This window comes from Apium graveolens, chromosome 8 (genome assembly GCF_009905375.1).
Source record: "Apium graveolens cultivar Ventura chromosome 8, ASM990537v1, whole genome shotgun sequence".
NCBI lineage: Eukaryota > Viridiplantae > Streptophyta > Magnoliopsida > Apiales > Apiaceae > Apium > Apium graveolens.
This window is the reverse complement of record NC_133654.1, coordinates 129,006,135-129,078,223: the sequence shown is the minus strand read 5'-3', so window position 1 is coordinate 129,078,223 and position 72,089 is coordinate 129,006,135. Positions and strand designations below refer to the sequence as shown.

Below are 72,089 nucleotides of genomic sequence, written 5' to 3'. Positions count from 1 at the left end.
TTTATAAAAATAATTGAAATAGAAGTTTTAAAACTTATACTTGAAACGAATAATAAATAACAAAAGATATACTTATACGATAGTACGATCTTTATTTATATAATCAAAAATAAGTTTGATTATCGAAACCTTATTCTTTAATAAAATAAAGAATATTATTTAGTAAATAAGCGGAGTCATAAGTCCTCGGATGAATATTCAAGATCTTCAATTAATAAAATAAAAGGAGTCATAAGTCTTCGGATGAATATTCAAGTAATATTCATTAAATAATATAAAGTTATCGAATAAACCTTATTCGATTAATAGTTTTGAAAACTATATCTATATATATATGAATATATATAATATACTCGGGAACATCGACTCCCGGTTTTAGAAAATGTTCATCTTTGGGTCCCCTATACTAAGGGTATACGCAACTACTACTTATCTCTAGCATAGGTATTATGCAACTTATAAGCATTTGAATCAACAATTAGATAACAAGATTATGAAACAGACATGCATATATACCATATCAGCATGCTCCAATATATCGCAGGGTTTGCTAATAACAATCATGCATCTATCACCGGATAATGCATGCACATATATACATCACAACAACAGTATAACGGGTAGAAAACTTGCCTGAGCGACTGGGGTGATAAAAGGCTTGGGACGAGTCTGGTAACCTATAAACAACATATAAGTTGGAATTAAACCAAAGTCGCTTAAGAATCTATACATTAACCAATTAGACCCTAACGTTCACTTTTGCGCTTAACGATTCACTTAAGTCGCTCGAGTACCCTCGGCTCCATCATTTTTAATAAATTAATCATTAAGAGTTTTAAGGTGATTCTTTTGCGAGTACCCTACCAATTGCCTAACCCACTTTACATAATTGTCTTGTACTCCAATTAGTCATTTAAGGGCATTAACCAAGGTTTCAAAGTAAGGTGAGGGGTAATGGTTCATTCACGAAACGCCGTTACTTAAAACGGTCGTTTCTCCTAAACCGTACATCGGATTTAAGCGAACCACATATCAAAAAGAAGCTCGTAACATGAACTATCTAATCATGGCAATGGTCAAAACCTAACAGTGAGTTCGCGGGTCCTGATGTTAAGAACAAAAGCAGTCTAAGGTAAATCGGGCATTACGACGGCTATGTTTACGCGATTACCAAATTTTATACTACTCCAAATTAATCCACAATCAACCCACAATCATTACTACAACCAAAATCCAACCATAAACTACTACAACAGCCCCAACATCTTAAGATTTCCAATTTATACTACTTCTCAATCATGAACTAAAAGCTTACTTAAGTTCATTAACTAATAATCAAGATTTACAACTCTAAAAACATTACAAAACCATCCAATCTCTAAATATACAATAACCATGCCTCTCATGAACTATACTACTCATAACAAGCTCTTAACATCCAATAATAATGCTAGTTTAAGAGATTATATCTTCCTTGAGAGTAGGAGTAAGTAATGAGCTTGAAACAACCTTGGAAACTCCTTACTAAAGCTTTATCTAAACAAAAACACAAGATCAAAATTTCAAGTTCTTGAAAAACACTATTCACTCTCTTCTTCCATGAATTATTGGAAGAGATTGTGAAGGAATTTGAAGCTTAGATTCATAGGATATCTATATCTATGTACAAGGAACATTAGATAATTACCTCACTAATTAACAAAGCTTGGAACTTGAATTTAAATTTTCTTTCCTTTGAAAAAGAAAAGAGGCCAAGAGCTTCTTCTTGAATAATGAAAGTCAACTTTGTGTTTTGTGATTTGTGATTTGTTTTGCTTGGTTGTTTTATTTTGTTGTGCTTAATTACCTTTTAACCATGGTAAAATTTTTGTGGCTTGTAATCAACCAACAATTCCTTCCCTTTTGGTCATGCTTATATCATCCTCCTATGTCATCTTCCCACACTTGTCGTCTTCTTGTTGGTGTGATGACATCATCATCACTAACCTCTTTGATTAACTCCTAATTACTTGGCTAATGATCGCTCATCTGTTATATGGTTCGCTTAACTTTCATTTTCGTTTATCGTTTGAGGGATCATACCCGGGATCTTATTACTTGGGTTTCCTTAACCTTTCTCAATACATTATATTCCTTTTATGATCCTCTCTTATAATCCTTGAATTTAAATCCTTTTTATCCTGTTACCTTATACTCAATTCTTTCGGTATCTGGTAGATTTTCGGGAAAAATCAAAGTGTTCGAATTTGGATTCTGACGATCTTTACATACACTTATATACCATATAGAGTACTAATAAGATCTCAGAATAACAATAAAAGAATCTCTACAAAGTGTGGCATGAAAAGTTTTCTTATTCAGCATAATCAGCAAAAATACTATTCATAAGGGTTGCAAAAAGTTCAAAATTTTGGGGTTATTACAAATTTCTTCATCAAGTGTCTGAATCTTGGGATCTTTATAGTAGACAGTTGTCTCCCTTCCCTTGAGCTTCAGAGTTTGTAAAAACTTTTGAGAGTCTTGACTTTCAGCTTGAATCAAAATATCAGAACTGGATATCAGACTTTGACTATCAGAACTTGCTTTCAGAACTTGAGCATTCACAGCTTCAGAACTTGTCTTCTTCTGTGTAGAAGATTTGCTAGAGTCAGAAATTAGTCTCTGTGAAGAAACTTTGTTGCTGCTTTGCCCTTAACCTTGACTTTGACCTTTGCCCTTGCTAGGGTTTCCCTGGTCATCTCCTTTATCCTCCTTTTTCTTTAGTACTTGAGTAGTTTTGCATTTGTATTTAACTACCTTCTCCCTCTTTTTGGCATCATCAGGTAAGAGGAGAGAGAAAGAAGAAGTTTTACTGAAGATTGGATTTCATTGAGCTGTGTTTATTGAGAAGCTTGATTTTGTAGTACCTCATCCAGTTGAGCCTGCTGCTTTTCTTGAACATCTGCTAGTTTATCAACTTGCTCCCTGAGAGGTTTGAGGACTCTTATCTTTTCAAGACCTTGAGTCATGCCTATCTGTGTAGCAGTGTCTTGAAGTTTAGCAATCTTCTCTTGAGTAGCATCATGAAGACCTTGAAGGTGTCTAGTACTCAAAGCAGTAACTTTGAGTTGATTCTTCAAATCAGAACTTGTCATCAACTCTTCATCCTTTGCCACATGTTCTGATAGAACAGTAGAGCTGGGAAGAAAGGAAGTATCATTTCACTTATTGATCCATTCAGCTCCCCTGTGAGTTTCTTCCCATGGAACAGGGGCATCTTTTTCAACAAACTTTTTAAGTATTGCCTCATTTCTAAGAATTGGAGCATTAACTGGAGCACTATCTCCAGAACTTGCCAAATTCTCCTCATCTTCTGACAAAATTAGAGTTTGTATAATAGAAGGAGAGGCTAGAGCAGCTTCATCTGTTTCATGATCCAAATTCAGAATTGGAGTAGTAGGAATATCAGCATTTAATGGAGAAACAGGTGGAGTTGACTCCTTTGCTTGTGGTACATCCGGATAAAAAATAGATGGAATGTTCAGTCTATAAATGTCAATTTCAGGACTTAATCCTGAATCTTCAACTATAGTTGTTTCTCTGATTGGAGAGATAGGAGGTGTGATCACTGTGTCTGGAACAGTGTCTTCAGGTGCTGGAAGGGCTTCAATTATCATAGGTTCTGATGGGATCAGAGATTCCTGATCCCCTTCCTCAGCCTCTGCATATTGAGATTGTCTAATTTTCACACCTGCTGTCTTCTTTGATCTTCTGGATGGAGGAGTAACTCTATCTGTATCAGAGCTTGAAGGTCTTTTTCTTTTCAAAAGTCCAGAATCCTCAGCTTCAATTTCTGTCTGAAGAGTGGACTTTTCAGCTTCCACCTCCTTCTGAAAAATTACCTTTTCAGCTTCTAGTTTCATAGGTTCTGATGCAGGAACTTGGACTTCGTCATCCTCATCAGATTCGTCCCTCAAGATAATCCTTCTTCTTCTCCTTGGTGGAGACTTAGACACAGAGATAGTCCTTTTAGGCCTAGAGGATTTGTCAGATTTTACAACTAGAACTTTTTGAGAAGTACCAGAGGTTGGTTTGGTTTTAGATTTGAGAGGTGAGGTTCTGATGGTAGGTGCTGATGGATGAGGTTGAGAAGATTATGGGTATAGCATCAAAGTTTGAGCACTTGTTGGCAAAAGCTTTTATAATACAGTCAAAGAAAAAACTCCACTCCCTCCTGATGTGGGGTCTCTTCAATTGTCCCAGCTTTGCCAAAGACTTTTCATAGCCTAGATTTGTCATCATTTGTTGAAGAGCTCGCTCCTCAACTGGTGAATTGAAAATGCAATTTTCTGGCAGATGTAATGCCTGTCGAACAGTTGACAAGGTCACCACATGCTCATCCTCCCCTGTTGTAAAGATAATACTTGGGGACCCATCTTTTCCACCATCATCATAAACACCAGACCTCCAAAACTCCAGAATCTGCTTTCCTGAGAGAGCCTGGGGTTGGGTCAGTGCATAGCCTATTTCACTTCGAGCAAGAAAGTCTTGGACGAAATGAAGTTCTGAAGGAGCCTCGTCCTTAGAAAGAATAACCATGTAGTTATTAGGAACAAACTTGGAACCATCATAAATTAGATCTTTGGGTGCCATTTCTGTAAAGAAATAAGTGAGAAAATATGTGTTCACAAGGTGTTTGTTAAAATGTCTGTAAGAAAGTCCGTCAGAAAATAGAGAGTAAAAGAGAGAGAGAGAGAGAGAGAGAGAGAGAGAGAGAGAGAGAGTAAAAGAAATAAGAGATTAAGTAATAGAGAAAGTAAAAGATTTGGGTAATCTTTTATCTCTAATATTTATACTCTTTCCGCTCAACGACTCTTTTTGGAAGTAAAACAGACACTTTACACCTGTCATCCAGTAAATAGTCAAAGCAGTAATTAGTGGGCACGGAAAATAAGTAGTAATTATTGCACACATGCATATGCAAAAACCAACACGCAACCCATTAACCAAATGATTATCACTGTTTTTATCTCACTTAATTATTTTCTGACAAAATATAACCGTTACAATAAATACTAAAAATAAGCCAAGTAATTAAATAATGCCACGTAAGCATCAGAGTTTCCATCATGATCTGCATCGAAACTTGACTATTATCAGAATTTATCGGTCATCAGAACATGGCTTCTCTACTCAAAAAGGGAATGACTGTTTCTGTGATTCTTCACACAAATACTGACTAGTTTCTTCAGAGTTTAATCATCGGAACTTTCATCAGAACTTGTCCTCGGAATTTATGCAAATAATACTTAACTGTTTGTCAAAAACAATTTAATCACCACAGTAATTTTCATTATTCATATGGAGTGTGAGTATGTGCATTTGCAAATGATCAGATTAAGATTAAAGTCTGATAAACTTCAGATATCTTAGAAATAAGGCATAACTAAGATAAATGCTTAAAATCTGTCTTTAATTTTGAAGTCTACTATAGAAAAAAATTATGCAAGAGTCCACCTCAGCTGTTTGTGCTCATTTTATGCATCTTTTAACATTCTTTTTACAGTGGCTTCTCAGTGTAAATGAGTCACAACTGCTATCAGAATTTATGCTATTATTAGAGTATTTCTCCAGTAATCAGAGAATGTGAAAAGTTACCAAGAAATATTTATTTGCTTTTCTAATGCATATAACTTAATACCAGTTATGCACTTGGGTCTTCCCTTTCACATATTTACTCTAGATCTCAAAGGAGTACCTGAATTTAATTGTTTTTCTTTTGTTTTCTTCAGATAAGTGAGGCTTATCAAGCATGTAGTTCATCCTTAAGATTTACTGACGTCAGAATTTGACAGATAAGAAACAATAATCTAGTTTGTGACTTAGTAATAAGATACAAGAAGTAAATTTGACTAAGATCAAAATCAGAGTTTGCTTGTGTTATGGATTTCCACATAAATAACTAATTCAAACATGGGATACACAGTTTGTTAAAGACTACTAAGTCAGCATCTAACAAATAATCCTCATTGAAGTGAATAGTCACAGAACATTCAAAACACTATCAGAGTATATAGAATCACATCAGATAACAATCAGTATCTAATATGATACATTTTAAGCACATATTACATTGAGATAAGACAATCTGTAAATATTGATCATAAAGTCTGATGCATGAGAACAAAAACTAAATAGATTTTGAGAAAGAACCTGAAACCATTCCAAGTTCATTTACCAGTCTTGTAAAAGTAGCTTCACATAGAGGTTTTATGAAGATATCTGCTAGTTGTTGATCTGTTGGGACAAAATGCAATTCCACTGTACCTTCCATCACATGTTCCCTTATGAAATGGTACCTAATGCTGATGTGCTTTGTCATTGAGTGTTGAACTAGATTACCTGTCATAGCAATAGTACTTTGATTATCACAGTTAATGGGTATTTTAGAAAATTCTAACCCATAGTCTAGTAACTGATTCTTCATCCAAAGAATCTGTGCACAACAGCTTCCTGCAGCAATATATTCTGCTTTTTCAGTTGATGTGGAAATTGTTTTTTGTTTATTGCTAAACCAAGAAACCAATCTGCCTCCAAGAAATTGGCAGCTTCCACTAGTGTTTTTCCTGTCTATTTTGCATCCTGCAAAATCTGCATCTGAGTAACCTATTAGCTTAAAGTCTGATTCTCTAGGCTACCACAATCCTAGATCAGTTGTACCCTTGAGGTACTTGAAAATTCTTTTCACAGCTATTAAATGAAGTTCTCTTGGATCAGCCTGAAATCTTGCACAGAGACAGGTAGCATACATGATATCAGGTCTACTTACAGTTAAATAGAGTAAAGAGCCAATCATACCTCTATAGTTAGTAATATCTACTGATACTACAGTGTCTTTATCTAACTTTGTGGCTGTGGCCATGGGAGTGGATATAGTTGAACTGTCTTGCATTCCAAATTTCTTGAGTAAATTTCTGGTGTACTTGGATTGATTTATGAAAGTCCCTTCTTCAGCTTGCTTGACTTGACGTCCCAGAAAATAGCTCATTTCTCCCATCATACTCATTTAATATCTTGACTGCATTAGCTTTGAAAACTTTTCACAGAGTTTGGCATTTGTAGAACCAAAAATGATATCATCAACATAAATTTGGACTAAAAGTAAGTCCTTGCCATGGTTGATATAGAACAGAGTTTTATCAATTGTGCCTCTGGTAAATCCACTTTCCAGAAGAAATTGTGCAAGAGTTTCATACCATGCTCTTGGAGCTTGTTTTGGGCCATAGAGTACTTTATCAAGTCTGTAGACATGATGAGGAAATTTAGATCTATAAATCCTGGAGGTTGTTCAACAAATACCTCTTCTTCCAATTTTCCATTGAGAAAAGCACTTTTCACATCCATTTGAAAGACTTTAAACTTCTTGTGAGCATCATAAGCCAAAAAGATTCTTTGGCTTCCAATCTAGCAACTGGAGCAAATGTTTCATCATAGTCAATACCCTCCTGTTGAGAGTAACCTTTAGCAACCAGCCTTGCTTTATTTCTTGTAATTATGCCATCACTGTCAATTTTATTTCTGAACACCCATTTTGTGCCAACAATTAATCTGTTCTTTGGTCTTGGCACTAGGGTCCAGACTTTATTTCTTTCAAATTCATTTAACTCTTCCTGCATTGCTTGCACCCAATCAGCATCTTGAAGAGCTTCTTCCACTTTCTTTGGTTCTGTCTGAGATAGAAAGGAATGATAGAGACATTCATTTGTTATTGTTGTTCTAGTTCTGACACCTGCTTCAGGATCTCCAATAATCAAGTCAGGTGTGTGTGATTTAGTCCACTTCCTTGCAGATGGAAGTTGACCTCTAGAACTAGATCCTCCCCCATGATCCATGCTGTCTCCATCAGCATTTTTTGATGCTCCCCCTGAAATTATGCTCTCTGAGATTCCAGAGTTTGAGTTGAATCCTTCAAGAATTGAAGAATCAGAGTTTCCATAATTATCAGAATTTGGCTCATCAGAACTTGATGAATCAGAACTTGAAGAGCCAGTGACAGGTTCTGATACTTCTTGAGAGTCTTAAGATGTGGTGTGATCATCAACTTGCTCCCCCTAAATAGGTGCATTTTCCCTTGGAGAAGTTACCACAGTTTCAATGACATCAGAATTTAACCCGTCAGAACTTACAGGATCAAGATTTAAGTTATCAGAATTTATAGAATCAGAATTTACAACTTCATTTTCAAATCTCAGCTGATAATAATCATTGAAATCTTCAAGTCCAGTAATCTTTTTATCATCAAAAGATACATTGATAGATTCCATGACAACCCTTATTCTTAAATAGTAGACTCTGAAGGCTTTTGTGGAAAGTGGATATCCAACAAAAATTCATTCATCAGCTTTTAGATCAAATTTTGACAGCTGTTCTGGATAAGTCTTAAGAACAAAACACTTGCATCCAAATACATGAAAGTATTAAAGATTTGGTTTCTTTTTCTTTACCATCTCATATGATGTTTTTCCATGCTTGTTTATCAGTGTAGCATTCTGTATAAAACAAGCAGTATGCACAGCTTCAGTCCAAAAATAGGTTGGTAGCTTTGCTTCATCAAACATAGTTCTTGCAGCTTCAATAAGAGTCATGTTCTTTCTTTCTACAACTCCATTCTGCTGTGAAGTTCCAGACGCAGAAAATTCCTGCTTTATCCCTTGTTCTTTGCAGAACTCTTCCATGATTGAATTCTTGAACTCAGTGCCATTATCACTTCTTATAATTTTGACAGAATCTTTGACTAACTTATCCAGCTGTCTGACATGATCAGTTAGAGTAGATGCAGTTTCATTCTTTTTGTATAAGAAATACACCCAAGTGTATCTTGTGAAATCATCCATTATAACCATAGCATATTTCTTCTTTGCAATAGATATGACATTGACTGGACCAAATAGATCAACATGCAGTAAGTGATAAGGCTCAAGAATTGAGGATTCAGTTTTGGTCTTGAATGAAGATTTTCTTTGTTTTGCCTTTTGACATGAGTCACAAAGACCATCAGGAGCAAATACTGATTTTGGCAGTCCTCTCACAAGATCTTTCTTTACTAACTCATTTATGTTGTTGAATGAGAGAGTCTCTTGTGCCAATTCCAGCTTTCTTCAATTGATGCTCTGCTTAACAGACAGATTGTAGAACCATTAGAACTTGTTGAAAGTCTGGCTTCATATATGTTACCATATCTGTAACCTTTCAGAACCACTTTTCCTGTAGAATTACTTACAACTTCATAGTGTTCTTCAAAGAAATCCACATGATAACCTCTGTCACAGATTTGACTTACACTTGGCAGATTGTGTTTAAGTCCTGAGACAAGAGATACTGTTTCAATTATGACATTTCCAAGATTGATATTGCCATATCCGAGAGTCTTTCTCATGTTTCCATCTCCATAAGAAACTCTTGGGCCAGCTTTCTCCACAAAGTCTGATAGCAGGGCTTTATTTCCATTCATATGTCCTGAATATCCACTGTCCAGAACTAGGATGTTTTTCCTGTTGCCCTGCAATCACAAAGACCACTATTGGTTATTTTTAAGGACCCAGACTTGCTTGGATCCTTTGGCCTTTTTAAGTTTGTTAGCATTTGCAGCAGATTTATTTTTAGAGTTTATGCTAACATGCGTTTTATCAGACTTTATATCAGATTTTGCATCAGAATTTACACTAGAAGGAATTACACTAACTTTCTTTAAAGAAGGTTTTATTTCATAATAATCATAGTACAAGCTATGATATTCCTTACAAGTATAAATAAAATGCCATAAACTACCACAATGAAAACAAGGATTTTGTGGTTTAAACCTAACAGACTGACTCTTAACTCCTGATCTAGGAGGTAAAGAGTTTATATCTTTATTTTTCCTGCAAAAAGAAGTAAGATGGTTAGAGTTTCCATAATTATAGCATTTCTTTCTAGGAGCATTAGGAACAGGCATATAATTGTTACTCTTATTCACACCTTCCTTTCCATTCCTATTTTTCCTAGCTTCTTTTACCTTGTTCACATTTTTGGTCTCCTTCAGCTTATGCTTAAGCTGCTTCTTTGTCATTAAGCCAACATTTACCAAAGCTGGTTTATCCTGTTTTGATTTGTCAGAAGTTGACTTTTCTTTTACTTCTGATTTAGAGTCTTTCATCTTTTCAGAATCAGACAAAACAGTTTTAGCAACAAATTTAACAGGATTTACCTTAGGCTTTACTGTCTGTTTGATAGCTATTTGCTTAACTGGCAAAGCTTCTTTTTCACTTTTATCATCTTCATAACCTAACCCCTCTTTCCAGTTTCCACAACTCAGAATATCCTGAGTTGCTCTATCTGAGTTAGTTCAAGTCCTGGTTATCTCCTTTTCCCTTTTTAATTCAGATTTAAGAGATTTATTCAATTTTAGCAGTTCATCTCTAACATACAAAGTCTCATCTCTTTCTTTCTGAGTTTGATGGAGTATAACTAACTCTTTTTCTAGGTAGTCATTTCTATTTCTAAGAACAAGACTTTTAGAAGTTAATCTTTCATTTATTAAATCTGATCTCTAAAACTAATGAACATTATTTTAAGATATAATCTTAACTCAGTAATATCATATGTATGAAAAGCAAGAGTTGAATGAGGTACCTTCAATTCAGCAGCATCAGAACTGCTATCAGCATTTGCCATTAAGGCATACTTCACCTCTTCTTCAGAATCTGAAGTGTCTGCCCAGTTTTTCTTCTTTGTGATAAGTGTCTGGCCTTTATCACTTTTTCCTTTCTTGCAGTCAGGAGAGATGTGGCCTCTTTCACCACAATTGTAGCATTTGACATTTGAGTTGTCTCCTGTGTCAGACTTTCCTCTTTTGCCTTCAGACTTTCTAAACCCTTTCTTTTCAGAACTTCCACCTTTCCTGGAAAACTTCTTGCCCTTTCTGAATTTCTTGTAGGCCATCTTGGTGATACCCTTCACCATAAGAGCACACAGCTGCAACATCTCTGCATCAACATCTACTTCAGATAAATTTTCAGTTTTTGAATCATCATCATCAGAATCTGATGATTCTGAATCAGACTATATGATGAGAGCCTTTCTTTTGCCTCTCTTTGAGACAACCACTTTAGGAGATTCCTCCTCAGCTTTAAGTGCAACTGTCCTTGACTTTATTCCATGCCTTTTGCTCCTTTGATCCATTTCAAGTTCATGAGTCTTGAGCATGCCATAAATTTCATTAAGAGTAGTTTCAGCAAGGTCATAGTTGTCTCTTATGGTAGTAGACTTCAAATCCCAATTTTCAGGAAGAGCTAAAAGGAATTTTAGATTTGAATCTTCAAGATCATATTCCTTGTCCACCAGTGACAAATCATTCAAGAGTTTGGAAAACCTGTCATATAAATCAGTTAATGATTCATCAGCTTTTGAATCAAAGTGCGCATACTCTTGAGTGAGTATTGTCTTCCTGTTCTTTTTGATGGCTTCGGTTCCCTGGTATCTTGTCTCTAAAGCATCCCATATCTCATTTGCAGTCTTGCATCCAATTACCCTATTTGACATAACATTGTCAATTGCACTATGCAGCAAATGTCTTACCCTTGCATCCTTGGTAATAGATGAGATGTCTTCAATTGTGTAATCACATTTCTCCTTTAGTATGACCTTTGCTGGTTGATCAGCAACTGCAACAGAGAGCTTGGTAGGCTTATGTGGTCCATCATAAATTCTATCAAGGTATTCTGGATCTGTGGCTTCCAGAAATATAGCCATATTTACCTTCCATATAGGATACTCAGATGCTCTCAGTATGGTAATCCTAATACTCTCATATCTACTATGTGTTTGATTATTTTGAGTAACTTGAGTTTTGGTGGGCTTAGATGGGTTTTGTATTTCTTCAGACATGATTGTAAACTGGATCTCACTATTTGTATATAAACAGAGAGGCTCTGATACCACTTGTTAGGTCACACAACACTATAGAAAAGGGTTGAATATAATGTTTATACAATCAAATCGATTTAACACACAAGTATGTAACAATAATCAAGTTTATTTAATATAATAAACTCTGTTACAACTTAGAACAATTGTTCTCTCTCAGTGATGTATATGAATATAACTAAGAGCTGCTAGGGTACAATGAATAATGTTCTCGCTTACTTAACACATCTAGTGTAACCCTAAGTTGTGCTTATATAGTACACAGTTATAAGATATCTTTTAATTGATATGGAATATAATTCTGTCTCCTAAAATATATCAACCATATATTATCTTCTGTAGTTCTATAGCTGTCCAACTCTTCATGCATATCTTCTTTAGTCTTAGTTCAGATCCTCTCCTGTAAATCATCTACATTCCTTATCTGAAGTCTTCCTGCACTTAAGTCCTGATATATATCTTTTGACGCCTTAAGTTCTGATATTAAGTTCTGACTTCATTAAGTTCTGATTTCAGTAAGTCCTGATATTAAGTTCTGAAACTAAACATAACAGATTAGACATGACATCACAAATATATCTAACATTTTCTTATTCGTGAACCTTACTCTTGTTTCCTACTTGGTTTTATTATTTATTCAGTATAAATACTACGTTAATTATACCAAGCTTTCATCGAAACCCACGTTGATAATGAGTCCGATTATGGGCTAATCGTTATCGTGGGATTCTAGTGGATTTATTTATGAATTTCTTTAGTTAAATTATTTCGATGCCTTAGTGTGTGGTGATTGTATGTTAACCTAGTATTGGTTGTGCTTATTCGTTTTATGAGCATCGCGAACTTATAAGATAGCGTGTTAATCTTTAATAAAGCGACAGTCAATTTAAGAATTTAGAACTTGTCATGCTAGCATAGGTTCATGTGTTATTGTTATGCATGATTTGAAGGTAATTTTAACCATCTTACTTGCCCTGTGTAATCATGATTGATAACTTGTGCATTAAGCCATTATGTTGTCAAATTCTATAGACATATAGGGTCTCAATATAATTGGTGTCTATTCAGCTTCTATCTCTTTTGTGGATGTCTGGTAGTATTTTATTCGTGCAATGAAAGTTGGCGTTTAGTAGTTTCGTGTTATCTGATTAGTATCATCACCATTGCATGCTAAGATTAAGATAAATAAGGCTATTGAATAAAGTATTTAATGAAGTTATAATCCCATGTTTGTCTCATATATATATAAATCTCTTTACTCTCTTAGTTATAATTGTTAGTTTAATCGTAGTTATAATCAAAACCCCAAATTTTTATCGTCTTAGCATTGGATAATAACCACATCATCGGTGTATAAGTGCATAAATCACATAGTTAACCAAATCAGTCTCTGTGGGAACGAACTAGAAATAATTCTATATTACTTACGATCGCGTATACTTGCATGAATATTAGCGCGTGTTTAGCCCTAACAAGTTTTTGGTGTCGCTGCCGAGGACTGCAGTGTTAACTTTTAGTTTATGTGTTTGTCATTAGTGATCGTTAAAGTTCATTGACTCGGACATTGTTACTTACCTACTCTTTTTCTTATCTTGTTTCAGGTGCTCTAGCGATCGTGTATGCATACGCGTTCGCGAGCTCGCAGGAGAATTCTGGATAAAGAAGAGGAAGAAGTTGTAGAGGAGCGAAGGGAAGATTTTGAGGACGAAGAGAAAGTAGTAGAAGAAGAGAAAATCGAAGAACCACCTTTATAAGAGATGGGAGATCAAGCAGATAATCCTAAGGCGTTGATGGACTATTCTCAGCCAAAGGTCGATGATATTTAGTCAAGCATCATCAGACCAATCATTACGGCTAACACTTTTGAGATCAAGTCAAGCACGATTTAGATGATACAGAACTCAGTTTAGTTTGGGGGTTCTCCTATTGAAGACCGCAACATGCACCTCAGGGATTTCATCGAGATCTTTGACACTTTCAAGTTCAAGGATGTGACTGAAGGTGCTATCAAGCTGCGACTATTCCCATTCTCTTTGAGGGATAAAGCAAAGTGTTGGTTACATTCTCTACCACCAAGGTCTATCACCAGATGGGAGGATCTTGCTCAAAATTTTCCCACTAAATTATTCCCTATGGCGAAGACTGCTGCAATCAGGAATGCTCTTACTCAGTTTGCTCAACAAACTGGTGAATCTCTGTGTAAGGCTTGGGATCGATATAAGGAGATGCTAAGGAAGTTCCCACACCATGGCATGACTGATTGGATGATTATAAACTATTTTTACAATGGTTTAGGTGTTGGATTTTAAACGCAGCGGGGGCATGGCAAAACACTTTTAAACATATAAAATCCAAATAAAACCATATAAATTGTGAATAAAAATTCGAGGGATCGAATCTAACCTTTAAAATAATTCGGAGACAACGATCAGAGATCCTTAGCAGTTGCTCCTCAAGTGTGAAGCACTCCACCGGTATCCACCAAGAAAACGATGTTAAGGAGGAGGAAGGAGGTGGAGAGAATTGGGTTTTCCAAACTTTTTGGGTTTTCGGGTAAATTAGGGTCTATAATAGTGTATTTATAGGAAAAATTTTCAGCTGAAATTTTCCCATAAATATTATTATTATTATCCCATTTATTATTCTCATTAATAATTAAAACACCTTTTAATCATTAATCCTTTTTCTAAACACTTTAGAAATAATTCTCTCTCTTGATTTAATTTCCAAAAATTAAATTCTTAATTAATAATATTAAGAATTTTTCTTAATTAATTTATAATCAATTAAATCTCATTTAATCAATTATTAAATTTGCCAATTAATTATTTATTTCATAAATAAATAATTATTAGCCATTATTAATTAATTCCTCCACCATTAAAACATTCTCTTTTTATGGTGTGACCCTGTAGGTTCAATATTAAGCCGGTAGTAGAAATAAATAATAAAACTATTTTATCATTATTTATATAAATTTTCTAATTTATTAAATATGATTAATTAATTAATTAATCACATTTATTCTACATCGTGAGTGATGCTTCTCAACATATCGCGACTATCCGGATAATATAAATTCACTACTTAGAATACCAAGAACCTGTCAGTGAATAGTTACCGTACAATAAACTCCTTCTACCCTACAATGTCCCGATTAAATACAAGGCATGGATCTCGTGTCAAGCCTATCTAATTTAATCACTTGCTTACCATTTACTATGCTTAGTTCTATGCAAATTAGAAACTCCTTTCTAATTTCATTCACTCTGGCCAGAGATTCCTGAACTAGCATAAGTGGATCAGCCTTGAACATTCGCTTCCTTCACTGGAAGGGGTAGATCCTTTATTGATCATACACTATCTTCGTGTACAAATTCCTATACCCAGAAGAGCCCTAATAATTGTCCCTGGAGACTAAGAACTAAACCAAAGCATAGTTCAGTGTACACAAGATGACTATGATGACCTCAAGTCTAAGGATACTTGTACAACTATCACTAAGCGAACAACTGTTGACACATGAGTGAACTCCATCAGTTGTTCAGCTGGGCGAGTCATGTTCAGTGAACTTATTCTATAATAAGCACCCACATACTAGCTATAGTGTCACCACACAAATGTTTATGAGAACATACATCCTTCATAATGAAGCAAGCATAGTATGTACCGATCTTTGCGGATTATTAATTACCAGTTAGTAATCCTATGACCAGGAACTATTTAAGTTTAGAGTTATCATCTTTTTAGGTCTCACTATTATGATCTCATCATAATCCATAAAAAGCTTTACTCTAAACTATGGTATATCTTATTTAAACACTTAAATAGATAAAGCCCGTAATAAAAACAAAACAAGTCTTTTATTAATATCAATGAAATCAAAACAGATTACATAAAAGTTATTCCTAAATCCTCATACATGATTGGACTTAGGACATATTTCTTTCAATCTCCCACTTGTACTAAAGCCAATCACTCTGGTATCTAATACCCATCCTGTCATTATGACGATCAAAGTGACTTTCATAAAGTAGCTTTGTGAGTGGGTCTGCTATGTTGTTATGTGTGTCAATTCTAATTCAATACAATACAAGAAATGTTACCACGCTCCCACTAACCCTTTTGTAGACGCATGGTTCATCTGCGTTTTTGATAAAATCAAACTCTTTGATTGTCTCATCAAAACGAATGTTCCATCTTCGAGAAGCTTGCTTTAAACCACATATGGTTCGCAGTAGCTTACACACTAGGTTTTCTTTTCCCTTGGAAAGAAAACCATCTGGCTATATGCCAGATCACATAGTCATAGTAAGCAGCAATCGCAAGCAAAATCCGAACTGATTTTAACAGGGCAACAGGTAAAAAGTATCATCAAAGTCAATCCATTGCCTTTGTTTGAATCCTTTTGCCACAAGCCTGGCCTTATAGGTCTACACCTGGCCATCTGCTATAATCTATCTTTTGTATACCGTATACATAGATTCCATTCTGGATTTCATGGCTCTATGCCATTTCTCTGAGTCAACACTACTCATAGCCTCATTATAGGTCACAGGGTCGTCATCATCAATGATCGACAACTCATTGTCATTCTCAATGACAAGGCCATAATACCTCTCAGGTTGGCGAGACACTCTCCCTGATCTATGAATGGGCTGTTCCACAAAAGGTTGTTCAGTCAGAACAGGTGTTTCCACTTGATCCGTAGTAGTTTGTGCTTCTTGAACTTCATCAAGTTCAATTTTGCTCCCACTATTTCCTTCAAGGATAAACTCCTTTTCCAAGAAGGTAGCATGTCTGGAGACAAAAACCCGATGATCGGTGCAAAAGTAATACCCTAAAGTCTCTTTAGGATATCCCACAAAACTATATTTTACGGATCGATATTCCAGCTTATCTGGGTCAACTTACTTGACATAAGCTGGACATCCCCAAATCTTAACGTGTTTAAGACTCGGTTTCCTTTCTTTCCATATCTCATACGAAGTTTGAGGAACAGATTTTGGAAGGCACCTTATTCAGTAAATATGCTGAGGTTTCCAATGCATAACCCTATAGGAATACTGGAACTATGTCTAACAAAGTTTGATTTCTCCTTTCAGATACTAATCTGGAGGAGTCCACTGGGAGACTATACCATTTACTTTGAGATAATCTAGAAACACTCCATTAAAGTATTCACCACCTCGATCTGATCGAAGAGTTATAATACTATGTTTGGTTGTTTCTCCACTTCATACTTATATTCTTTGAACTTTTCAAAGGCCTCAGACTTGTGTTTCATCAAACACATATCCGAATCTAGATCTATCATCTATGAAAGTAATGAAGTATGAAAATCCACCCATGGCATGCGTAGACATTGGTCCACATACATCTGTGTGTACCATTCCTAGCAAATTTGCAGCCCTCTCTCCATGTCTACTAAATGGAGACTGCAGTGCCACTATAAAGTGAGATTTTCATCATCCCTTTTCTTTTATTAGTTTGTTCAATCTGAAGTAAATTATGTCACATTTATACAGACCATTATTTAAAGTACCACGTCCATAAAGAATATTATCTCTAAGAATAGAACATTCATTATTCTCAATAATAAATGAAAATCCAGCCAAGTCTAACATGGGAATAATATTCCTCACAATCGAGGGAACAAAATAACAATTATTTCAAACAATAGTCTTGCCCGTAGGCCTATGTAAATGAAATGATTCTACATCTTCAGCAGCAACTCTTGCTCCATTTCCCATCAGTAGAATCACCTCCTCTTCCTCAAGAGTCCTACTTCTCCTTGGTCCCTGCAACAAATTGCAGATATGAGAACCATAGGCGGTATCGAATACCCAAGTAGAAATGACATATTCACTTCTATCATGAACATACCTGAATCAGAAGCGGTAGTCTCACTACCCTTCTTCTTCAATTCTGCAAGGTAAACCTTGCAGTTCCTCTTCCAGTGCCCCACCTTGTTACAGTGAAAGCAAATAACTTTGCTCTCGGGGTCTTCAGCTTTTGGTGGAACCGGCTTTTCTTCACCTACTTTCTTCTTCTTGGAAGAGTTCTTCTTCCTTTTCTTAGGATTGGAACCTTCACCAATTAGAAGAACAGAACTCTTCTTAGGGGGAAAATTCAATTCCGCAGTCTTCAACATGTTGTGGAGTTCAGGCAGGCTGACATCCAACTTATTCATGTGAAAGTTCACAACAAACTGCGAGAACGAACTCGGAAGCGATTGCAAGACCAAGTCTTGGCTCAGCTCCCCATCCATGGCAAAACCAAGTTGTCCAAGACATTCAATCAAATTGATTATCTTAAGTACATGGTCATTCACAAATGATCCCTCAGACATCCTACAACCGAACAACTCCTTCGATATCTCATATCGAGCTGTCCTCCCCGCCACATCATACAACTCTTGTAGATGCATGAGGATAGTGTGAGCATCCATATGCTCATGTTGCTTCTGTAGCTCAATGTTCATGGAAGCTAGCATGATGCATTGAGCAACATTTGCATTATCTATCCACTTACGATACATAACATGTTCATCATTATGTGCATCATTAGCAGGTTCAGTAGGCTTAGGTGAGTCAATCACGTATTCCAGCTTCTCAATCCTGAGAACAATTCTCAAGTTTCGAAGCCAGTCAGCATAATTAGGACCTGTCAATTTGTGAGCATCTGGTATGCTCCTGAGTGATAGTGCAGAAGACATAACGTACAAAGTAAATCTGTAAATGATAAACACAAACAACACTTAGCAAATATTCGATTTCATTTCAAAACACTATATGAATCGGGTCTTTATTCATAAGTGGCTCCCACTAGTTTTCTTAATTTATTCAACCCCCTACGTGAAAAATTAAGCATTCATAATGCTAGTGAGAATAGGGATCCTACATTCCATTACACGACCCCGGCTGTAGCACGAACCGCCATGTAATGTTCAATAGGCAGACAACTCTTGTCAATTACATCTCATGTTATTCCCTAATCAAACTTTAGCCTCTTGAATAATTGAGTCTCGGCTGTAGCACGACAAACTCAATATTCTAAGTCAAGTCTAACCCAACATTCCGTACAGTTGAATCAGTCCCCAAAGGCCCACGGCTGTGGCACGTACCAACCTTTAGATTCTTATTCAATGTACACATCTCTATGTAATAGACAAGTATTTCTTATTTCGAAATCAAAGCCCTCGGCTGTAGCACGAACCGACAATAATTCAAAAATAAGAACTACTTTCTGTCATGTTGGAAGGCTATGACCGACACAAGCCCGTTGTATCATTGGCCAATTACTACTTGATATTATTTAATTTTAGAGGGATTATATTACATTACAATCATAATCATATTATAAAGAGATTCTTCCTTTTAAATTAAATATTTCAAATCAATAATCAATAATCAGATGATTCCCAGATCGGGTGGAGCATTGTCAAGAGGCGTCACTTAATAACCCTTTCTTACAGATAGAAATCTGTTGTTGACAGAATCATCCTTTCTCTCATATCGAAAATTCATATTCAATTACGTGTTTCACAAACACAAGAATCTCATGATTGTATTCATAATATTGTTATTAAGGTTATGAAACTATTTCACTATACTAGGTTGTCTAACAAACGCCTTATGTTCATTTAAGTTCACCTAAATCTATCATCGCATGATAAACTAAGCATATATCACATATATAAACATGAATAAACATCAAGGTAGGCATGTTACATCATCTAGCACATTGGTCTAAGCAATATACATCTCTATGTATCACATGAAGCATTCAAAAGCAACTAAAACAGTCAAAAACAGCTTTAAAACACTTCATGGAAATATAAACAGTTCAAAACTTTTATATAAACTAAAATTGATCACTCCATTAGATCCGTCTCGGAAAAACGAATCCAACGGTATATTGCACGCCCAAAACAGAGTTACGAAACTCCCAGAAAATCAAATTTAAAATCAACAGACGGGCTGTAACGCATTACAGGAACGCGTTACAGGACCTGTAACGCATTCCGGTGATGCGTTACACCCCTTTTAAGGCATTAAAGGGTGTAACGCATTCCAAGAATGCGCAACAGCCCTTACCTCGCGCGTGCGCCACACGCGCCCGACAGCAGCCGCCGCGCCTCTGACTTCTCTGTCTCTTTCCTGCTGTTCTTTCCGTGCCTCTCTTCTCTGTTTTCTTTCTTTTTCTCCGTGCAGTCAGACATCACAGACAAACAGCAGTACAAACCACAGATGTATATATATACTTACAAATAATATATATATATGATTTATTTAATTACGAATTTAATTGCAACAACTTCAAAAATTCATAATAAATAATCTATACATCATAAAATTATGAAAAAAATACCCAGACGATCTACCACACTTGTAGAACCCAGATCAATATTCAAAATTATTCTGAGAAACGATTTCTCATCAGACAAAATTAATCCATAATATAACTTGTAAAAATCATAATTAATTCATACAAGCACATAAAATTCTGAAATTTTTACCACAGATCTATATGCATACAACCTATGCTCTGATACCATTGTTGGATTTTAAACGCAGCGGGGGCATGGCAAAACACTTTTAAACATATAAAATCCAAATAAAAGCATATAAATCGTGAATAAAAATTCGAGGGATCGAATCTAACCTTTAAAATAATTCGGAGACAACGATCAGAGATCCTTAGCAGTTGCTCCTCAAGTGTGAAGCACTCCACCAGTATCCACCAAGAAAACGATGTTAAGGAGGAGGAAGGAGGTAGAGAGAATTGGGTTTTCCAAACTTTTTGGGTTTTCGGGTTTCAAGGTTGGAATAAAATTAGGGTCTATAATAGTGTATTTATAGGCAAAATTTTCAGCTGAAATTTTCCCATAAATATTATTATTATTATCCCATTTATTATTCTCATTAATAATTAAAACACCTTTTAATCATTAATCCTTTTTCTAAACACTTTAGAAATAATTCTCTCTCTTGATTTAATTTCCAAAAATTAAATTCTTAATTAATAATATTAAGAACTTTTCTTAATTAATTTATAATCAATTAAATCTCATTTAATCAATTATTAAATTTGCCAATTAATTATTTATTTCATAAATAAATAATTATTAGCCATTATTAATTAATTCCTCCACCATTAAATCATTCTCTTTTTATGGTGTGACCCTGTAGGTTCAATATTAAGCCGGTAGTAGAAATAAATAATAATAAAACAATTTTATCATTATTTATATAAATTCTCTAATTTATTAAATATGATTAATTAATTAATCACATTTATTCTACATCGTGAGTGATGCTTCTCAACATATCGCGACTATCCGGATAATATGAATTCACTACTTAGAATACCAAGAACCTGTCAGTGAATAGTTACTGTACAATAAACTGCTTCTACCCTACAATGTCCCGATTAAATACAAGGCATGGATCTCGTGTCAAGCCTATCTAATTTAATCACTTGCTTACCATTTACTATGCTTAGTTCTATGCAAATTAGAAACTCCTTTCTAATTTCATTCACTCTGGCCAGAGATTCCTGAACTAGCATAAGTGGATCAGCCTTGAACATTCGCTTCCTTCACTGGAAGGGGTAGATCCTTTATTGATCATACACTATCTTCGTGTACAAATTCCTATACCCAGAAGAGCCCTAATAATTGTCCCTGGAGACTAAGAACTAAACTAAAGCATAGTTCAGTGTACACAAGATGACTATGATGACCTCAAGTCTAAGGATACTTGTACAACTATCACTAAGCGAACAACTGCTGACACGTGAGTGAACTCCATCAGTTGTTCAGCTGGGCGAGTCATGTTCAGTGAACTTATTCTATAATAAGCACCTACATACTAGCTATAGTGTCACCACACAAATGTCTATGAGAACAGACATCCTTCATAATGAAGCAAGCATAGTATGTACCGATCTTTGCGGATTATTAATTACCAGTTAGTAATCCTATGACCATGAACTATTTAAGTTTAGAGTTATCATCTTTTTAGGTCTCACTATTATGATCTCATCATAATCCATAAAAAGCTTTACTCTAAACTATGGTATATCTTATTTAAACACTTAAATAGATAAAGCCCGTAATAAAAACAAAATAAGTCTTTTATTAATATCAATGAAATCAAAATAGATTATATAAAAGTTATTCCTAAATCCTCATACATGATTGGACTTAGGACATACTCCTTTCATTAGGTGCACAATCTAGACATATGCTCGATGCAGCATCTGGTGGAGCCTTATGGGCTAAAAGCTACAATAAAGTTTATGAGTTGATTGAGCTAATGGCAGCCAATGAATACCAGAATCTTACGCAAAGAATGTTGCAAAGAAAGGTAGCAGGAATTCTGGAAGTGGATACAACTACTGCTATAGATGCTCAACTTCAAGCTTTGACGATGAAAGTGGACTCTCTGGCCAATTATGGAGTTAATCAAATCACTAGTGTTTGTGTGCTGGGGCACATGAAACTGAGCAGTGTGCTATTTCTAGCGAATCCGCTCAATTTGTGAGCAACTTTCAGAGATCACAACAACAAGCTCCTGCCACTTATCATCCGAATAACCGCAATCATCCTAACTTCAGCTGGAGCAATAATCAGAATACGGTGTAATAATCTTATCAGCCATACACAACAAAGCAGTATAACCCTCCTGGTTTTCAACAACCGCAATATGCCCCGAGGCAATAACTTCAACTTCAGCAGTTACCTCAAGCTAATGAAAAATCTGAATTGAAGGAGTGGAGGCTCATGTGCAAGAGCCAAACTGTTTCTATCATGACCTTGGAGAATCAGATTGGGCAAATTGCTAATACATTACTGAATCGTCAACCTGGCACGCTTCTGAGCGATACTAAAGTGCCAGGAAAGAAGGAAGCTAAGGAGCATGTTAAAGCAATCATATTGAGGTCTAGTAAGGTTGTGAATCCTGAAAAAGCTAAGACTCCAGATTCTGAAGTGGAGGCTGAAGATGAAGAAGTGCAGAAGGAAGCCGAAGTGGAACCAAGGAAGACTACTGTTGAGCACACTCCTCCTGAGGGTAATACAGGGGAGAAACAGATCTATCCACCACCTACTTTTCCTAAAAGGCTGCAGAAGAAGAAGCTGGATAAACAGTTTGCGAAGTTTCTGGAGGTGTTCAAGAAACTTCACATCAACATACCTTTTGCTGAAGCTCTTGAACAAATGCCTAGTTACATGAAGTTCATGAAAGGTATTCTCTCTAGGAAGGTGAAGCTTGATGACTTAGAGACCGTTGCTCTCACGGAGGAATGCAGTGTGGTGCTGCAATAGAAATTGCCTCTGAAGCTTAAAGATCCTGGAAGCTTCACTATTCCTTGCACCATTGGACTTGCCTGATCCAAAGCCTACATGCATGACTTTGCAGTTGGCCAATCGTTCTATTACATATCCGCGAGGTATTGTGGTATTGTGGAGGATGTCTTGTTCAAGGTGGATAAACTCATCTTCCCTGCTGATTTTGTAATTCTTGATTTTGAGGAGGATAAGAAAATTCCCGTAATCTTGGGAAGACCTTTCTTGGCTACTGGTTGAACCTTGATATATGTGCATAAAGGTGAGCTTACCATGCGAGTAATGGATCAGGATGTAACATGTAATGTGTTCGATTCCATAAAATTCCCTACCGAAAATGAGGAGTGTTTTAAGGTGGAGATGGTCGATGTTGTGGTTAATTCTGAACTCGATCGACCGCTAAGGTCCGACACCTTAGAGAAAGCCTTATTGGGGAATTCCGATAGTGAAGATGGCGAAAGTGATGAGCACTTGCAATATTTGAATGCTTCTCCCTGGAAGCAAAAGATGGATATGCCTTTTGAATCTCTTGGATTGGAGGAGCTGAAAAGTTCTCCAAAGCACCTCAAGCCATCTATTGAGGAAGCTCCTACTCTTGAGCTTAAGCCTTTACCTGAACATTTGAGGTATGCATTTTTAGGTGATGCATCTATGTTGCCTGTTATTATTGCATCTGACCTTTCAGGTACCGATGAACAGAAGCTTTTGAGAATTCTTAGAGAGTTTAAATTGGCAATTGGTTGGACTATAGCAGATATCAAGGAAATCAGCCCTTCATATTGTATGCATAAAATTCTGCTAGAGGAAGGAAACAAGCCTACTGTTGAGCAACAGCGAAGGCTAAATCTGATCATAAAAGAGGTTATGAAGAAGGAAATCCTCAAGTGGCTAGATGCAGGGATCATCTATCCTATTTCTGACCGTTCATAGGTGAACCCAGTTCAGTGTGTGCCAAAGAAAGGTGGAATCACTGTGGTAGCAAATGAGAAGAACGAGCTTATTCCTATACGAACAGTCACGGGGTGGAGAGTTTGCATGCATTATAGGAAGCTGAACAAATCTACAAGGAAGATCAAGATTTGTATCAGATTTGCATGCATGATTACTATTGTCTTCTAGATGGTATTTGGGATATAATCAGATTTGTATCGCTCTAGAAGATCAAGAGAAAACTACATTCACATGTCCCTTCGGTACTTTTGCTTTCCGAAGAGTTTCTTTTGGGCTATGTGGAGCGCCAACCACTTTTCAGAGATGTATGATGGCTATCTTCTCAGATATGATTGGAAATAATGTAGAAGTGTTCATGGACGATTTCTCCGTCTTTGGAACTTCTTATGACGAATGCTTTTACAATCTTGGGTTAGTGTTGAAAAAGTGCGCTGAGACCAATTTGAAACTCAATTGAGAGAAATATCATTTTATGGTACGCCAAGGCATCATTCTTGGTCACAAGGTTTATAGCAAAGGTCTAGAGGTGGACAAAGCCAAGGTGGGGGTGATCGAAAATCTCCCTCCATCAATATCTGTTAAGGGAATTCGCAGTTTTCTTGGTCATGCGGGTTTCTATAGGCGATTCATCAAGGACTTCTCGAAGATTTCGAAGTCGTTGTATAATTTGCTGGAGAAAGATGTTCCTTTCAAGTTTGATAATGAGTGCCTTGCTGCTTTTGAAATATTGAAGAAGAGTTTGATTACGGCACCTGTCATAACTGTACCTGATTGGTCTGAACCATTTGAAATGATGTGCGTTGCAAGTGACTATATAGTTGGAGCAGTTCTTGGGCAATGCAAGACAACATATTACATGTAGTCTACTATGCTAGTAAGACTCTTAATGGTGCTCAACTGAATTACACCACTACTGTGAAAGAACTTTTGGCTATCGTCTATGGTTTTGAGAAATTTCGATCTTATCTACTTGGGACGAAGGTGACAGTTTTCACTAATCACGCTATAATTTGATATCCCGTCTCGAAGAAGGACTTGAAGCCTAGGTTGATTCGATGGATTCTTTTACTTCAGGAGTTTGAATTAGAGATCAAGGACAGAAAAGGGACTGAAAATCAAGTCGCCGATCATCTCTCGCGTTTAGAGGATCCAATTGCTACTTCCCAAGATAAGTATTTGATTAATGAATCTTTTCCCGACGAGCAGTTATTTGGAGTGCAAGCAGAAGAACCGTGGTTTGCCGATATAGTGAACTACCTTGTGAGTAACGTTATGCCTTCAGAGTTGACTTCCCCTTAAAGGAAGAAGTTTCTACATGAAGTGAAGTGGTATATGTGGGATGAGCCATTTCTTTTTCGTCAAGGAGCTGACCAAATTATCAGGAGATGTATTCCTAACAGCGAAACAGAGGGGGGGAGGATCTTGCGCGATTGCCACTTAACGGCTTATGGAGGACATTATGGTGGAGAAAAGACAGCATCTCGTATTCTTCAAGCAGGTTTCTTTTGGCCAACTTTGTTTAAAGATGCTCATCAGGTTATTTTGAAATGTGATCGATGTCAACGTATGGGTAATATGTCTAAGAGGGATGAGATGCCTCTTAATGTGCTTCTCGAGGTTGAAGTCTTTGATGTTTGGGGAATTAACTTCATGGGGCCATTTGTCTCATCTTGTAACAATCAATATATCTTGTTGGCGGTTGATTATGTGTTAAAATGGGTTGAAGTTAAGGCGTTGCCAACGAACGATGCAAAGGTAGTGCTTAATTTTCTTTACAAGCAGATATTCACAAGATTTGGAACTCCAAGAGTCATAATCAGTGATAAGGAGTCGCATTTTTGTGATTGCAAGTTCACTGCTATGATGCAAAGGTATAATATGAATCATCGCATTGCTACGGCTTATCATCCTCAAACGAATGGTCAAGCCGAGGTATCTTACAGAGAGATCAAGCGCATTTTAAAGAAAGTTGAGTGTCCATCGAGAAAAAATTGGTCTTTGAAGCTTGATGAAGCTGTTTGGGCGTATCAAACAGCGTACAAGACTCCACTAGGGATGTCACCATATCAGTTGGTTTATGGTAAGGGGTGTCATTTACCGGTGGAGCTAGAACATAAAGTATATTGGGCTTTGAAGAAATTGAATCTGGATTTGGATGCAACTGGGAAGAAGAGGATGCTTCAATTGAATGAGCTCGACGAGTTTCGAATTCAAGCTTATGAGAACAACAAAATGTATAAGAAGAAAGTCAAGAGGTGGCACGATCGGGGTCTAGTGCTCAAATCATTTGTGCCGGGGCAACAAGTTCTTTTGTTCAACTCTCGTCTCCGTCTTTAACCTGGAAAGTTGAAGTCAAGATGGCCAGGGCCGTTTGTTGTCAAAATTATGTTTCCACATGGAGCAGTGAAGATTTTTGAGAATGATCCGGGCCAAGCTTTCAAGGTAAATGGTCAGAGGTTGAAGAATTACTATGGTGACACGGCAAACCGCGAGGTGGTTAGTGCAGTTTTATTGTCCGTTTGATCTCGAGTTTCTACGTCAAACTAACGACGTAAAGCAAGCGCTTATTGGGAGGCAACCCAAGTTTGTTGTACATTAGTGGGTAGAGAAAGTAAGAAGAAAAGAGTAAAACACAAAAAAAAAAAATCAGAAAACAGAAATTTTCAGGGCCAATTTCAGAAGCTTAGCGCGGTCGCGCACCCACGCTGATCTAGCGCGCGGCCGCGCCGGAATTACAGAAACCAGGCACGCCCGCGCTTATCTAGCGCGTGGCCGCGCAAATTTGGCAGAAGTTGGGGGCGCCCGCGCTGTTCTAGCACGGCCGCGCTGGGGTCCCGATTCAGAAAAAAAAATAAAAGGCAGTTTATGAAGAGAAAATTGGGGGTTTTAATATAAAATCAATTCCTACCCGAATTTTACTCTCCAACATCCCAAATTTCCTTCTCTAAATCAAACCCATTATTCCCATAATTAAATCCCACTTTTATTCCATATATAATTCTCTTTTCACCACCTATAAATACATACAATTATACACAAACTTCTCCACCACTTCATAAATTCTCAAACACAAATTATCTCTCAAACACACAACTCTTATTCTCTCTACTCAATTCCAATGGCACCCAAGAGACAAAGAACGCAAGTAAGCAGCAACACCACCAATTCTTCGAGTGCGGGTGGTATGAGGCCGATGTTTTCTACTCCCGAGGCTAAAGCAGAGTATATGAGGCTTCTCTCGAAGCCTATTATCAAGGAGAGAGGTTTTCTGCCATCGGGAAAGGATGGTAAGTTGTTAGAGATTATTCTGGAGATGGGCTGGGTTCCTTTTTGTTCGAGAGTTATATGCGAATGCAAAGGTGGAGAAGAATGGCTTCACGGTGGTGAGGGGGAGGACTGTGGAGTACAGTGCTGATGCGATTAGGAGGGTGATTGAGCAGCCCACGAGGAGGCCCGGGCAGGATACTTGGAACGATAAGACTCCAGAGGACTTTGATCTGGATCTTATTGTTGCTACACTATGCATGCCTGATACACACTAGAAGTTTAAGAGGGGCACTACTAAGTATTCTACATTCCCTGCTTCTAGCATGAACAGGTTTTCCCGTGCATGGAACGCGTTTATTTGTGCTAACATCATGATATCTTCTCATGTGCATGAGATTACTGTGGAGCGAGCGCGCTTATTGTGGGGTATTCTGAAGGGTGATTATGTGGACATTGGTAGGATTATTCACCATGGTATTCTGAGATTTTTGAGAGGGAGCACTACGAGTTCTATACCCTATATGTCCATAGTGATTAAGTTGTGTGCGACAGTTCGTGTCCGTTGGGCCGCACATGAGCAGCTTCAACTCCCTAGTTCTGCTATTGATAGTTTGATTATATTGAATATGGTGGAGTGGTACGGTGGTAAGCCCGACCCTAAGGGGGTTGGTTATTCATTCGATATGCTTTCAGGCAAGCGACCGGCTGATCAGTTGTATGCTATTGGTTCAAAGTTTGCCCGAACGGAGGGTTGGAGAGCTCAGTTGGGTGAGGAGATAGAGTTGTCCCAGTCACAGGGACCACCAAAGCAGGGTAGTGTGCAGTATAGGCGTCTAACGTGGAGGATGGATGTGATGCATGACATCCATAACAGGTTTGTATGTGATCTCACCCAGGCATTGGGAACAGCTTTCAGAGCCACATGTGTTGACATCCAGTGGCCAGTATTTGGTGAGGACTCCGTGTATCCACCTTCGGACACGCCTGACACTCCACCCGTTGAGGGTGAGGATCCTGATTCTGAGTAGGTATGCCTGATTTCTTACTATTACCTTCACTGAGGACAATGAATATTTTAAGTTTGGGGGTAGTAGTTGAAGGAATATGTTTTGTGTGAGTCGCATATAGTTGCATATTCATGATAGTTTAGTTCATATAGTTGCATTTTTTCCATGTAGTTTTTTTTAATTTTTGGTAGTTTTTATAGTTTGTTCATATAATTCATGCATTTGCATTATAACATGATCTCGTAGATGATTTTTTCGATTGACTTGTGAAATTGATGCTAGTGTACTGATATCGTATTTTGTAATATTGAGTCGTATTGAGTTGATTTGCATGCTAGAGACACTTGTATTTCACTAAGTCTTATAGGTTGCTTGAATGCTAGATTATGATCATGGTTTGTTTGTTTATCGAGGTTTAATCGCTTGTTTATATTTAAAATTTAGGATATTCTCTTAATGATAAAATAACATGGATTTTTAGAAATTGGAGTAAAAATTGGATTTCATTTCTAGTTGTTGTGGCTATGTGTCAAATGGCTAGTAGCCGGCTCATATTTAACAAGATGGAGCGAAACACACTCGTTCAGAAATGATGAAAAAAGAAAACAAAAAAAAGAAAAAAAACAGAAAAAAAGAGAAGAAAAAGTAGAAAAAATAAGTGTTATGTCTAATTGATCACGAGTGGGCTCTTTAGTACTCGAGTTATTAAATTCTTAGGGGACTTTGTGCCTAGTGACCTAAGGCTTTTATAGTCTGGGATCCGCTAACCTAACGCTCGCTACATAGGTACTATTGTATAAGTCTTTTGTGGACCTCACTCATTGCACGATTAAATAAGCATATTTGTGTTGTTTTGTTTGAATAAAAGCATGAATCCATATAAAAATCCAATATAAGAATGAAGTGTTATAAGTTATTTTGAGTCTAGATTTTTATTTTATTTATAACCTTGCGATTGCCTTGATGAGTAGTAAGTCATGATTATTGATCTAGTTGCGATAGTATATCTGTAAGCATTTGCACACACGCACGTCTCTAGTTTATAAGTTAATTTGTATGGTTTGATTGATCTTTATGCGAGTACCTGCATTTGTTGAGATGTTGCTTGTTGATTGGTTTAGTTATTCTATGGGGATCGTTGCATTCATTTAGTTGCATTCATTTAGTTACATTCATGCATTTTTGTTTCTTGTTCTTTGAGTCTGTTTATGCTTGAGGACAAGCATCGATTCAAGTTTAGGGGTATGTTGAGTGGCATTTATGACACTTTATAATGCTCTATTAAGCTTTAAATTGATGCATTTGTACCCAAGTTGTTGGTATTTTAATGTGTTTTCTAGTGTTTTTGCATTTCAGGCATTAATCCAGGAATCAGGTGAATTAGCATTGTTTTGGTGCTAATATGGTGTTAGGATGGTGTCTAAGGAATAAAGCTCGGGAAGCCAACTTAATTGCAGCAAGAATTAAAGAAAAGAAGAAGTTTTTCCAGAAGCACGGCGCGCTGGTCTAGCGCGCGGCCGCGCCCAAACAACATAAAGTCAGCGCGCCCGTGCTGATGAAGCGCGTGGCCGCGCCGGGTCGGGATGCAGAAATCCTGATTCTACTCAAATTCTAATTGGAGGACTTCTACTTGCATGGGGATGCTATATATACTTAAATAAAGGACGTTTTCCAGAGAGGGACGTACCAGATTACAAGGAGGAGGTGTAAGAAGACCGTTTAAGCATGAATCAACGAAGACGAAGAAGATCTTGTTTTAACTTGTGAATCTTTGTTCTAAGTTGTAACTTGGATGCTAGTTTTCTTATTCGTGAACCTTACTCTTGTTTCGTACTTGGTTTTATTATTTATTCAGTATAAAGACTACATTTAATATACCATGCTTTCATCAGAACCCACGTTGATGATGAGTCTGATTATGGGTTAATCGTTATTGTGGCGTTCTAGCGGATTTATTTAAGGATTTCTTTAGTTAAATTGTTTCGATACCTTAGTGTGTGGTGATTGTATGTTAACCTGGTATTAGTTGTGCTTATTCGTCTTATGAGTGTCGCGAACTTATAAGATAACGTGTTAATCTTTAATGAAGTGACAGTGAATTTAAGGATTTAGAACTTGTCATGCTAGCATAGGTTCATGTGTTATTGTTATGCATGATTCGTAGGTAATTTTAACCATCTTAATTGCCCTGTGTAATCATGATAGATAACTTGTGCATTAAGCCATTATGTTGTCAAATTCTATAGACATATAGGGTCTCAATATAATTGGTATTTATTCAGCTTCTATCTCTTTTGTGGATGTCTGGTAGTATGTTATTCGTGCAACAAAAGTTTGCGTTTAGCAGTTTCATGTTATCTGATTAGTATCATCACCATTGCATGCTAAGGTTAAGATTAATAAGGCTATTGCATGAAGTATTTAATGAAGTTAGAATCTCATGTTTGTCTCATATAATATATAAATCTCTTTACTCTCTTAGTTATAATTGTTAGTTTAATCGTAGTTATAATCAAAACCCCAAACTGTTATCGTCTTAGCATTGGATAATAACCACATCATCGGTGTATAAGTGAATAAATCACATAGTGAACCAAATCAGTCTCTGTGGGAACGAACTAGAAATAATTCTATATTACTTGCGATCGCGTATACTTGCGTGAATATTAGCGCGTGTTTAGCCCTAACAATCGTCGGGTCACCGACTAGTTTTAGTCGAGACTTCTAGGAAACGAGTATTCACACATATCGGTGCTATCAGCTTTGTATTAGTTTTTTTGTCTTTGAGACTTAGAAGAAAAAGCTTCTCATGATATTTTCTATTTCCTCGGCAACGCCCTTCATGCTTCCCTCCCTCGGGATGTAGCACTTATTAAAGTGAGTCATAACTTCACAAGTTTCTCATATTTTATTGTTGTGCCATGCTTTATTTTGAATTCCCCATTTACTTCAAAAAATCATCAAATATTGAGTCTTCGCAAACTTTTGAAGTTCTTGACTCTCGGGGTTTTAGATGAGGCAATTCTGGCCACCAAGGCCTCATACTTGTCTTCGTTCGTCATTTGAGAAATCCATTATCAAGGCAAATTCTATCGTAGATCCATCATGATCTTGCACTACTCATTTTTGTTTTTGATGATCCATCAAAATAGAGAACCAGATAGTACTTCAGGATGATCTCTTTATCTTGTCCTACATGTTTCCTTACCCTCATAGGGTATCTCATCCTGCCCCCGACTTCTTGGTTGTCAATGAGACATTCAACCATGAAGTCGGTCAAATATTGAACCTTAAATATGGTACATATTTATATTAAATTCGTCAGGCGCGGTTTTCCGCTTAAACAACCTTCCACCAGCCTCAGGGTTGTGCATTGTGCCTCTCGGGGCTAGTTTTGCACATTTGGAAATATAGTTTAACTTCCTCATGCCGCGGGCATGGCTAACACGAACTTCTCAATACTAAAGTTTCACTCAAAATTTCACTGTCCTAGCATGTGGGTTGCTGAACCTCCATGTCTTTTCTCACAAGGGCAAGTCTCAGTTACACAATTGAGTTTTCCATGTATAAAGTTAGTACTTCTTCTGGTGTTCCGGTTTTCTGTTTCTTCAATTTCTCAAAGATTACATGGCTTTCATCAATCCATAAAGGGTCCTTTACTTTCTTCAATATCGTGAAGAAGGGCAAACACTTGTCACTGGGTTCGGAGATGAACCTCTCCTAAATCGCACTCTTTAGTTTCTCTATGTTCTTAATGAAAGATGAGGGTTCCATAACCAGGAATCTTATCAACATTGGCCTTAATTCCCCACTCAGAAATGTGGCCCAAAAATTTACAGATCCTACCTCGAAGACACACCTTGTAGGATTTAACATTATCTTGTGGTGCATCAACACTTCAAATACCTCTCAGAGGTGTTTCATCTATTCTGCCTTGTCTAGGATCTTATTTTTATTATACCATAAACTCTCATGGTATTTCAATAGAGATGCTCAAAAAATTTTATATTCTAACCTTTGGTATGTGATATCTGGTTTCTCAAAATAAAAGCAGTAAAAAGATACATAATATTACAAAGTTAATAAGGAGTGGTACCTTAGAAATGCCGTCCTTATAATTAGCTTACTGTTTTATGGTTTCTCGCCTTCCAAAGGCAAGAATTCCTCTTCGTTTTCCTCACTGTACTCCAGTTACAAGTGGATAAGAATCATATATGTTGTTGAATTTCCTCATTGTTCATCAAACTTTTGGAATTCCATCTCTTCTTTTGGGAGGACCTGTCCCCCCCACTCAATCGGGCCTTTAATCGTGGCAACATATCATAAAAGGCAAGTTAGAAATTAGCGAGTCCCATTTTCCAAGAATCTTTCAGAGTTTTATATCATAGTGTGATGATCATCGGGTCTTCATAGGGGAATTTCAACCCTTTCAAATCAGAATCATCAAAATTATTGGAAATTTCCATTATCGCTCCTTATGGTGTACTACCTTTCGGGCGCAAGCTTTTATTGAGTTTCTTAAAGTCCCAACGATTATTAGTCTTCAAAAGATCATATTGACAATTGGCCCTCGGGGCTGCTTATTTTCCTGGAGTATCTTGATCTCCCCTCTTATTCTTTATAATCTTTCTTTCTATTATTTCTCCACCATTTTGGTGAACCTCTTCAGTATCCCTCCTCGGATTTATAACTCAATTGTATTCCTTAGCTAACCGCAATCGTCGATGTCCTCTATGTGAAATCTTGGACATAAATTTGTGTTCCTCTTTTCAGGGTTGGTGCATAGTGGCATCGGCCATCAACAGTCTTTATCTTTTTTAATTTTAATCAATATGCGGCTTCTTGGAGCATTAAAACATGCACACTTGGTTAATTTCGGTTCTCTATTATTCTTTCTTGAGGGAGAATTAGGGTCTCCATCGGGGATACTTATTCTTATTATCACACTCTTGATCCTCCTTTGGCTTCTAGTTGTAATCTTATTTGCCTCATATTATGGGTCAAATTCTTCTTCATGTTGTTTATTTTTATATTGACATACTTCCCTGCCCACTATTGTAACTTGTGTATGCTTTTATGATTAGTTTTGGCCAATGATAACTTAAAGTTAACATCCCAAGCTCCTTGTTGGACTATCAATGACTACCTATCATTCAAGTATATGGTGATCAAGGATTTTCTTTGAATCGATCTAGGTCATATAAGGATTCTTTTTATCCTCGTTTCATGTTCTTGGGGGATGCAAAATAGCTCATACAGTTTTGCACCATTATCGAGTCATGCCCCCGGGGATTTAAGAAAACGTCATGCACTTTATAAAATCGTTCATCGGCTGTTGTACTAGAGATTTTGAAAACTTTCTTACGTGGTTATCCAGATTACTGAATCCATCATACGCTCAGATTGGGGTACCTTTAACTTCCTTAAAATATAGGTATTCGTAGTTTCTCTCATGGAGAGATACGTGGGATTATTTAGACCTTCAAAGGGCATCAAATCTTTGGGATCAGTCCTTGGAACTTCCGTCTTCTCTGTTCATGGAAGGTCGTCCGAACCAACTATATTGGGGGTAATCGACCCTCGGGGCCCAGGCTTTCCAAATTTTGTAAGTAGTCGAGTTTATTGTTCCCTTTTCAGGTTTCTTTTCCTCAATTAAATCACCAGTTTGATGAGACGAAAAAGCTGATCTTCATCATCCTAAGCTTTCAGTCCTTGAGGCCCTCGAGGCTTGGGACATCTTTCTTCGGTCGGTCACTTCCTGGACGTCGCCTTCTTGGAGTGGTATCCTTCTCATTTAATATTTCATCGTCTATAAGGGGGTGCATATCCTTTGCACGGTTGATGTTGAATTCTGCTTCCTTGGTTATAATATTTGAATTCATATCCCGGATCGTCCATGGTTCGGGAAAGGAGAACATTGGTAGAGCTAAGGTCTCAATTACCATTTGAAATTGGGGATTCGACCCTTAAACTTGAGGATTCTATCTTTCGAAATTGGGGATCTTAAATAGTCCCTTCGGATTAAGATTGAGTTTTTGCCTAACGAATCTCCCAACTTGTTAAATCTTGTTGATGTGCTCCTCATGAGCTCGAATTCTTTTTCGCAATTGGTCGAGGAATCATCCTTTCGTGCCCTCGAGACCGAGAACGTATTCTGACAACGTGCTATTTGTTTGGTTGTCTCCTTCGTGGCTCGGTCACCTCATCAGATGGACGGTCACTGCCCTAGATATTGGAACTAGAGAAATCTCAGAATCTTTTATTAATGAGGATCGGCCCCTGCAAATACCGGAATTCATAATCCTATTGCATTCGACGCAGAAGTTTACTCCAGTCAGGTGGGTTAGCATTTCTCCTAGATGAAAATATAATTGTTAACATCCGAAATCCGATTGGGGTTTCGTCCCCTAGTTTTACATTCCTTGAGATTGGGGATTGGTCCCTAGAATTAGCTTTCGGGTTACAGGGAATCCAATTATTGTGGGACCAACTTCTGGGTTTTGTGATCGAAAGTTGTGGTGCTTCAAAAGGTGGAAGCGACAACTTGAGTTGTGGTCGGTAAATCTTGATCGCTTTATCTTTTAGAACTTTTTGGGTTTCTGAATGTGTGCCTCATGAGCACGGATCCTCTTCTTTATGATTTTGAGCATTCGCTTCTTCACGTCTTCGGGGCTAAAACCGCCCTTTGATAATAGGTTCCTTGCCCGGCTACACCCTTCTTGGGGTAATCTCCTCTTCATATGAACAATAATTATCCCTGATATAAGGGTCATAGAAATCGTATCTTATCCCTTTAATCAGGTTTAGCCCTTGCAAATATTGAGTTTCGTACTTCTCATGCACTCGACGTTGCGTTTTTTTCTCAAAATTATGCATCTCATAAGGTGGGTGATCATTCACCCTTGATGGAAGCACAATTATTAACATCTGAAATTTGGTTGTTCATTAGTGAGAGCACCATCTATAGTTTGGGACTCTTCCCTTAATTATGCATCCGTTGAGGTTGGAGACTGTTCTTTGATTCAACAATTGGTTAATGGGGATCTTCATCCCTGAGAGATTAGTCCCTCAGTATTGAGGTTTGACTGTGGTGGAGTCTCAACGTTGGATGCAATATTGCACATCTCATCAGGTAGTTTCTCGGTACTTCTTCGTGCTTTCATGGTTGTCGTCTTCTTCCCACAGACGGCGCCAAATGTTATGGATAAAAAACATGTATTTATTTAATACGGGTATTTAATGTCAGGGTTTGATAAGCTTCGAGTTTTAATGGCTGCGCTTGCGTTTCGTGACTTGCATCCGCCCTCACAAGATGCCTACGTACCTTGGCGTATGCCAAGGATCAAGCCAAAACATAGTTCTTGGTGATGCTTTCCCTCGGGGCTATGGCAGCGAGAGCTCACCAAGGACGTAGTGACTTTCATGTCCTTCGATGACTGAGTCTAAAACGTCGTTCCCGGTAATGACCTCGTGGCTTTTAGGATGCATTCGCGGCTTTGTGATGCGTGAAGCTCTTGTCCCAAAATATTCTGCTGAAGTTGAAGGGGAAGACCCTTTTTTATAGACGTTGAGAGTCTGGGAATTAGGGTATAATTGGGTGACTTGATGAGCAAGTCTCCACCTCAGATTGGACTTTGGAGTCCTAGAAAATAGAAATTAGTTTCCTTCTGAATTTGGGTTGCTTGGAGGCTACTTCTTATAGAAGCAGTTACTTATCCGAACACATTTATTAGGCTATTTAATTAGCCCCTTTATTAATTACGAATTTAATAAATAGTTAGAATTTTGGGTCTCATTAATTGGGCATTCCCCTCTGACCAAATCAGGTCTAATTAATGCGACATTAACTCCGCAATCAGGATTATTTTCATTCACTATCAACTACTGTTGTAGTTCATCATAGAATTGAATTAGAATTTTAATTAGTTAGTAATTTAAATTTGGATTTTTAGATAAAATTGTTGGAAATGGCATTCATGCCAATTTTGAATATTTAGAAAACAAAAAGTAAAAAAAGAAGAGAAAAGTGGAATAAAAATAAGAGAGGTGGAAGGAGGAGTAATGACGATGATGATGAGGTGGTCATTTCCCAGAACGAATAAACTTGTCGTGTGTTGTATCGCCCCACCAACCACCTCCTCCCCCAGTAGTACTAGGAGTATCTTCTTGTCTTCAAACTCAAACACCCATCCTCTCTCTTACACAACACAATATTCCCGTTCAATGACTAGTTCATCTCATGAATTATTTACTGGTAAGGAAGATGACTTTGGAGGTGTTGTTGTTCAATTTACTCGCTCCATGGAAACTAATGTCTTCGCTTCCTTGCTTAAGCTTTCCCTCGCTCAATGGAAACTACAGGTCTCTCTCTCTCTCTCTCTCCCTCTCTCTCTCTCTCTCCCTCTCCCTCTCTCTCCCCCCCTCCCTCCGTCCCTCCCTCCCTAGCTCTCTCATCATTATTGTTGTTTTATGTAATGCTCTTGTCAGGGGAAGAAAGGTGTTTGGCTTGAGATCCCTATTGACTGTGTTAATCTTGTTGAAGCTGCTGTCAAGGTCATTTTTGTGTTTTTTTAATTTCTTTTTTTTATTCAATAGAAGCTTGTCTCCTGTTCAATTATTGGGTCATATATTGTAGTGTGAGGATACTTTCTTTGTTTTAAATTCCCATACATTACCCAAAAATTAGTAAATCGTGCAATTTTCAGTTATAGGTGAAATTCTTCTAGACAACTATTCAAGTTTAAGGGGCCCTTTGGTTCATGGTTAATGATTACAAGAATTGGAATCTCAACCCATGTGTTAGTGTTTGGATTATTAATATTGTTGTATGGAATGGAATCTCATTTCATACACTTTCATCCTATTCCAAATTTTCGTTCCCAGCTATAAGCAAACGCCCCCTAAGTCTAGCAATGACTAAATACACAAGATTCTAATGTCTCTGTTACAGTATCTCTGACCAATTTAGCGGAGTGGGGCTTCTACAAATCTTTCTAGGATGGACTTTAGTCTTCTCAACTAATAGTTTTAATTCAGGGAAGTGGGACTTCTATAAATATATCCAAGGACTAGGATAGACTGTAAACTTCTCCAATACATAGATTTCTCTCCACTCTCTACCTTCTATTAAGATCTACTGTCCTTCATTGTTGTCTTGCATAGTATATATCTTTTAACATCCCACTGCTAATTTCTAAATGCTTTATGGTTTTTTCTCATCTCCCTACCAATACCTTTAACTTCTGAATATCCCAGTTTCATAGCATTTGCTTCTAATGACTGTTGCTTTGGCTTATGAGATAGTTTACTATCATCTTCACATTGTTTTCAGGAAGGATTTTATTATCACCATGCAGAGCCAAAGTACTTGATGCTTGTACACTGGATTCCTGAAACTAATAATACACTGCCTGCAAATGCCACACATCGGGTCGGCATCGGCGCTTTTGTGTTAAATAAAGAAGGACAGGTATTTCTTCGAGTTTTATTTACACCCACCATGATTCTTGTAAATTACATAACCTGAAGAACAACAAAAAAGGTAGCTAGTAGCATTAATCCCAGTGGCTTCCCTTTGTTTTTCTGTAAAATTGATAATTAGAATCTATCGAACTATCAGGTGTTCCTCTTGTATATATTGTTGCATTATTATCGGGAGATGAAATGTGTACACCCTTTGTTTGAATTGGGATTAACTTACCCTTGTTCACATTTTCAACTCCAAATTATCCTTATGTACCAGGAGGGTAGTTCGGTCTCAATACCAATAAGGGTGTGCACCTATAAATCAAGAGTGTGCAGATATCAGCTCCGTTATTTAAAATGTGGCTGATTCTGAACTAGTTGAAGCACTTTATTACTGGTGAATGAATTAACAATTTGAGGTGCTTTTTACTGGTGAAATCAATTAGCTTGACTGTGCAGAACATGTGAAGCAAACTGCATTTTTTTTCCAACTATTGAACCATGTTTTGTTCTATAATATTATTATGCAATATTGGTGTAGATCAGACACATTTTTAACAAGGCTACTTTAACCTTTTTTTCTTTTTTTTTCTTTTTAGTTTGGCTACCTCAGTTACTGCGTTTTTTTGTGTTTTGTGTTTCATTTGACGCACTTTTGAGAGACGTTAGTACAGATCTATTTCTTTTTTCCATTTATTCATTCTTAAGCAGTTTGTTGTGTGACCAGAATGATACTAGATATATTATCTGTACACATCATTTAAGACTGCCACTATTCTGGCCACAACTCTTATCTTCAATTACATCTAGAGCTTTTAGATATATATACTACTAGAAATTTTAATAATTAAAAATAAAAAACATCCAGGTAACTTGCTATCCTCAGATTAACCTTGACTCGAGTTATATTATTATATATTATTATGGTGTTTTAGTAACTTTACTTTTACAGATTCATATATTTATAAATGTTCCATTATGATTGAAACTGGTTCCTATTAGTTTTTTAGCCAAACAAAAATAATTTATGCATTAAAATTCTCATTCAGACATTAACAGTTAACATACAATTTTAAAATTATATATCTGAAGTTTTCTGCTTGAAGAGTATTTGACCTTATATACTCCTAATTTGGCTGACTTGAGTAGATAATAAAATTTCAAAGAATCTTTTTGCTTTTAAAACATTTTCTTACAAATTGAATAGATGTATTTATTGTAATATTACCCAGATTTGACTAAATCTGTCATGCCTAAATGTAAATTACATACGTATATACTATCTAAAAATTGACTGAAAATATTTGGTTGGAAGTATCATATTGAATAAATATGTAACTTAATTACTAGAAGGATGTGTACTTGGGCACATGTTAGTAGTTTTAACGTCCAAGTTCTTGTGTGTTTCCTCCTGGTGCAAAATTCTGGGAGAGATGCACATCATTTGAGAAGGAAAAATGTTTATAATTTAGGAACAGAAGTACTTCTTCTCATGTTTGGAATGTAAGTTTGGTTGATATATTTGTAATCTGTTACTTGTAGGTGCTTGTCGTTCAAGAAAAGAGTGGAAAATTCCGTGGGACTGGTATATGGAAGTTTCCCACAGGGGTTGTGGAGGAGGTATGTTCTTCTGGAAGTTTGTTGTCATCAATTCATTTTTAAGAAAAAGAAAAGTGAGTATCACTCAAGACTTCCAGTATTTTTATAGAGACAATCTCTGTAGGGTGAAGATATATGTGACGCGGCTGTCAGGGAAGTAAAAGAAGAGACCGGGGTAAGTTTCAGTTATCTGATTCTTTTTTTACCTTAAGTCGGCACTGCCTGTATCTGACTGGTAATTCTTCTTGCTTCAGATTATCACTGAGTTCAAAGAGATACTTGCATTCAGGTATGTAATACTCTACTATCATATTGCTATCTACATTACATACATACAGTTGTGGGGCCAATTTATCATTTTTCAGTGTTTTCCAAAGCTATCTATAGTTCTATACTATCTAATATCTATACTATAATAGTATAAGCGAATGTTGGTACATTTAGTTGCTATGGTTGATTGGTTAACAAGTTGAGAAATGGCCCCTTTTTTATCACAATTTAAAGTAAAGATGCCTAAAATATCACTATTCAGGGAAAAGGCCCTTAGAATCACTGAGAAACGCAATTAAAGGATGTGTTTATCACAAAGCTGAAACTCAGTTCCTTGTTGGGCCAAGCAATTGGGCCTGTAGAAATTATGCTGAAATGCATTTCCTAGTTGTGTTCATAACTTAAATCAACCATAAGCATACTAAAATGCGTTTTCAAAAGAAAAAAAAAATCTTTCATTTCTGGAAAAAATTGTTTTAATTTCTAAAACTATTAAAATTGTACAAAAAGACGTGTTTTTGTAAAAACGCAAATAAAAATGCGTATTTGTGTGATATGAAGGGCCATTTTTCAAATTGTGATATCTTGGACCATTTTTATTCTAATTGTGATATAAGGGCCAACACCCTAACAAGTTAAACATCGGAAGATCACGAGCTTGTATATGTGTGCTTAGACATTATATTTACCTTTGAATACCATTTTTTTATATTGGTTAATTTAAATGCCATCTGTATCGTCTACTCTCAGAGTAGATTTTTTAAAATGTTTCGTTTGCAAGATGTTATATGCTGAACCTCTAAGTTGTACCCTTTTAACTAGATTTTCAGACATTACCGGGGAGCCTAGTGTAATGGTAAGGTGCCGTTACTAGATCGTACCATTTTATGGCATTTTGTGCTGTCATTTATTGAAGAACTCAGCATGGGAAATGGAAATGGTGCATCTGTAGAAGAAGTTTTGATGTAAACAAGTTCTAAGGCTACCTTGCTTTGGTATTTGATTGGAACACATGCTCATCAAATATCGAAGGAAGCATTTTCCGTAATGGCTTTTATCTTCACCAATCTTTGAATATAGTCCACTTGTGCACAAAAAAACTAGTTGAGACACCGAGAATATCAACTGATGTACAGGTGGAGCACTATAGGATTGGAGCTTTATCTTGTATATTTGGCTGCTCGGAAACACACATGAGCAGGCACTAGTTTTTTTTTATCAATTTAAGAAAGGATGGACTGGTTGGAAACCATTGCTCATGTCCTTGATTACCTTTTTGGCTTTTATTAAGTGTCCGTGCTACTTGGTTGGGCTTTGGGCGCGTAGCGAGTAGCGACATGAAAGTCCATCAAGTATAAAGAAGCAATATACAGCTCCCTTCAGTTTTGTGGAGTTCAAAAAGATGAAGAGTTATGCTACCTGATAAACATCTATACTTAAATTGAATAATTATATGGCAAATATGAATTAAGATAAACTTCCTTTCATGTTTACATGAATTGGTCTGTACTAGGGGTGTACACCCCTAGTCCCTGCCCGCTACTCGCTAGCACGCAAATTGTACTTGCTAATTACTATTTTTTTAGCAGCCCATTTACAAATAATTAGGCAAAAGCATCAAGGGAGTTGCATTTACATAAGATACTTGCCATTATTGGCGTGCGGGTTTCCCGGTAATAGATCTGCGAGAAGTCTTAACCACGTCTTGGTAGAGCTACAAGCGAACAGAGCCGAACCGAGTTCTGCCCGAGCGCCGAGCCGAACTTAATTTATTTTTAAAACAAGCCGAGCCGAGCCGAGTTTAATAACTGAGCGAAAAGTGATGTTCAAGCTCGGCTCATTTATAAGGGAGCCGAGTCGGAGCTGAACACGAGTTTGTTCACGAACAATCGAGCTGAGCCGAACTCGAGCCGAGTCGACAATCGAATAAATCTTAAATTATAATTTATAATTTTTACAAGTTATACCGAGATCAACTACTAGTCTTATCTTACAATTATATACGTACACTCACACTCTACACTTTTTCTTAATCTATGTCATTTATTTTTCAAGACGGTTTTTTTTTATTGTAGGTAACCCGCAGCCGCTACCCTTCGGGTGCGCACCGGGTAAACCCTACGGGCTCACACAATAGTCTGCAAATCACGTGAATCAAGGTAAATTGCATTTAAGCTACAGGCTCTGCCTCAGGAGTCATAATCATAATTTCTCTTCTCGTGGGATTCGAACCTGTGACCAAAAGGATAGTTATCCCCTCTTATTTTTCAAGACGATTTTTAAAATACATCCAATTTTATTTTAATTATTGAGACATTCGTAACTTTATAAATTGTACATTACTTTTTATAAATGATGATGTCAAAATTTTATTATGTTTTTGATGTTTTACTTAAATTTAATTTATGTAAATTACAAGTTATTTAATGATATGTATAAAATATGAAGAATTGGAGATTAATGTATGATGATAACAATTCGATAGTTTTCTTACGAAAAAACTAAGTGTTAAATTTAGAAAAATAAACAAAAATTCTAAATTAATTAAATTATTAATAAATAATTAAAAATGTACTAATAAAACGTTTAAGCGATTAGTAATAATTTATTATTTATAATATATATAAACTTTATCCGAGCCGAGTCGAGTTACCGAGTTCGAGCCGAGCCCGAACTAAACGAGCCGAGCCCGAACTAAACGAGCCGAGTCTGAGCCGAACATACAAAAAGTTCGGCTAGGCTCGGCTCGTTTATTTATCCGAGCTGATTTTCGTGTTCAAGACCGGCTCATTTAAGAAAACGAACCGAGCTGGGTGCACTTAAACGAGCCGATCCCGAATTTTGTTCACGGATAGCTCTGTTAATTTGCAGCCCTACGTCTTGGCATTTTTGGAGTCGTTTGTAATTTTCTTTCACATTTTCCTATTTCCAATAAGAAGCAGATCATGCTCATCAGCTCATCTTCCTAATTCTATAATTTAATGTGTTTTTCTCATAAGTCCTAGTTTTGTGACACGATAAACACTTTCTGTTTTGCAGGCAAAGCCATAAGGCATTCTTTCAGAAGTCAGATCTGTTCTTTGTCTGTATGTTGGAACCAATTTCCTTTGACATTCAAAAGCAGGATTTGGAGATTGAGGCAGCTGAGGTGAACGTTTGTTAGAATAGGTGTTTGATTAAGATTCAGATATTTTACGAAATTTTGAGAACATAATTAACTGACATTTCTTTTAGATATCCTTGCATTCTTTATATGACACTTTTTTACGGTTAACTTTGGCATTGATATATGCTTCCTAAATCTAATGTTTGATTTCCTAATGTCAGTAGACAAACGAAGCTCTTATCCACCACGATTGTTTATAGCTAAAATGTGATGATTATAAGTAAAATTTGGATTAGCGACAAAAGCGTAGAAGTGACTGGGTTTAGTTTTGTCAACTGATGTGTAAACAGTTTCCGTAAAAGGCTTCTAGTCTCGACTTCTATTCTTGAAATAAATGCAGTAATGTGCGAAGTTGCTGCCAGTTTGGTTCCTTTGCTTAGAGTTCTAACTTACTTTTACCCCTAATTAGGTTTTGTCTTTCCTCCTATTATGTTATCTGATGATCAATACAGATGCAGACATGCAATCTGTTTTGGGTATGAGTATGAGAAGATAGATAAGTATCTTACTATAAATTCCCTATAGAACATAAAGAAATACTTGACTGTAACTGTATAACTTAGGACTTGTAGGAACAATTAAAAGTGTAATTAAAAAGTAATCAAGAACATGACTGGCCAAAATTACAGGTTGTCATAGCACCGACATTACTTGTGGTTTACTAGTCCACCATGTTATATGATGATTGTTTTCCTTTTGCAGTGGATGCCGTTTGAGGAATATGCAGCTCAACCTTTTGTTAAAAAACATGAGCTACTAAAGTATCTTGTCGATATTTGTTTAGCAAAGAAAGACGGGAAGTATACCGGATTTGCTCCTGTTCCCACAACTTCAACTTTTTCAAAGGAAAAAAATTTCTTGTACTTGAATGGGAGAGATTTGAGCAGCCTCTGAGATGTGGTCTTCTGGTGGAATCAGTATTGTGGTTGGTATAAAATTTGATTGCTTAGTAATGCGATTTGACAAAATAAAGAAACAGAGCACCTAAAAATTACCTCTCATCTAGTAACAAATGAATCCAGTGTAGCTTAGCTATTAGTTATTCCTACATTTAAAAGACTCAATTGATACAGTACCAATCTCAGCCTAGTCAAGTTATTGAACTCAGCTATGTACGGTGGTAATATACATATATAAGCGACTGCATGGAATTCTTTAGATCTCTTGAGCTACTTGTGACAAGTATTTTGTGCTCGATGAATACTCGGAAGAAGTTAAATTATGAAGTATCTCGTTGAATGGACCACATAACTTTGCATCTATGCACTGCACACGGACGATGTTTTGTATTCTTGTCTGAAATGGTTTTTACCTGTTGCTGTTTGTGTAGTAGGCTCATATTTTGAGGATATTTCACGTAGTTGAAAACTTGAAATGATCACTATATAATTACTATATAATCATTTCTATAGAATTATTGAAATCTATCATCATTTATTCAATTGATCACTATTGCTACTTGTGAGTTGTGACAAGTATTTTGGTAGGTGATGGATACTAATTAGAAGTTAAAGTTTAAGTATTTGGTTGAATGAACCAATGTAACTTTGTATCTGCAAACTGTTTTTTGTATTGTTTTATAAAATTGTTTTTACCTGTTTCTGTTTGTGTGTTCTTGGTTGAGTTTGAAAGTAGATTAATGGGTCATTGTGTGTGTGGGGGTGTGTCTGTATATATATATAATATATATAGTACTATTGAAATATATTGTAATACTTCTCTTACCTTTGTGTCAAGGGAAGATTCATCATACTCACGAAGACTTGGGAATTGTATGTGTTGTTTGTGCCTGAAATTGATTAGTTATGTGAGTACTCGGAGTTCCAAAGTTTCTACAGCTCAATGATGGGTCCCGGGTGCTGTCACTCATTCAATTAAAACTGAAACAAATATAACAATTCTTTCCTTCCCTTTAATTAGTATAGCAAAATCTAATTTGGCCCCGTGGTTATGGTTATGGAAATACATGTTTTTTTAGGTAGCAATGTTATGTTAGCCTGTTCAATTATATTTTTAACGCATGTAAATACAGTAATCTTTGTGAGTTCGACGGGAGCACAGGCGGATTTAAAAGAACCAGACACTACTTGGTCAGTCTTAGTCCTGGCTTTGTACATTGTACACATAGATTTTGTAGCTGGAATGAAAAGCATGGTGTGAGAAGTCCTATTGTTTAGCGTAAACATAAACCAGTAGAACTGTCTTATGAACTTTACTAATTGTTCAAGATTCAGTTTTCTATTTTTATTTGTTTTTTTTAATAACCGACACCAGAACCGGGATTTACAGATTTTATTTTTACTGACTGCCAATTTTTTATTTTTAAAATCGATACAATTCTGGTTTCGATTTTACTCTGAAATCCAACTGAGCGGAACCATGTCCCTGCCTCAAAAGTCAAAGCTACTTTTATGGAAATGTTATTTTTATCTTGTATTTGGACTATGGTGCTCTAATGAATCTAGAGCCCCGGACTAAAGAAGCTCATTTTGTCAAAAAAAGCTTAGAAGTATGGGCCTGTTTGAGATTTTTTGAAAAATATAACTTATAACTTAAATTTAAAAAATGTATAAATATCGTAAATTATATGTTGTATAGGTATTTGGATAATTTTTTATATAAGTTTTTTATAAGTTGAACATGTGTTTGGTAAATCATAACTTGTAAGTTATATTTTTTGAAAATAAAATAAAAATTACGAATTATATGAATTAATAATTTTGAAAGATGAATATAAAATAAAAAATAGAAATTTAAAAAAACAAGAATAATTACCTTAAGATATAATCATATAATAAACTATTTATGTAACATCCCGATATTTTATAATTATTTTTAGTTGGATTATTTGATTTAATTATTTATTAATGTCAATGTGTTATAATTAAATAGTTTGTGTAAGTTTATTTTTAGTCTTTTATTCTGAATATATTGTTTTAAGAATATTAGTTTAAAAAAATAGTAAGGCTTTTATCAAAAAAGAGTGAGAGTTTTAATTAAAAAAAAAGAAAGAGGGAAGAGAAGAGTTAGGTTTTGCTTAAAAAAAATAAGGGTTTGCTTTACTTTCATAAGAGAAGAGAGGAGAGAGGGAGAGAGAAGAGAGAAAAGAAAAAATAGATGGAGATAAATATGAACATCAAGAACTTTTTGGAGGGTTATGAATTTGGAGTTTGTGGAATTGGGGTTCTTTGATTTGAGGTTCTAAATTCATTGATTGTCATTCTCGGTCACTAAGATCTCGAGATACGGATATCTTTCTTGTACTCTTTATTTTCGTATTCGAATTCGTGCTTATGGATATTTTCGTTATATTCTAAGTCTTGTTATACTTCATCGGATTCTTGTGCTTCAATTCTAGTAATCCGAATTCTTATAAAATTTGTATTTAATTTTATGTTTATTGGATTGTTGTGATTCTAGACTCATCGGAAAGCTTATTTGATTATCTTCATCTTTCGTTCTTTACTTTTTCTAAAATTTTACTTGTAAGTATCTCGTAATCTGCAATTTATGAAATCTGGTGGGTCAAATTATGCTTGTACGTTCTAACTTCTTAAATTCATAGTAAATTGAATATTTGTTCAAATATTATGAGCAATACCATTCTGGAAATCTCTTTTCGATATCTGCATTTTGCCTTGATAACCCGCTGCTAAATTCTATGGTTTTGATGTCTTAAACATCATAATACTACTGTAATCAGGGGCTGATTCTATTCAGCAGTCCACAAATATGTCTTTTCTGAATTCGTTGCTTGTTCATTTTCAATGAGCCTTACCATTCTGGAAAGCTCTCGGAATTTTCTATGACTTTCGTGTTTCGTACTTTTTCAGTTGAATTCATCTTTATGCAGTAATTTTACATTCTTTGAAACTGATCAGATTTGAGCTTATCAATAATTAATGGTTTGTTATGTTATTTTGTTTCGTGATGTTGGGTTATATTGTTTTGAGGTTATTTTGATAAATTTACATATGATTTTGGAGATGTAAGATATTTGAGTGTGTGATCTTCGAGTATTTATTTTGAGTTATTTATGCTGTTTGTATGACTTGGGAGTTTGTACGACATCCGTCGCGAGTGGATAATCTCGTGCTTGGAACCTCCTATGCGGTGTACTTAAATTGTATGGGCGTGTCGGCGAAGTTGTGGGACACGTATAGTCATGGCTAGTATTTGTATGATTTGGCCTTTTGGACAGCACGTGCTTATTGTCGTGCAAGTCCCTGTAAGATATTGGGTAGCATTTGCTTTGTGTTGTGCAAGCCCCTGTACGTTTTGATGACTACATATTTTTGGAATACCGAAAATGTAGGACATCCTGTAAGTGTAAGATTGTCTCCCATGTTCGTATATAAGCTATTTTGTGTATTATTTTGTAAGTGTGAGAATATGTGTAAGAGTACGTGTAAGAGTATGATTTTATTTTATCAATACTCTTTTGATTATATTATTATTGTGATTATATTACGCGTAAGTGGTAAGATTAATTTGTTTAAAAACAATTGCTTTGATTTGTGAGTTGAGTATCCATTTTCTAATTGTCTCATTCATTATTTCTATTGATCTCCATTCAGAAATTCAGTTGTACTTTAGCCTCGTCATCTTTTAATATTTGTTCAGTTATGCTTTGTTTTATATCCGTATATGAGCCTTTCGCTCACTGCCGGTCCTTTGTTCTATTTATTTTCCTCCGACAGGTATTCTCTCTTTTAGGTGGGGTGTTTAAGGGGAAGAGTGCGAGTTCCAAGACTTTGAGGAGTTTTGTATTTTCTTAGATTTTCTTTAGAGTTTGTTGGTGTGGTTGTAATTTAGTTGTATTTCATTTCAAGAATCGTAAGTTTGTTGGATTTTTGAGAAGTTGTAAAGTTTAATCAGTTTTTTAATAGAGTTCTATTAATAAAGTTCATATTTATTTAAATTTTATTTGTTGGGTTGTTAAAATTTATCCTTATAAAATAAAATTACACCATTAATCCGGTATAAAAGAAAGAAACTGTGTATTATAAGTTGAATTTAGTTTGGTCGGTATAATGGTCACGAACTAAAATAAAATAATTTATATTATCCATCGTGATTAAAAAAGATAATTTACATAAATAAAAAAGATAATTTAATACGAAACTACCCCCTCATTCCTAAAATACAAGTTCATTTGACTTTTTACGCGTACTTTAATGTGTAGAAAAATTACAGCTCCACGTACTTTTTTAAAAAATTTCTTTTCTTAAATTAAAATTTGATATATAACTTTTATTCAAAAAAAATTAGAAAATAATTTATGAAACAATCATTTTTATTCACCTTAAGATACGCATAAAAAATCAAATGAACTTGTATTTTGGGACGGAGGAAGTATTTCAATAAAAATATGGCACAATTTTAATTCACATAAATAAATGCGCAAGCAAGATAAATGTAACACCCCCAGTCCCACATCGAGAAGATTTGAGACTTCTGTTCAGTTTATAAGGCAAAATACTACTACTATGTGGACCAACAAATCATGATCTTTTGGGGGCCTGTGGTGGGCTTGTCCTAACCCAAGTTGGCTGCACTCAGGACAATATGCTTCATCTTATTTCAGACTCGTAATCGGGACTTGACCTGGTTTTGAAAAAGACTCGGGATTTGACCCGGGTTGTCACATATGGTATCAGAGCCGACTCTCGAAAGCTTGATGCGTCAAGTTGCCGGAGGTGGGGACACGAAGGCTGGTGGTATCATCCCACAATGGCAAGAGGTCCGGAGGTGGGGACACGAAGCCAACTTGTATTATCCTACAATGGCTAGAGAGGTACGATCTTGGTCCTATGGGCTTTCTGTTCGGGCCTGACGAGGACGTCAGGAGTTTAAGTGAGGGAGTTTGTAACACCTCAGTCCCACATCGAGAAGATTTGGGACTTCTGTTCAATTTATAAGGCAAAGTACTACTACTATGTGTACCAACAAATCATGATCTTTTGGGGGCCTGTGTATCGAAAATATTTATTTCGTATATTGTATCATATAAAATGTCGTATTTTGTATATGTGTATATGTTACTTACTGTAACAGTCCGCACTTCCGGACTATTAATTCCAAATCAAAACTAAAACAAAATACAATTTACCAATCCAAAATTCTATTACAAAGTTCACTATTACCAACGTGCAGCTAAAAGCGGAAGTCCAAAAGTCAATCTACTCCAATACTAAGTCCTCGCACTTGAATGCTATCCAATTCGAACTCTTAGCCAAAACCTAAAATATTAAAAGAATGAGCTATGAAGCCCATCAAGAAACCAATCGATCCAACTAGAAGGCCAAGTAATACGTAGACATATAACAAAATACGATAATCATACTGTTAGGTCCTGAATTATCGTAGAAGGGGGGGTTGAATTCGATAATCACTAAATTAAAAAATTCTTTCGAATCTTTTGCGGATATAAAATTTAGTACTCGGTTAGTGGTTTCGTGTTTGTTGTGCATATGTTGTGTACTTGATGATTTCATAAACAAAATATCTAAGTAGATTTTACTTAGTGAAATAATGTAGCACTCGACGGATAAGAATTATAGTCCCGACGGATAACTCATTATAGTCCCGACGGATGATGACTTACTATCCATCGAGTGAGTAGCTTATGTAATAATGAGTCTGTAGCACAGGTCTGTATACATCTTTGTATACATTCTGTAGTAGCCTATAAGTCATGTTGACTTTAACTAGATATGCAGAATAGGTTGATTAATTATATATAAATGATGTCTTGTAATTCTGCATAAGTGAAATGAAGTCAAGTGCAAAAATAGCTACCGACGGATGATTAACAAAGCCATCGACGGATGATCAAATGATTATCAACGGATGCTTAATATAGCAGTCGACGGATGATCAATGAAGCCATCAACGGATGTTCATAAAGTTGACGGATGATCATATATCCAACGGATGTTCATAAAGTCCAACGGATGATCATATAAAGAATTCAAACAGCAGTTGAACAGTGACAACAGGGCACAGGCGTCGAGATGTATACAAATCTACTGTGGAAGCCCATTAACTGGGTAATAGAGGACGAAAAGTAGCAAAGCTTAAGACTGATAGTTTTTATATTTATTCAGTCTTTTTGACTTTGTAATCTTGGTAATATATAAACCAAGAACGTAGCAAATAGATATAAGAGAGCTGAGATACACAAACAGAGAAATCTTTGTAAGCAGAATTATTAGCATTTCTCTGTATTCTCAGTAGTTCAAATTTGTAAGCAGCTGTGAGCATTCTTGCACACAGAGTTCTCTCGATATAATATATATCTCTGGTGGAATTGTTTAAATCCACCAGAAAGTTTTTAAAGACTCTTGTTTTTAATTACTTATGTTTTGATGCAATTAAGTTTTATTCCGCATTGTGCTAATCAAAACACTTATATTAGTATTCGAGTTTGAACATTTTTATTTTAAGAAAAAGGTTCAAAAATTCTATTCAACCCCCCTTCTGTAATTCTTGCTATATTGTTAAGGGAGTAACAATTGGTATCAGAGCAAGCTCTTAATATACAAAGAGTTTAAAGATCAACACAATTTAGCAAGATGAACAAGAAAGACGTTGGAGTCAAGATTCCTTTTCTAGATAAAGATAATTACCATCATTGGAAGGTAAAGATGCATCTTCATATGCTTTCTCAAGATGATGCCTATGTGGACTACATAGAAAGAGGCCCTCACATTCCAATGAGAGCTGCAACATGAAATGAGCCATCAGTTCCCAAGCCAAGGGACGAATGGTCTGATCCTGACATTAAACAAGTCAGGAAGGATAAAAAGACCATGAACATTCTGTTCAATGGAGTTGATGCAGACATGTTTGACAACATTATCAACTGCGAAACTGCCAAGGAAGTCTGGGACACTATACAGATAATCTGTGATGGCACTGAGCAAGTTAAAGAAAACAAAATGCAGCTCTTGATTCAGCAATATGAGCATTTTCACAATGAGGAAAGTGAGTCACTCACTGACATTTTTAGTAGATTTCAAAAACTGCTAAATGCTCTTAAGTTGCATGGAAGAGTCTATCAGACTAAAGACTCTAATCTAAAACTCCTTAGATCTCTTCCAAAGGAATGGAAACCAATGATAGTCTCATTAAGAAACTCACAAGATTATAAAAAGTTTACTTTGGAGAGACTGTATGGCATCCTGAAGACCTATGAGCTTGAGATAGAGCAGGATGAAAGGATGGAGAGAGGAAAGAAGAAAGGAGGATCCATTGCACTAGTTGCTAATTTGGAAAAGGAGAAGGAAGTGAAGATGGAAGCTGTTGAGTCAACTTCTAAGGTCTGTGAGAACAAGGGCAAGGGGCTTGCAGTAGAAAGTGAAGATTCATTGAGCCAAGATGACATGGAGGACATTGATGAGCACCTAGCATTTCTTTCCAAGATATTTTCCAAGCTCAAGTTCAAGAAGAACTTTGGAACAGCCAAGCCAAATAGAAATATGGTGGATAAGTCAAAATTCAAATGTTTCAAATGTGGCTTGGCAGGGCATTTTGCAAATGAGTGTAGAAAGTCAGATTTCAATAAGAAAAGGTTTGAGTCTATGGATTATAAGAAAAAATAATTTGATCTACTCAAACAAAAGGAAAGGGCTTTTATTACACAAGAGAATGACTGGGCAGCAGATGGTTTGGATGAAGATGAAGATGTCAGCTATGTCAATCTAGCCCTAATGGCCAAGTCTGATGAAACAGAGACAAGTTCCTCAAGCAATTAGGTAATTACTACAAACCTTGCACATTTATCTAAAGCTGGGTGTAATGATGCCATAAATGACATGTCTACATAATTATATTATTTGCGTGTTACACTTAAGTCTCTTACTAAAGAAAATGCTAAAATCAAAGAAAACAACTTGTTTTTAAGTGAGAGGAATAATGTGCTTGAGTCTCAGTTTGTTGATTTTGAGAAACTAAGAACTGAGTGTAAGATAACCAAGGAGGAATTAACTGAGTCCTTGAAAAAGGAAGAGATTTTAAAGAAGCAGCTCGAGCATGAACAAGAGGTGATTAAAGCATGGAAAACATCCAGGGATGTCCATGCTCAAATCACCAAAGTTCAAGGAATTGAGTCTTTTTGTGATGAAGCCTGGAAAAAGAGCAAAGAGAAACTAGAACCTAATTTGGTAGATGGTTTGCTAACAGATGTAGACTCGACGGATGATGAGGACTATCCGTCGGATAACAAAAAGTGTTATCTGTCGAAAGATGAAAATCCTCATCCGTCGGCTGTGAGCAAGCCCATTAGCAAAGCCAAACTCATCAAGCTGAATGAGAAGTATAGGTCTGTTTCCAAGAATTTTGTTTCAGGAGAGTCAAGTCAAGTTAAGAAAGGGAAAAAGGCTAATGTTGGTCACATGACTGTCAAACAGTTAAGTGACAGACTTGAGAAAATTGAGGTAAAAACAGAGACTAAAAGGAAAAACAATAGGAATGGTAAAGTAGGGATTAACAAACACAATAATTACACACCTGATAAATATGCTCCTAGAAAAATCTGTGTCAAGTGTGGTCGTGTAAATCATTTGTCTGTTAATTGCAAATCTGCCATGTCTACTCCCATGTATGTTCAGTCTCAATTTCCTAACATGAATGCCATGCCTCCCATGCCTGTTAATGCTATGCCTACACAGAACATGAATACACAGTTTGCTAATATGCCATTTGCACCTAATCCATATTATGCTGCATACAGTATGCCTCAAGTGCCATTTAGCATGCCTTACTGGAATAACATGTTTACACCAAACATGCCATTTTCTGTTAGGCATAATATGCATGATAATTCTGTTGCATTGAATGGTTTCAAAGGTCCAACCCAAATGACTGAGGAAGAATCTGAAATTCCTAAGTCAAATGAGATAAGACCTAAGAAATAGAAGAAGAAAGCTAACAAGGCAGGACCCAAAAAAACTTGGGTACCAAAATCAACTTGATTTGATTTTTGATTTGATTTTGATGTGTGCAGGGAAACAGAAGGAATCTTTGATACTTGGATGGTGGTTGTTCAAGACACATGACTGGTGATTCTACCCTGCTCACAGAGTTTAAGGAGAGAGTTGTCCCAAGTATTAATTTTAGAGATGACAACAAGGGTTATACTGTAGGATATGGCTTGATTTGAAAGGACAATGTCGTCATTGAGTAGGTTGCCTTAGTGGATGGTCTCAAACACAATCTGTTGAGTATCAGCCAACTTTGTGACAAAGGTAATTCTGTAACCTTCAACAGAGAAGCCTGTGTTGTGACTAATAATCAAAGCAACAAAATGGTTCTCACTGGTGTGAGAAGAGGAAATGTGTATCTAGCTGATTTTAACTCATCCAAAGCAGAATCTGTAACTTGCCTTCTCAGTAAAGCAAGTCAGGATGAAAGTTGGCTATGGCACAAGAAGCTATCTCATTTAAACTTCAAGACCATGAATGAGCTGGTAAAGAAAGAACTAGTAAGAGGCATTCCTCTAGTGGAGTTTACAAAGGATGGACTGTGTGATGCCTTCCAAAAAGGGAAGCAGATTAAAGCATCATTCAGGAAGAAACTTGATTCATCAATTGAAGAGCCTTTACAACTGCTTCACATGGATTTGTTTGGACCAGTCAATGTATTGTCCATCTCAAGGAAAAGATTTTGCCTAGTAATTGTAGATGATTTCTCAAAGTTCCCTTGGACATATTTTCTAAAGTCTAAAGATGAGGCTAGTGAAATCATCATCAATCACATAAGGCAAGTCAACAATCATCCTGATTTCAAAGTTAGAAAAATCAGGAGTGATAATGGAACTGAGTTCAAGAATTTTGTCATGAGAGCATTTTGTGAAGAAAATGGGATACTGCATGAGTTTTCAGCAGCAAGGACTCCACAACAGAATGTAGTAGTGGAAAGGAAGAACATGTCACTTATAGAAGCTGTAAGGACAATGCTTGAAGAATCTAAACTACCAACATATTTCTGGGCTGAAGCTGTAAATACTGCATGCTACACTCAGAACATTTCTCTGATTAATCAAGCAAGATGCATGACTCCCTATCAATTATTCAAGAACAAGAAGCCAACTCTAAACTTTCTTCATGTCTTTGGCTGCAAATACTATATCCTGAGAAATCAAACTGATCAAAATGGAAAGTTTGATGCTAAAGCAGATGAAGGAATTTTTATTGGATATGTTGTTGGTAAAGCATATAGAGTCTACAATCTAAGAACCAACATTGTTGTAGAATCTATACATGTTGTGTTTGATGATAAAAAGATTGAAGGACTGAAAGATGGAGATTACCATGAGAGCCTCAAATTCGACAATGTGGATATGGTTAGTGATGACAGTGATGATGAGAGTGATCAAGAAACAGTGTCTAAGGATAATGCAGACAAATCTACCACCAATGAAGCACAAAACTCAACATCCGTCGAGTTGCATAATGCTTCATCAGTCGGAAGGCAATCTGTGTTATCCGTCAGAAGACAACCTGCCTCATCCGTCGGTACTCAAAATTCACCATCCGTCGGTATCAAAAGGAGCAAGAGGTCAAGACAGATCACCTATAGAAAATTCCCCTTTCTCAAATCAAAGATCCACAAACTCAGGGGGAGTTTCTAGCAATCAAAACTCAATCGCACATCAAGACAATCATGAGGTCTCTTCATCAAGAGCTAATCTGCCTCAACAAAAGAAATGGACAAAAGATCACCCCTTTGAGCTTATCATTGGTGATGTTTCTTCTAGAGTTAAAACAAGAAGAGCAACTCAGGAAGAATGTCTATACAACAGCTTTCTGTCAAAGGAAGAACCAAAGAAGGTAGAAGAAGCTTTGTTGGATCCTGATTGGATTTTAGCTATGCAGGAGGAGCTAAACCAATTTGAAAGGAATAATGTATAAAAATTGGTACCCAAGCCTAAAGGAAAGAATCCAATAGACACCAAGTGGGTATTCAGAAACAAGATGGATGAAAATGGCATAATAATCAGGAATAAAGCTAGATTGGTTGCTAAGGGCTATTGTCAGCAAGAAGGAATAGATTTTGATGAAACATTTGCTCCTATTGCAAGACTTGAAGCCATCAGAATCTTCTTAGCCTATGCAGCCCATGCCAATTTCCAGGTCTATCAAATGGATGTCAAAAGTGCCTTTCTAAATGGAGATTTGGAGGAAGAAGTGTATGTTAGTCAACCTCCTGGTTTTGAAGATCCAAATTTTCCAGAATATGTCTATTATCTTCTGAAAGCACTTTGTGGACTGAAGCAAGCACCTAGAGCCTGGTATGACACTTTATCAAAGTTCCTTTTGGAAAATCATTTCACAAGAGGTACTGTAGATAAAACTTTATTTTTCAGAAATGTTAATGGCTCTAGTATACTTGTTCAAATTTATGTAGATGATATTATTTTTGGCTCTACAGATGAGAAACTTTGTAAAAAGTTTGCCAAATTGATGCAAAGTAAGTATGAAATGAGTATGATGGGAGAACTAACTTACTTTCTTGGTTTGCAAGTTAAGCAAGTTAGTGATGGAATATTCATTAGTCAAATTAAATATATTTTTGATCTTTTAAAGAAGTTTGATCTAATGGATTGCACATCTGCAAAAACTCCCATGGCCACTGCAACTAAGCTCGAACTAAACACTACTGAAAAGTCTGTGGATATTTCAAGTTATAGAGGCATGGTTGGCTCACTTCTGTACTTAACAGCTAGTAGGCCAGATATAATGTTTGCTACATGTTTATGTGCTAGATTTCAGGCTGATCCTAGAGAATCTCACTTGATAGCTATTAAGAGAATTTTCAGATATCTCAAGGGAACACCAAAACTTGGCATTTGGTACCCTAGAGATTCTGGTTTTGATCTAACTGGTTATTCAGATGCAGATTATGTAGGTTGTAGAATTGATAGAAAGAGCACAACAGGAACTTGTCAATTTCTAGGAAACAAGCTTGTGTCCTGGTTCAGTAAAAAGCAAAATTCAGTTTCTACTTCTACAGCTGAAGCTGAATATATTGCTGCTGGCAGTTGCTGTGCACATATTTTATGGATGAAAAATCAATTGCTAGACTATGGTTTGCAAGTTGAGAGGATTCCTATTTTCTGTGATAACACGAGTGCAATTGCCATCACTGAAAATCCAGTGCAACATTCAAGGACAAAGCACATAGACATCAAGTACCATTTCATAAGGGAACATGTGATGAATGGTACTGTGGAATTACATTTTGTTCCAAGTGAAAAGCAACTTGCAGATATCTTTACCTAGCCACTGGATGAATCCACCTTTTCAAGATTGGTAAGTGAGTTAGGTATGCTTAATTACTCTTAAATTTATCTGAGTTATTTTGCAAGTTGTAATGTAGCCAGAAATTTAGTTGATTTTTAAGTCTTGGATGAAATTTTGGCTAAGTCAAAATTTGCATCTCGACGGATGACCCTTATCCATCGAGTTTAGTCATCCGTCGATATACTACTTGCTAATAAAAGTCAATTATTTTTCTGGAATACTTTATGTCTCGACGGATATCAGTTTATCCTCATCCGTCGAATTGTCTAAATCTCAGCCGTTAATCCCTGAACATTATCCATCGAGTATAAGCATTACATGACGGATAATGGGTGGAATTTTTACAGTTTACTTTTAAACGGCCATTTTAGGCAATTTCTATTGGTTAATTTACTTTACTTTATTATTTTTATCAGTTATTTTTGAGATAGTATAAAAGCTTATTTCATAGCAATCGTTTTCTCTTATCATTCTCAAATTCAACTGCTTTTATTTCATCCTCTCTCAAGCAAATATTCTCTTTCTCTTCAAGCTTTCACTCTCTAACAATGGAACCTGTAGTAAAGATTATGTCTCAAACCGGGTTTATTTATGAGAAGAACAACTTCACTACTTTGGTCAATAAGGGTATTCAGCAATCAGAGGACTATCACAAGATGATGGACTTTGTGAAGAATTGCAAGCTAAATTACACCATGCTGGAGTCACCCACAATCTTTTGTGAAGTTGTTGAAGAGATGTGGACCACTGCTATCTACAACTCTGCTGACAAGACCATCACTCTAACCATCAAAGGTAATGAGTTCTGTATCAATAGTGATGTAATAAAAGCATGTTTCAAAATTTCTGATAATAATGTGACTTCACCACACAATGAAACTGATATTATCAACATGCTTAATTCCATGCATTATGCACTTCCTACCACTAAATTAAGTGATATTAGGAGATTGGGTCTTAGGAAGGAGTGGAGTTTCTTGTGTAATGTAGTTACTAAAGTTTTCTCTGGAAAAGTCAGTAATTTTGATTCAGTGAATATTTCCATGCTTAACATGCTATACATGCTAGTTATAGATAAATTTTATAATTTTAGTGACCTTGTCTTGTTTGAGTTAGGTTTTAAACTAGGTGAGTTAGCTAAAAGAGGTAAGAATGTGTATTATGCTATATTTTTCATGTTATTGGCTAACCACCTATGTCAAGAAATTGTGCTTGAGAACCCAAACAACAAACTGGCTTGTTGGGTTCAAGAGAGAAGACTCATTGCAGATTTGAACAGAGCCAACCATCACAGGGATGTGCCAATGTTCTATTTTCCTGTAATGTAGGCACCTCAGGTAAGTGAGGTAAGTTCATCTATCCCTACAACTATTCCAACCTCCACTATTTCTTTGACTTCAGGAGTAGCTATGACAACTGTGCCAATGACCAAATAGTTGCCTACCAAAGCCTCCAAACCCTCTACAATTTCTAAATCTAAATCAAAGAAGACCCCCTCTGGCATCTCTCAAAAGATGCCAGTTGAAAAATCCACAAAAGCAAAAGAGGGGAGTGTGAAGGAGGGAAAGTCAGGTGAGGGAAAGGGTGAACATCAAAGAAACCCCAAGAATAAGATTGGAGAGTTGAGTGAATCCCAGCCTAGCCACACTGCAGTTTTCCAACAAACTGCAGTGCTTAAAAAGGATAAAAGCTCACTTCTAACTACATCTTCCCAAAAGGATGCAGTTATTGAACAAAGCTCTCAGCCAAGAGCACAGGCCAAAAGGGTTAGGGACACAAGCTCACCCCAAACTTACACAAGAAAGAAGAAATCTAAAACCTCTGGGAATGCATAGGGCACACACACAGTGCAAACTGGTGCTAAAGACACAGTCCCTGCACTCTCTCAAATTCAGTTTGATGTGGCTCCAATAAATACGGAGTCACAGCCAAAATCTATATTTATAGAAGCATCTGATACACCATACTCACCAACAAACTCTCTGGAAGTGGATATGATAAACACTTCAATTCCTGATTCCCCTTCTTTAACTCTGTTGGGGAAGCCAAAATCTAGTGCAAGTGAGCATCATCTTTTAGATGATTTGTTGGCTTACTTGCCAATTCTTTCAGATACTATTGTGACATATGTGCCTCAAATATCTTCAATCAACACAGAGTCAACAATAGTTTCTCTTCCCACCTCATTCATTTCTACTCTCTCGATGGATATTGCTCATCCGTCGAGTAGTGATTGTATCCCGACGGATAAGCTTAACAGCAGTTATCCGTCGGATAACATTACCACTCACTCGATGGATATCATTTATCCGTCGAGTATCTCTGCACAACTTCAAACTTCAATTATTTCAAGTGCAGAAGATTTAGTGGTTGTACAGTCACTCTTAGGACTGAGAGATGAGAGTGTATTGAGTGAGAGGCTGGGTTGCTCCCAGGCAAAAGGAGAGGAAAAGAGTGAAAATCAGCAATCCATTTATTCAGGATTGGAAAAAGTGAGTGAGAGGAGTCCCACCTTAGTAGGTGAAGGTGAGGGTGTGAGGGTGGGGAGCCAGGGTGAGACCCTGATGCAACAAAAGAGAGATTATGAGAGAAAAACAGGTACAGAAGTAATAAGGGTGGATACAGCCATTGCTCATGAGTCAATGATTGTGGATGATGCTGAAAAGGAAAGACAATTTTAGCAACATTACAAGGCTGTAATTGATAACATTTCGTTGGATGCTGACACTTTTACTCATCCTGTATCAGCCTATCAATTGTTGGCTGCTCAGGGCAATGAGGAGGCAGAAAAGACATTAAATTTGGTGCATACTTCAGAATCTCTAAAAAGGGATAAAACTGCTGTCAAATTAATGCCTCATACAGTTGATGAGCCATCTAAAGAATTTGGAGTAAATTCTAATGATGATGACTCTATTTCATTTGATGGAAGCATGAACTTAGGGGGAGATGAAGGCCCAAGTTCTATTCATGATCTACCTGAATGGGCCTTGACTAAGGAATCCACACCTGGACAATTCAATGTATCCTTGGTCAAACAAATCATGTCTATCCAAAAGGCCATTCAGAAGAGCTCAAATGCTGGTACCAAGGCTGTTCTTCAAGCTCACCTAGATTCTTTACATCTAATAAAGCTACAGCAAGTCAGACAGAATCTGAGTGTAGATGAAATCAAAAAGGATATAGCTGACTTGAAGACCTACAATTCTGAGAAGCTGGATTCAGTCATGCCATATGGTACCATGCAGGATCTATTACTGAGACTGAGGAGAGAATCAGATTCTGAAAAGAAGCTGGCCAAGCTGGAAGATAGAGTTCAAGTTATTGAGAATTCTGTGGCCATCCTTCTTCAAAATCAACAGTCTCAGACAAATCTTCTCATGCAACTGGCTAAAGCACAAGGCCTAACTCCTCAACTTGATGATAACAAAAAGGGGAGAGAGAACCAACTAAGGGGGAGAAAGGACCAAGTGAGGGGGAGTAACTTCAAGTTCAAATCAGCAAAGTAATTGTACCTTCAATTACTGTCTCCAAGGCACCCGTTGTAGATGGTATAGATCTAATTAAAGTAGCAACAACAAACTTGAAAGTTGCTGAGAAAGGAAAGTTGAGTTTGATCAACTGGGATAAGATTGATGAGGAGATACAGAAAAAGTTTGAACTTGTCAAGGAGCCAGTTAAGTCAGCCATCCATCACTCTCAAGTCAAGCAAATCAGTGTGAATGAGATGAGCATGAATTATCTGGAAAGAGGACAATCTTCCTGCATCAAATTTCCAAAGGCTGAAATGATTCTTAAACCAAGGGTAAATTATTCAAAATCATCCTTAAAGAACCCCTTGGATACTGTGTTTGAAACACCCAAGCCAGATGAAAAGAAGCTTCTGTCAAGATCAATTGCTTTCTATAAAGATCCAGCTGATTCAGCTTTAAAAAGAAGAATTGCTAAGATATTCAGAAATGGAAAGGAAATTTGTGTGATAGCTGGACATCCTCAATTTGCTCAAGCAAAGAGAGAAGAAAAGGCAAGATTAAAGCAGGAAAAGAAGCAAGCTGCTCTAGATGCAAAGAAGGCTAAACAAAATAAAGAACAGATTGCTATCTTAGCCAAGCTACAGGCTGTAAGTTCATCTCAACAAATTCCCTCTCAATCTTCTAAAGCCACTAAATCAAGGAAGCAAATTGAAGAACAGAAGAAATCCCCAAGGAACAAAGAATTGGCTAGAAGAACAAAAAGGAAACTGGATATTGTTGACAAGGAATTGGAAGATCAATTTCCTAAGGTACCCACACCAGCTACAACTCAAGCATCAAAGCCCTCTGTGGTATTTGAAGATATAAAGGTGTTGGATCCCTAAAGGAATATTCATGGTGAACCTATTGTGCCCAAGGATGAGCCAATATAGTGGGATAACATACCAATTCCTAACTTCAGTCTACCAATCCTTAGCAAGCCAAAAAGAACAAAGTCAAGGGCAGTCAAGAAAGTGAAGCTGTCACCTCTCAAATCCAAATCAGTAGTTAAAGCTCAACCCAAAGTCAACAAGGGAGACTACTTGTACTTGTGTGACATCAAAGAATTTTCTGATCTAAACCTCTATCTGGATGAACTAGATGAAGCGAGGGGAATTGATGTATACATAAACCTACCTGAAAGGTTAGTGTTCAAGTACAAAGGAGGAAAGGAGATTGTGTGGCCACTTCACAGGATTCTTCAAAAAAGCCAAGTTGTACTGATTAAAGTTTATTCATCCTTCAAGAAGAACTTTGGGTTCAATGTAACTGCAAGAAAACTAGTATTGAAGAAGATTGAAGATCTAAGGAGTATTAGAGCTAAAGATGCACTCCCAAAAACTCTAATCATCCCATACACAGGGAGAAGAGTGCATCTAAGGCCCTACTGGATGATGGAGTTCATGGATGACAAAGGCGTGAGAAGATTCTTCAGGTTAGAAGACCAATTGAGTATCTCTAGCAATTAGACTCTCTTGGAAATGCAAGAAAAGCTAGATCTCTCAGAATCTGATGAACTGGAATTCCACAAGCAGCTCCAAAATCAGATTGATGAAAATAACAGAAAGCTTGGAAGAAGATCCAGACCTTCAAAAAACTAGAAAAATCTGTTCAGGCTAGAGGAGCATCTTCAAATGACTGTGAGCCAAACTTTGTACATTTTGATTAATTGAAGCACTTTCAGTATTATCTACTTATCTTTAAAGCTGTATGTTTAGGATGTTTTGTTATCATCAAGTATCTCTTATTTTATGGCTACAATTCCCGTAGACATAAATTGGGGGAGATTGTTGTGCATATGTTGTGTACTTGATGATTTCATAAATAAAACATCTAAGTAGATTTTACTTAGTGAAATAATGTAGCACTCGACGGATAAGAATTATAGTCCCGACGGATAACACATTATAGTCCCGACGGATGATGACCTACTATCCATCGAGTGAGTAGTTTATGTAATAATGAGTTTGTAGCACAGGTCTGTATACATCTTTGTATAGATTCTGTAGTAGCCTATAAGTCATGTTGACTTTAACTAGATATGCAGAATAGGTTGATTAATTGTATATAAATGATGTCTTGTAATTCTGCACAAGTGAAATGAAGTCAAGTGCCAAAATAGCTACCGACGGATGATTAACAAAGCCATCGACGGATGATCAAATGACTATCAACGGATGCTTAATATAGCAGTCGACGGATGATCAATGAAGCCATCAACGGATGTTCATAAAGTTAACGGATGATCATATATCCAACGGATGTTCATAAAGTCCAATGGATGATCATATAAAGAATTCAAACAGCAGTTGAACAGTGATAACAGGGCACAGGCGTCGAGATGTATACAAATCTACTGTGGAAGCCCATTAACTGGGTAATAGAGGATGAAACTTAAGACTGATAGTTTTTATATTTATTCAGTCTTTTTAACTTTGTAATCTTGGTAATATATAAACCAAGAACATAGCAAATAGATATAAGAGAGCTGAGATACACAAACAGAGAAATCTTTGTAAGCAGAATTATTAGCATTTCTCTGTATTCTCAGTAGTTCAAATTTATAAGCAGCTGTGAGCATTCTTGCACACCGAGTTCTCTCGATATAATATATATCTCTGGTGGAATTGTTTAAATCCACCAGAAAGTTTTTAAAGACTCTTGTTTTTAATTACTTATGTTTTGATTCAATTAAGTTTTTATTCCGCATTGTGCTAATCAAAACACTTATATTAGTATTCGAGTTTGAACATTTTTATTTTAAGAAAAAGGTTCAAGAATTCCATTCAACCCCCTTCTGTAATTCTTGCTATATTGTTAAGGGACTAACAGTGTTCTTGAGAGGAATAGTGTTTGGAACGATAAAACGAGAAACACAAGATATTCGGGGAAATATATATTCATATATAAATCCTCGAGGGGTGTTACTACACTCCGGTAAATAAATTAATCGACTACAATCTAAAAACAACAAAGTTCATAACTTCTACAAAGATTTACAAATCAAATCCTATACAATGATCTATCTCTTGTTTGTACTAATATTTAATTACCGGGTAACGTTTATAATGCCCCTAAGAATATACAAGAGTTAAATCGGACATTATAACGTTACTCCGGTGAGAAGTTAAACAGATAAATAAAAAACTTGGGCTTCTCTGTAAAAACAATTCTTCTATTCTTCACCTCTTTTGGGAGAGAAGATGAACAGAATAAATTCAATCTGAAGTGCTGAATCTAATCTGCTGTTTGTGTAGACTTTATATTCAATAATGTGTGGTTGAGGAGAGAGATAAGATCAAGAATATTCCTTTAAACCTGCGACGTTATTGTACTCAACTGGCGACTAGTAAAACAAGTTTTCTAACCTGCGACTAATCAAAACAAAGACATGTTAACTTTTGTTTATTTATTTAGTCAACCCGCGACAGGTTGTATACTTAAACAAAATAAACACAACCTGCGAACATATAGGTTGCCAGGTTTGTTTTTTGTTTATTTGATTTGCTTTTTCCTTTTTCCATTTTCATTTTCTTTTCCTTTTTCTATTGATTTCATTTTTTTGTTTTTGTTTTCTCTTTTTTCTCTTTTTTTCTTTTTTCTTTTTTTTATTTAAGTTTAAATTGTAACTAAATTAATTTATTAAATGAACTTAAATAAAACTTATATAAATAAACTGATTTAGATTTATAAAATAAACTTATTTAAAGTTTATAAAATAATCTTTTAAGTTTATTAAATAAATTATATTAAAGTTCATTAAATGAATTTATTTAATTTAACAATTAAACTTTGAGCTTTGCCAATCCCTCGAGCCGCTTAGCTGTATACCCCGCGCACCTCTTCTCGCACTTTAACAGATAAACGTTCAATCCAAGTACGTTCATCAACTTAACAATTCTTCTATAAATAATACTCAGATTCCTTTCACGAGCTGTTGAGGCCTAGTGCAACTGGTCTGGTTCACATACGGCTAACCCTGATTCAGGTCAGCGTATTATAATCTTGATTATATTGTTAAACTTGCAACAACTTTATCGCTTCAGATACTGATTGTCACTAAACAACTGTATTTTCACTGGAATCCTTTCTGGTACTTTAGACAACGTCTTCATTGCTACTACAATCTTGAATACTTCATTCACTGTTCTTCACTGACGCTTGAACATATAAATGAAACCATGTCAGTGAGTATAACTTCAAGACTGCAGTTGTTTTTTTTAACCTCTGTCTATACCCTGTCTTCAATTTTTCAGATTCCTATGCTTCATACACTGTCTGTCTTCAACCAATGCCAATACACTGAAATTTTCTGGTAGCACTTATACACTGAATCTTCAACATTTCTGAAATCTTGAAAGTCTTTAACCTTTATTCTTCAATGAGGCATGAACATATTAATGAGCTTCTTTCAGTGACCTGTAAACAGACCTCAATCTTTCTTCTAATCTTTTGATTCTTTGTATTTGCCCTGTCTTCCTTTATTCCTGATTTCTTGTGTAGTCGTAGTATTATTAACCTGTCTTGTTCTAGTGTTGTTCTCGTGTTGAGTTATCACATAATTGTTCATACAGCTACGTAGTCTCACCAACACATACATTATACAATACAAACACTTTCCAGACACATTCTTATTCTTATTAGATACATACGATTCATATAGCACATAAGCAACAATAATTTAAAATTCATAATCCATGCCACGACCACAACAATCCGGTGCTAACGGTCCTAAATTTGAACCCTGGGAAGGTAAACAATGATCCAAAGAATTTAGCATAAAGATCAAAGTTCTCTCCTAATGTCTGTGAAGACATTTCCTTGTGACTCATCAGGTAATATCTGAATCATTGTCAACAAGTTGCCTATCTGCACCTATGTCAGACCCACTATCCGCAGATGCATCCCAGGGATTTAAGCCCGGGGAGGTAGACACTGACCACTGACATATGGCTATTGGATCAGTATCCTCTCTTAACACCTGTAAAGGCAATTGGTCCAGTAAAGAACCTTGAACAATCGAATCTGACCTTAAAATGGTCGAAACTCTTGTTTTCGTCAACTCATCCTTTGTGTGTGTAACATATCCTTGTGCATCAAGAATTGTTTATGTTTGAGGTGGTGACACTACATCGGATACCCTAGCCGACAGGCGAATTTCAATAGACGCACCATGTTGAGAGGATGAATCTAGTAACTGTTTCTGTGCTTTTTCAGCCATTACATCTTTTTGAGAATATGTATGGGGGCTAGCATTTGCCCCAGTTTAAACATTACTTATCTTTATTGAAGACTGAGCTGCTGGGTTGACTTCAGAACCTTCCTTATGTGTGCACTAAGGAACTTTCTCCCTCACGCTCATTCATACTTCATTTTAGGGGTAAGAGAGTGTTGGTTGGTTCTGTTTCTGTGTTTTTCTTTACAGTCTGGGATAGAAGTTGCGGGTTTTCAACCACATGATTATCAAATGAAAGAAGGCCATTGGAGGCTGAACCTGTATCACAAAATATATGGAAATATAGAGATAAAATGCACTTAAGATCTATAATGAATGAAAATTATGCATTTAATCTTTGAGAGAAATGATATACAATTGTGATTTCAAAAGATTTTAATGATATATGCAATCACCACTGTAAAAAGAAGTTTGATTTTTCTCTTAAAACTGTTTGAGTGCACAAGTCTATTTTTATGCATAAAAAGATAAATTAATCATGTCTTTTAAAATGAAAAAAACGCAGACTCATGACCTAGCTGTAATAAGAAGAGAAAGAAAGATTTTGTCGTTCAATATGAATGAGTTTTTGTAAAAACATTGATCACTTAGGGTAAAGTCTAAGCAATTCTCATTCATGTCAAAAGCTCCATAATCTATCTTTATAAAATTATTATCAACAACATTGTGTATTGATAAACAATCTTAACAAGAATGACTCTGCTGCTGATTTCAAACTGTAGTGAATATGTCAGATATAGCGACTCATATAAATTCACTAGAACTTAAAATCTCACAATTATCTGCAACAAAATATTAACAATATATTATTGTCTGATACTTGTCAAGTAATTTAGATACCAATAATTATGTTACACCTTATTTTAATATAATTTAAATCATGAAACTGATTTGACATGGAATCGTCTAACATCATAATTCAAACATATTAAAATAAGATCTCAATGAATTAAATACCAATTATCTATCAAATAGACATTAGCATTCAATTTCATATTCTATACAATTGTTAACTCCTGACAAATGTAATATCTCAAACAAAGTTGGTTCGATAAATAAAACAACATTTACCAACATTGTCTTGTTTGTAATCTTAGAGAAATATTCTAAGTTCCATACACTTTGATCTATTGAGTATTGCATCTATTATCAAAGTGTTTAGAAATTTGCAAATAAGTATAAAAATTATTCTAAATGGACAACATATGGTTACTTCTAATAAAGCATTATCCACATTTACCATAATTGTACTTAAGAAGGATTTTTACACTTTTTATATTAGTATAAGTGACTGAGGATAATCATTGATTACTTAGAGGAGTTCTAAGTAATGTCACAAATACTAATACTTCATTATTAGTTCATACTTAAAATCTTAACTAAATATCATTAACTGATATAAGTCAAAAATTAACATACAACTAATCATGCTACAATCATGATTCTGATTTTAGTGAATTCTTGAGATGTAAATATTGTTAAATTCACTAAAACCAAAATCTCATAATTAACTTATAACACATTAGTTACAATCAATATACTAGATATCAATTGTTGACAGATTTAGTTATAATCAATCATGCTGCTTATTTATTTTAAGTTAGTTTGAATTATGGAGTAAATAAAATCATTGAATTACTTCAATTTCCATAAGCCAAACTACCCAAAATAAATACTAAATATCTATGAGTTAGATACTAGCACTTAAATATTTATAATTATCCTTGAATAATTACCAAAAGGATATATGATTTATACACATGGCAATTACTCTTTGGATAATTAGTAAGTTTAGAAATACTTTCCAAGCATATAAAACATTGAGAGTGTTATACACATAACTTAGAAAATACTTCAACTTTCAATATTAGTGATTTTATAAATAAGCATTGATTACTTAGAACAAAAATTCTAAATAATATCACTAATACTAAAAGTATCACAATTATTCGTACATGATACAAATAACTATGATGCATATTATTTTAATAGAATTTAAATTATGAGACTGATATGGAATGGAATTGTCTACAATCATAATTTAAATCAATTAAAATAATGTTCAAACTTAATGCTATAATACTTAACTACCACAAATGTATATGACATTATAATCATGATAATAAAGATAGTTGCACTAAGTACGAAGTACTGGATTACTGATAAATTCACAAGTCCTTTAAATAATGAAGATTTAATACTTGTGAACTTATATAAAGAATTCCTTACAGATGGGATTTCCAACTAATGTGCAATGATTGATATCCCATACTTACAAACCAGTCTTGAAAAATTAACTTTAACAAGTGATTTAATAAGTGTTTTTGCAAGTGACTCTTTGACTAAAAGACATGCTCTATAAATAAATGATACATGGTGTGAAGGTGCCTTATCATAGAGTGTCCCACAGAGTTGTTGGATTTGAGGTTGTTTCTTATCATAACAAGAAATTAATCTTCTTCCACGAAGTTGACAGCTTCCCGAGATGCTTCTCCTGTCACTTAGATTGACAGCTTCAGAGATGCTTCTCCCGTCTTTATTACAACCTATGTAATCTATATATCTATATAGCCAAACATGTTAAGCACAATATCTTTAGGGTACTTTTACTCCAAGAGTTGGTAGTCTCTTAAGATATCTAATAATCTTGTTAATAGCTATACGATTGGATTCTCTAGGATCCACTTGGAACCTTGCACTTTGGCATCTTGAGAATATTAATATGACGACTCTACTAGTTCATATTTAACTGTAACTTCAGTTAGAGTGCCATACCATGCCTTTGCCGATTGCTTGAGTAGAACTAGTTTATACCAACCTGAAGTGAGCTTGTGAAGAAGAGATATACATAGTACAATAGATCTGCAACTGCAAAGTCCATGAACTGTTGTGCATTGACTACTTCCTTTGACTCGCCAATCAGGATTACACTTGTTCATATTTACCAGAGTCCAATTCCAGGTAGAATGTGCAACAGGTGCCTGATATGTCATAATATCCTCAAGTCTCGTCACTGGTGCTTTCTGTTAGATACTGCTTCCTGATAATAACCTAGCATCCAGTTTGGCCTTGTCCCTCGTAACAATGCCATTGTCATCCATTATTGACTTCTAGTTATCCTTATACCAATTACAATATTTGTCATTTGGTTTTGGATACCAGCTTCCCTACAATCTGCTTGCTGACTGATTGAGTTCATTCTTCTTTGCAATCTCCCAATCAATCTGGATCTATCAGAGCTTCTATAACTTTCTTAGTTTCTTCTTCAGATAGAAAACTAGAGAATTAATCATTCATACTCAGTAGCCCTGCTAATCATTACTCCATCATCTGGATCACTTAAGAACTAGACCCTGGGAATAGACTTGACATCAAACCCTTTATCTCAACAACTATATTCTTGTAGTGTCCTCTGATTTTCAATGTGGTGTTGTGTCTGACTAGTTGATCCTTCTATTGCTCCCCCTAAGCTGTTCCTGAGATTTTCTGAAAATCCTTACCCTTGCTGTCTGGCTTCATTGAAATAATGAGTTGTGTTATACATTGCCATTTCACTGCTTGGATATAAATCATCAATACCATTAATTTCTCCTGTAACAGCTTGGAGCATAGAGTTGTTGAACTGTGCACTTAGACTTTCAATCACCTTATGTTGATCAACCACAAATACCCTGTAGGTTTTATACTCCACTGAGTAACCATGGAAAATATCCTAACTAGTCTTAGCTGCAAATGCCAAGATCTTCAAACAACTGAAAACATTTCATTATTTACTTCTGTAGAACATTCTCTCCAAACACTTTCAGGTTATCCAGTGTTTGCTTCTGTTGGCCATTAACTCATTTGTGGTCTTCATGTATACATCCTGATCGAGGCTTGATCTTACTTGTTGTAAACTGTGTTGATTGCTTCATCCCTTTGGTATTTAGAAAGTCTTGATTAGCTTGACATTTCCATTGCTGCTTTAATCAAGTTCCGGTTCTTCCCTTGTACCACTCCATTTTGACACGGAGCTTCCAGTGCTGAATATGTCTCAAAATATTCTCGATATTACAGATATTAATCAAAACTGCTTCTTGATTTCAGTCCCATTATCTGATCACAAGATCATTTCTTTTACATTTGCTTCCAACTTGATCTTCTGAAATGATCAATCACCATCTGTGATGTCTTGTCTTGAGAACGCACGAACAACAACTTTGTGTTAAGAGTAGTCAACCACCATCACTAAGGTATATCTTTACTTTGATGCGATATTGTCTTTGACTCCTCTTTCTGACCTGCCTCACATTTATCATCTTTCTGAATTTCAGATGAGGCAATCCTCTCACTAACCCCTTTTCACAAAAGAGTTCATTGAGTTGATGTTCAAGGGTGAGAGCTTCTAATTCCATAGCTAAACTTTTGTCAGATAAAGCTTTACAGTAGTAACCGTTGACTTCACTTTTTCCTGAATTCCAGTCTAGCCACGAGCATATCCTTTTCTTACTTTAACAAGAGCAAGCTTCTCAACCTTCCTGCTTCAGATGAGACACAATCCTTCGTTGAATTAACATTTTGTCCTTTGATACAGAACTGTCTGATAAGAGGATTTGTGTCTTGATTCTTCAGCAAGAAAGATGCTTCAATTATTATCAGTGACTCCAATGATTAGTTGTTATCAGTGATAGCAATTGTTGAGTCCATGATGACATTCCTTTCTCTGTATAGCTTGTCCCGTGATGAAAACCTTTGTTGTCATCTCCAAAAATTATTGACGGAATAGCTTATGTTAATCACATTTTATTGTGAGGCTCTTTTTTTGATCATATTCCTTGAGTATGAATTACCAAGAATACATATGAATCAATTAACCTGTTATGTCCTGCACTCACAAATGGATTTACAGTTCTTGGTACCCAACTTATCAGTTTGGGTCCAGATGGATTAGAGATCTTACTATAAACAGAGATAACAACAGCTGCAACCTTATCATGCTAATTCTTATCTTTGACTGACCATTTTCTCCATGTTAATACCTTTGAAAAATTTGTCTCTAGGCTAGGGAAAAACGGTTTCAACCTTACATAAGGAGGACTAGCAGTCTTTGCCCTATTGTAATTATAAACATGCTTTCTCTATAATTAATGCAAGTACTAAGAGATGCATTTATGGTATTGAAATAAGTAAGCATTGCATTAAGAATACATGGCATTCATTCAGAAACATTACACATAAGAATTAAGCAAGACATGCATGATATGGAACAAACAGAATTAACAAATAAATCACTAATTCTATCTAGTCCAATCATGTTGATGTATCTCACCTAGCTATCTCAATCCAAATATAAACTGATACATCTTAACAAACAATTTAGATTAAATGGATAAATCACATTGTAATATGATACAGAAGATAAGCATAGACAAAGGTCTTAAGTGCTGGAAAATATATCTCACTAAAGCAATTAATAATGTTCAACAAATATTTAAACACACATTTAAGATCATCCAAAGTAACATGCACAAGTTAAACATCAATCCTATTTACCAGAAAATAATCTAGTGAACTAGTTCAGCATTATCTATGTGTGATGCTATCATGCTTGTGCGAGTGTTAAACATTTAAACACTAAGATCTTATCATGCATTGAATATTGAAAACAAAATGTTGCAGTGGTTCAAGAAATTGAAACCTGAGATATGTGAGTTGGGCCATCTTCAAAGATTGCTATGAAAGCAAGATATTCATGATTCTTGTCATTTGATCCATCCCAACTCTTTCCCGTGCACTATACGTTTTGATTGGTTGCTTCCCTAAGAAAACATTCCACCTTTGTCACAACTCTTCAACCGAATGCCTACTCATCCTTGTTTTTCAAGCTTCTTGTTCTGTTGTAGCAAAACCCCTGATAGTTACTTGACACATATATCTTGTCAGAACTGTAACTATCAAATCTTGTTTATGTCCCAATCTCAGTCTTGTAACCACCTCTTCAACTGAATTTGTAAAAGTCTCTGCTTCAGAATAGATAGGCTTGATTCTTGGATATAGCTTATTTACTCCTTGTGAATTTGATGCGACTAAACTTCCCTGACAAGTGAAATACTGCCCTGACGTCCAGTCCCTCAAGTACTTCTACCTGAGCTTCCTCTGATTCAGCTATCAGTAACTCTTACATTCTGTCCCGAGGTTCCAACTTCAATGCATATAACTAAGATGCTTGTACGTCCCCACTATTCTCTCTGACCTCAATAATTCTTGCCTCTATGTTCTCATTGATTCCCAGATAAATGTAGCATTGGTACAAACCACTGTGTGACTGTATAATCTGGAATCATAGAGTTGTCTTTAAAATGTTCGAGAAAAATTGTACCCGTAGAAATTTCATTCATTTTCTGCGTCTGAAAATCCAGTGGTATCCTATGGAGTAAGCCTTTGAGGAAGTTCCACAATTTTTGTCTGTAGGTCTGAAATTATTTTCATTGGAGTCAAAAAACCATAATCTTCAATTTCCGTGTTCGGGAATTTTCCGTCTGAATAACACATGGTCTTCAATTTCTTCGAAAAATTAAAATTAAAAGCCCGAAGAAATTTCGAGTCTACCAATATTTTCAGAGCCCTTAATTTTAATATTTAAGAAAAATTTAAATTTCTAATTTTTTTAATTTTCTTAGATAATAAATTAATCAAAAAGAAATATTTATGTAAAATCTAATTTTCAAGAATTTCAAATTTTCTTAAATATTAAATAAAACATAAATTATCATTTAAGAAATATTTAAATTTAAGAATTTTAAATTTTCTGAAAAAAATAAATCAGAAATTAAAAAAAAATTGGGGCTACAAAAATCAGAATTAACTTGCGACTCAATATTTTAAACACTGCGACTTGACATTAACTTGCGAAGCAGTACCCAGCCGAACCAGCCTGCGACATGGTTTCCGCTCGATGCTGAATTTCTCGCGCGTGATTTTTCTCCGCGCGTGAATGTTCCAACTTTCCAGTTCTCGCCAAGCGCGTGACTTGG

At 36.0% G+C, this 72,089-nt stretch overlaps 1 protein-coding gene and 1 non-coding gene across 3 annotated transcripts; one reads left to right on the top strand and one right to left on the bottom strand.

Moving 5' to 3' along the window:
• Positions 1–14,090: 14,090 nt before the first annotated feature.
• LOC141682360 (small nucleolar RNA R71) lies at positions 14,091–14,197 on the bottom strand. The gene has a single exon (XR_012559761.1). It is a non-coding gene; the product is annotated as a small nucleolar RNA R71 (small nucleolar RNA).
• A 22,363-nt stretch (positions 14,198–36,560) lies between these two features.
• Positions 36,561–44,281, top strand: LOC141677823 (nudix hydrolase 2-like). 2 transcript variants are annotated; one of them, XR_012557538.1, is made up of 10 exons: positions 36,561–36,882; positions 37,009–37,074; positions 37,853–37,990; positions 39,529–39,606; positions 39,710–39,760; positions 39,840–39,874; positions 40,678–40,711; positions 41,931–42,014; positions 42,895–43,003; positions 43,724–43,753. XR_012557538.1 is itself a non-coding variant. In XM_074483896.1 (8 exons), the coding sequence occupies exons 1-8, from the start codon at positions 36,583–36,585 to the stop codon at positions 43,913–43,915; spliced, it is 969 nt and encodes a 322-aa protein (XP_074339997.1). In that variant the 5' UTR covers positions 36,564–36,582; the 3' UTR covers positions 43,916–44,281. The 2 variants fall into 2 exon arrangements, 1 of the variants encoding a protein (XP_074339997.1); XM_074483896.1 differs by lacking the exons at positions 40,678–40,711; positions 41,931–42,014 and having other exon boundaries at positions 36,564–36,882; positions 43,724–44,281.
• The last annotated feature ends 27,808 nt before the right edge of the window (positions 44,282–72,089 follow it).

What these genes read in the sequence shown, in the direction of transcription:
- LOC141677823 (XM_074483896.1), top strand. Translation starts at nt 36,583, where the DNA reads ATGACGATGATGATGAGGTGGTCATTTCCCAGAACGAATAAACTTGTC. An exon ending in TCGCTCAATGGAAACTACAG is followed by an intron (nt 36,883 to 37,008) that starts GTCTCTCTCTCT and finishes TGCTCTTGTCAG; the next exon opens with GGGAAGAAAGGTGTTTGGCT. An exon ending in TGTTAAATAAAGAAGGACAG is followed by an intron (nt 37,991 to 39,528) that starts GTATTTCTTCGA and finishes TGTTACTTGTAG; the next exon opens with GTGCTTGTCGTTCAAGAAAA.